At 37.4% G+C, this 70,247-nt stretch overlaps 6 protein-coding genes and 1 pseudogene across 9 annotated transcripts in view; 2 read left to right on the top strand and 5 right to left on the bottom strand.

Moving 5' to 3' along the window:
* Positions 1–16,601: 16,601 nt before the first annotated feature.
* On the bottom strand, positions 16,602–26,263 carry stx12 (syntaxin 12). Of its 2 annotated transcripts, none has more exons than XM_056742119.1 (10): positions 26,125–26,263; positions 23,649–23,822; positions 22,749–22,818; positions 22,574–22,667; positions 21,702–21,839; positions 21,011–21,054; positions 20,802–20,907; positions 19,119–19,191; positions 18,024–18,106; positions 16,602–17,679 (listed from the first exon to the last, which is right to left on the bottom strand). In XM_056742119.1, the coding sequence occupies exons 2-10, from the start codon at positions 23,743–23,745 to the stop codon at positions 17,584–17,586; spliced, it is 801 nt and encodes a 266-aa protein (XP_056598097.1). In that variant the 5' UTR covers positions 23,746–23,822; positions 26,125–26,263; the 3' UTR covers positions 16,602–17,583. The 2 variants fall into 2 exon arrangements, with proteins under 2 accessions (XP_056598097.1, XP_056598098.1); XM_056742120.1 differs by having other exon boundaries at positions 26,130–26,248.
* A 1,453-nt stretch (positions 26,264–27,716) lies between these two features.
* On the bottom strand, positions 27,717–30,864 carry trnau1apa (tRNA selenocysteine 1 associated protein 1a). The gene is made up of 9 exons (XM_056741699.1): positions 30,743–30,864; positions 30,516–30,613; positions 30,326–30,425; positions 30,176–30,228; positions 29,374–29,505; positions 29,175–29,294; positions 28,684–28,852; positions 28,530–28,563; positions 27,717–28,423 (listed from the first exon to the last, which is right to left on the bottom strand). Exons 1-9 carry the CDS (start codon positions 30,764–30,766, stop codon positions 28,245–28,247), a joined length of 909 nt encoding a protein of 302 aa, XP_056597677.1. The 5' UTR covers positions 30,767–30,864; the 3' UTR covers positions 27,717–28,244.
* A 1,248-nt stretch (positions 30,865–32,112) lies between these two features.
* On the bottom strand, positions 32,113–39,570 carry sh3bgrl3 (SH3 domain binding glutamate-rich protein like 3). The gene is made up of 3 exons (XM_056741983.1): positions 39,438–39,570; positions 36,138–36,305; positions 32,113–33,857 (listed from the first exon to the last, which is right to left on the bottom strand). Exons 1-3 carry the CDS (start codon positions 39,480–39,482, stop codon positions 33,792–33,794), a joined length of 279 nt encoding a protein of 92 aa, XP_056597961.1. The 5' UTR covers positions 39,483–39,570; the 3' UTR covers positions 32,113–33,791.
* Positions 39,571–39,764: 194 nt separating this feature from the next.
* On the bottom strand, positions 39,765–44,058 carry paqr7a (progestin and adipoQ receptor family member VII, a). Of its 2 annotated transcripts, XM_056741780.1 has the most exons (3): positions 43,988–44,058; positions 43,366–43,409; positions 39,765–43,122 (listed from the first exon to the last, which is right to left on the bottom strand). In XM_056741780.1, the coding sequence occupies exon 3, from the start codon at positions 43,112–43,114 to the stop codon at positions 42,047–42,049; it is 1,068 nt and encodes a 355-aa protein (XP_056597758.1). In that variant the 5' UTR covers positions 43,115–43,122; positions 43,366–43,409; positions 43,988–44,058; the 3' UTR covers positions 39,765–42,046. The 2 variants fall into 2 exon arrangements, with proteins under 2 accessions (XP_056597758.1, XP_056597757.1); XM_056741779.1 differs by having other exon boundaries at positions 39,765–43,409; positions 43,988–44,034.
* Positions 44,059–46,780: 2,722 nt separating this feature from the next.
* On the bottom strand, positions 46,781–49,618 carry LOC130415824 (E3 ubiquitin/ISG15 ligase TRIM25-like; annotated as a pseudogene).
* A 5,447-nt stretch (positions 49,619–55,065) lies between these two features.
* On the top strand, positions 55,066–65,284 carry tmem222b (transmembrane protein 222b). 2 transcript variants are annotated; one of them, XM_056742069.1, is made up of 6 exons: positions 55,066–55,261; positions 58,124–58,208; positions 60,398–60,429; positions 61,479–61,575; positions 61,729–61,859; positions 63,106–65,284. In XM_056742069.1, exons 1-6 carry the CDS (start codon positions 55,143–55,145, stop codon positions 63,191–63,193), a joined length of 552 nt encoding a protein of 183 aa, XP_056598047.1. In that variant the 5' UTR covers positions 55,066–55,142; the 3' UTR covers positions 63,194–65,284. The 2 variants fall into 2 exon arrangements, with proteins under 2 accessions (XP_056598047.1, XP_056598048.1); XM_056742070.1 differs by lacking the exon at positions 63,106–65,284 and adding an exon at positions 61,989–63,096.
* Positions 65,285–67,475: 2,191 nt separating this feature from the next.
* tpbga (trophoblast glycoprotein a) overlaps positions 67,476–70,247 on the top strand; it is a 3,234-nt gene continuing 462 nt past the window's right edge. The window contains exons 1-2 of the mRNA XM_056741549.1: positions 67,476–68,221; positions 68,564–70,247. The exon at positions 68,564–70,247 is cut by the window's right edge and continues 462 nt beyond it. Coding sequence (XP_056597527.1) covers positions 67,962–68,221; positions 68,564–69,413 — 1,110 coding nt within the window. The 5' untranslated portion in view covers positions 67,476–67,961 and the 3' untranslated portion in view covers positions 69,414–70,247. The remainder of the gene's footprint in view (positions 68,222–68,563) is intronic.

The raw sequence follows: 70,247 nt of genomic DNA, 5'->3' as shown, positions 1-70,247 counted from the left end.
TACGTCATTTGAGATGGGTAGTCACTAGAGGGTGGAAGTGTATTTTCAGATTTTATCAGAATATGAGGAAACGTGAATTTAAAAAAGAGAATGACACACATTGGTAAGCTATTTACCAATAGCATTTACCATTTTTTATTTCACTGGGACTCTAAGCTCTGCACAGGAGTCTGGGTGAACTATCCCTGTAATTGTGATGGACCACCAAGTTTTACACAAAAACTGGTTTCATAAAATGGGCTAAAAGGAATAGAAAATCTCACAATTTAGTCACGAACATTCCTATATTTATATGACTATAATGTTTTTTTAAATTATTAAAATACATAGACATTTGCCATGAGGGTGAATTGTGTGCGAATGTTTACTTTTGAGAGTTGTATTTTTTCAATAAGAGTCAAGAGACTGACTGCAGAAGGTCTGAACCCATGGCAGCTTACATTGGCCATGGACCCCCCAAGCGGCAATCTGACTGACATGTAAAGAAAAAAATCGCAGTTCATTTTGTTTGGGGGCAGGAAAATGTGAAGTCCACATTCCTAGATTTCCTGGAAATCCTTTAAAGTCATGGAGACTATATCTGAGTTACATTCATAAAGATACGTGTATTGTTTGTCCATCCATTAATGAATGGATATATTTAGCCATTAAAGTTTGAAGGGTAACAAGTTCCAGAGAAATGCACAGCTGGAGAGCCAATTTAAGTGCATCCCCACTTCAACTGAATGGTTCACATAGTAGGATGTTTGCATTGTGAAAAAAAGACTGACAAGTCGATTAAAGTGGAAAAAGCTGACATGTGAAAATTATCATCTCATTCCTTTCCAAGACTTGATTTCATACATTGATTGGGAAACACTCTTTTATTAAGCATAATGTGCACCAAAAATGAAAATTCAGAAAGAAAATAGGGTCTGTTTTGATTCCATGCTGACTTTGATTCCATCTGTAGTTTCTGTGATTTCTTTACTCCACAACTGAGATGATCAAAAATGAATGTAGCTATATAAAACAGGGTTGTGCTTGGTTGTACAGTGAGATCATATGTAACTCACGCTGCTTTTCCAATATACTTTTATGGTGTCTTGGCGTGCTAGCTAAGGGAAGATCTTTAGGGTGGGACACAAATCTATTATGATGTTCTGACGTCCACCATAGGTCTCACTGTAATAAAGTAATGAACTCTCCTGTCTGCTTGAGAGAATGCATTATGTGGCAACTAGAAAAAACACAGTCCTGAGATTATATCATTGGCTGCAGTTGTAAAAGACCCTCCGCAGAACATGAAACAGATATAAGAACATTTAGAGCTCTGTGGCAACTCGCAATTTGTGTTATCATCTGTATCAGTCTACCATGAGAATAATTATAGCTGCTGAACCAGATAAAAGCTCCAACATCCTGTACAGATACACAAATACTGTCTTTGAGTTTACATGGACTTTAAGCATTTTGACAAAGATAAACTGAGCTAATAAAAAAGAAGAAAAAAGCAACAAGACCTGAGGAATGTTCTTTAGCGCGCTTTGCGTTCGCAGCAGGAAGAGCCAGTCGAACCACAGGAATGCAAAGCGTTGCAGCAGACATGGTTTTCCACCAGCCTCTGTGTGTGTGTGTGTGTGTGTGTATGTGTGAGAAAGAAACAGTGAGAGAGGAAAAAAACAAGGATCTGTTGTGGTGAATACACTTTATGTACAGAATCAGAGGTGACAGAGAGGTTGTGCTGGACAAATCAGTTTTCAAAAGCTAAAAACAATATAATACTTTCAAACAGAAATATTTCAGTCCCCAAGATAATGTATGGCAAATGAACCACTATAGACTGGTTGACAACAATATTATTAATATCATTTGTATGTTTGTAAATACACACAGGTATCATTAGATGTCACATGGTCTTAGATGAGTGGTTCTAAAACTTTGTCGTTGTTAGGCCCCCTTTGTTTGGAGTCCATTGCTTTGCCCCCCAAACAAAAAATATTAATCTTAACTTTTGAGTTTTGAATAAACCAAAAACTTGTTCAGTTAAACAATGCTTAAACTTCAATTGTTTTATTCATAAAATGCCACAAAATCTTTTGTCCCGATGGATCCATCTTGGGGGCCCCAGGGGGGAACGCGCCCCCAAAATATGACAACCCCTGCCTTGGATGATTTATTATTATACAATAATGTATCACTCAAAAAAGGTTACAGTTGATGCAGCCTTTGCTGTAGCGGTCTACACTGAATGGTTAAGTTAGGCGCTGGTAATGCAGAACCGCAGGGCAGTTAGTTAGAATAGAGGATTGTTTTGACTGCTTCGTGCTGGCAGGGACCATTCTATCCCAGGAGGTTTGACTTGGAAAGACTCTCGCACGGAAATACCTCTGGCATGGTCCAGGCTGACTCTGGGGTGGGTCTCCATTGAGCCGAACGGATGAAATGTTGCACCAGGGCTGGAGACTGAGTGGGAGGGAGGTGGGGGTATAAATCGGGTGGGGTAGACGAAGAGCGCACAGAGAGCTGACAGCCCTCAAGGATGAAACGGGGGAATTTTTCCCATCCAAACTAAATCCCACAGGTGCTCAGCAGTGGTTGAGGTGGCATATCACATTGCCCTAGCTCTCTCCAGCGTCCAATAACCCGTCTCACTATTTCCCCCCAAAGTGCGTTCACACATTCCAGACAGGAGAGGCCCTTGAAGGCCTTCCAGCTTCAACATTCGGCCTGTCTGGAAAGAATTAAGGGCTGGGGGAGGTGGACAAGGTGGTTGGACCAATGTTCCCGGAGTCAGGGAGACACACCCCATTGGAATAGGTTTTTCTATCATTATCACCTCTCTCAGTCCACACTCTCAAGATCAATCCAACAAGGATCGCAACTCTCTCAAAATGATTAGGAAGTACTTCTGTAAAGGACCTAATATCAAGTAAGTAGTTATTTAACAGATGCTTTCATACCAAGTGACTTACTACATACTTTTGCAGGGAAAGTACCCTGGAGTGCCCAATCAAGAGTTCAGTGGGGACATCTCGTTGCCAGGGCTGAGGGAGCAAACTTCCACTAGCTTTAGCCACTGCATTGCACCATCAACAGAAGTGTCCTTAAGTCGGCTGCACTGTGCAAAACAATTAGTCTAGTTAAGTCACTACAAGCCTATTTAGAGGCTTCCACACCAGAGGAACATTTACAAAGTCCCTGCAACCACTGACAGACGTACACTCTTTTGGCATGTTCACACCACAGGAACTACCAGTGATGAAAGTGTCCATTGATTGGCCACAGAAAAGTATTTTAACATTTTTAAAAGACATAAACGGCATTTACTTTTTACCTTTGTCCACACTTTGTACACTTTCCTTATTTTTCGCTGATTTGTGTCCACGTTGTAAGTTTCGTTTTTTATCCCACCTCTTTGCTTTTTTATTCACTACTACAATTAGTCTTTGCTTGCCGGAAACCCACAGCAGACAACAAAAACGCAGCTTCAATCACATCGTCCGCTAGTTGTTAAGGTATTTTTATGCCATGCTTGACCCGATTGTCGGCCATCTTACTTGACTTAAGGTTTATCCTCTTTGTGGCTCTTTATGCACTTGGTCCTTTAGGCCGACCAATAAAGCAAGCAAAATGTAATTACTCATGCAGTGTTAACTGAAAGACTAAAGGAATATGAATGTTCTTAAAAATTTGAAAATCATCAGATTATTGTATAATGTTGCTGACTCTCTTTATTAGAAATTGCCTTTTAAGGGCTACAGCAAAAAGCTGAAACGGACTAATCTCTATTTTTCCGGTGATCCAAACGTAACGATGTCCTATAATTCGAATAACCTCAGACCCAAGAAACAATCAAAAATGGGGGCAAGGCCATTTTGAGCTGCTTTAGAGAAGATGAAAAGCTGCTGCAGTAGGTTTTTTTACCATGACGAAACATTTTTGACTGAGTTGCGCGCATACTTTCATTACAGTCTCTGTAAGCTCTGGTAATAATAATTCAGGAATGATCCACTGAAGCTCTGAGCATTTATCACAACGGATTGTGAAGCCAAAACTGGTAAGGGGTGGAACATGTCCGCAACACGCTCTAAGCAGGTAACTAATTACAACACATTGGGTCAGCTTGATCAATCAGAGTGTATAAATTAGTCATTAAGTATTTCTCAGCACTAAGAGCTGGCCAAATTATGCCTATGAAGTATTGCATACACCTATACATTTATGGGACAGTTACCATTTGACTCTGGAAGGAGACTTATGATCAAGTCAAAACTGAAGGACCTTTTAATTTTCTTCATTCTGATGCGTTTCTCACAAGAGAAACTCTGCAGCAAGGGCCAAAATATCGAACGCCTGAGGCAGCTGGCCCCTGATCAATCGATCTGTTTTAAACGACTGCCAGATTAGATCAAGCACATTTTATGCATTTTTGAAACATCACCACATTTCGAAAGATTAATGAGTTTCTGCTTTATGTAAGAGACCCAACTTTCTGAGAGCTTTTCAAAGGGACTGGACCGCTTTGGTATTTTCTGGGTGAGGTCTACCGAGGAGTTGACAGAAGCGGTGAGGAGCCGGGGCGGTGCTGTAGAACTGCCAGAGTATTGACACAGACCTTGTACAGAAAGTTAACACTGATTTTATTTGAAAAACGTGAGAGGATGGGTGTTGACGCCTGGAAACAAAAAAAAGAAAACAAAACCACGAAGGCACATCATAGCTCAGATCTCAAACCTAGGCAGCTACCTGGAATTGTAAGCATGGTTTGATATTAAGAGCGCACTCACTTTATGCAAACCTTAACACCTAAAGTCTGGTTTGGTTGGCTAGCATGAGCACGCTGTACTATACCTGGGTGATTGAGCACTATTTCCATCGATGGGCTACTTGCACGAAGCCGCCATCTTAGATTTCCGATCAGTGATTATGGGCATATTAACTTAAGCCGTATAACACTGAATGTGAAAATAAGGATTTTTGGCTGGCAAAATATGAGCTTTTTTAAGATAAAAAGAAGAAACTGATACATCAGTGATATGACAAAAATCTCCCATGTCCTTACTCTGCTTGTCTTAAGCAAAATGTTTGCGGGCTTTCTGGTGCATCATCTTTAAAAGAGGCTTCCTTCTGGGACGACAGCCAGGAAGACCAATTTGATGCAGTGTGCGGCGTATGGTCTGAGCACTGACAGGCGTACCCCCCACCCCTTCAACCTCTTCAGCAATGCTGGCAGGACTCATACGTTTATTTCCCACTCTGGAGCATGTGCACTGAACTTCTTTGGTCGACCATAGCGAGACCTGTTCCGAGTGGAACCAGTCCAGTTAAATGGTCTTGGCCACCGTGCTGCAGCTCAGTTTCAGGGTCTTGGCAATGTTTTTGTAGCCTAGACCATCTTTATGTAGAGCAACAATTCTTTTTTTCAGATTCTCAAAAGTTCTTCCCCATGAGGTGCCATGTTGAAGTTCCAGTGACCAGTATGAGAGAGTGAGAGCGATAACACCTGCTCCCCATTCACACCTGAGACCTTGTAACACTAATGAATCACATGACACCGGGGAGGTAAAAGGGTAATTTGGAAATTAACATCAGCTGGTTCAGCCGCAACTGATGGCGTGTAAAAGGGTGTCTCATTACCAAGGTGTCAACTCAAGCAAGCTGTAAAACACACAGAGATAAATATTCAAGTGACTCTGAGCAAAAAAAGAGGTTAAAAGTAAAATTAAAGAATTCATAAACAATAAATGGCAAGAAGTATGGAACAATGATAGCAAGGGTAGACATATGTATAGTATACAGAAACAAGTAGGAAATGGAAGAAGTGTTTTTAGGAATAGAAAAGAAGATACAATCATTTCTCGCATTCAAATAGGGCACACTAGATTAAATCATATATTGTTCAAAATAGGAAAACATAAAACGGGTAACTGTAATTATTGTGATCAGGCGGAATCAAATGAACATGTCTTAATAAAATGTATAAAATATGTAAAGGAAAGAATAGAACTTATGAAGGAAGTAAGTAAATTGGGTGTTGTATCATTTAATATGGTAAGTCTATTGAAAATGCATGCAGAACAAGATCAAATATATAGTGTTATTATGAAATATTTTAAAGCTATAGGAGTAGACAGGAGAATTTAAAGTAATAGGTTTAAATAAAAGTTTTTTTTCCCCCTCATTTATTCCCCTCGTTTATTTAAGTTGTTAATTTCTAGACACTTATCAGTGCTTCACACTCCAGGCCAGTTGGTGGCGGTAATGCACCGAAAGTTGGTTTGCCAACCGCCATAAAACACCATTAGAAGAAGAAGAAGAAGGTGTCAACTCATAATGGGTAAAAGCAAAGAGCTCTCTAAAGACCTTCGTGACCTTATTTTGTGAAACATACTGATGGCATTGGATATAGAAAGATTTCTAAACTTCTGAATATTCCAGTGAGCACTGTTCAGGCCATAATCCAGAAGTGGAAAGAACATAATTTTGCCATAAACCAAACACAACCAGGTGCTCCTCACACATTTCTGAGGAGTAAAAAGAATAATCGGAAGCGTGGTCCAAGAGCCAAGAACCACTTGTGGAGAACTTCAGAAAGACCTGGAATTAAAAATTACAATTTCAAAGAAAACAATAAGTAACGCACTCAACCGCAATGGCCTGTATGCACGCTTACCACGTTAGACTCAATTGCTGAAGAAAAAACATGTTGAAGCTCTTTTAAAGTTTGCTGCACAACATTAAGACAAGCCTGTGAAATAATGGGAGAATGTAGTCTGTTCAGATGAGACCAAAGTTGAACTCTTTGGATGCCATAATACACACCATGTTTGGAGGTCAAATGGCACTGCACATCACCCAAAAGACACCATACCAACAGTGTCGTTTGGAGGTGAGAACATCATGGTGTTGGTTTGTTTTTCAGCATACTGGCAAACTTAAAGGAAGGATGAATGGACAAATTTACAGAAAAAAAATCTGCTGCCATCTACCAGAATGATGAAGATGAAACTAGGGTGGACATTTCAGCAAGACAATGATCCAAACACACAGCCAAGGAAATTCTCAACTGGTTTCAGAGAAAGAGAATAAAGCTGCTTGAATGGCCCAGCCAATCACCTGACTTGAATCCAATAGAAAATCTAAGGTTCATAGAGTTCATAGAAGAGGCCCACGGAATTTTCAAGATTTGAAGCCTGTTTGTGTGGAAGAATGGGCCAAAGTCACACTTGAGCAATATATGCGACTCATTTAAGGAGGCGTCTTGAAGCTGTCATTACCAACAAAGGCTTTTGTACAAAGTATTAAATACATTTCAGTAACCGTGTTCAATACTTTTCTCCTGTGGCATTCTATTTTATTACATAAAACTTAATTTGTGAATTTATTTGTTTTGTTTTCTTTGTATGCATGGATTATTTGGGATGTTATCGTAAATTTCATGTTAACAGACCTTGAGAAATATATTAAGTGAGAAAAATGGTGACGTATTCAATAGTTATTTTACCCGCTGTATATATATAATATATACAGTAGAAGAGACCTCCAGTGATTAAATAATATATGTATGTAATAATTTACTTGAGCACAGAAGAAACGCAATAAACATGTTCATGTCTTCTTTTAGATGTAGATACCAGCATGTTAGGGTTGCATTCAGATAGGTATCTGAAAACCTCTTTGACTTTGTCCAAAACAACATTCCAGATTATGTGAGATGAGATCAGAGCACTTGTTAGGTCAGCTATGCCAGCTATGCTATCGGTGAAGGCAAAGTTTCATGACTTTTGGGTAAAAAGGAAGGAATTTAATCAGTGATTTTTTTCCTTTGTAGTTGATTTGAATGTCTTTTTATCAGATATTGCACAAAAAAACATTAATCAAACACAGTTTATCTTTTTAAAGAACATTGCTAGAATTTATGCACATCATTTCCATGTGTTTTTTATGCAACATCCCAAAATAGGTGGATGGAAACTTGGCTAATGTGTGCAGAAGCTTCTTGTAGACAATACAATAAAATATCCAACATCAACCATCACCTCCTGGTGAAAGTATAATCAACAGGTTGTCATACATGTCAGTGAATACATGACAAAGATGACACAACTGCCCATGTTCTCATAAATTTCCACATGCGCTGCCATAAAGAGATTAAAAATATTCCATTGCAGCTCAAACATCAACCTCCAGGTGGATCAGAGAAAGAAATGCAAGAAATAGAAAAGAGATTCCATAGTAATACAGACAGACGAATAAAAAAAAAACTGTTGCACGTCATGGGATGGGCAAAACATGATTTGCACTTGGATTTTAAAGTGAATGCTTCTCTGTAAATAATGTGGTACAGACATGCAGAGAAAATCTCTGCCTCAAATGAAACTCACAAATCTGTCAAAACTGAAGCCAAAAAAATACAGTTTTAGTGAATACATTGCCAAAAATGACTTTCTTACTTAGTATTTTTGTCTTGTTTTCTAGAACAAATGTCAAAAAATTCTTAAATCAAGATGCAATTTCTTGATGAGCAAAATGACCTACGAAAATTGGACAAATTTTTTTGATATATTGCTTAAAACAAGCAAAACAATCTGCCAATGGGGTAAGAAAAATAGTAAACCTTAATTCAAAATCACATCAATAGCAGATGTTTTTGCTTGTTTTAAGCACAAATTCACTGAAATTTCATCTTTTCGTCTAAAAACAAGACTTATTTTCTTATTAGAGTTATGAGACTTAATTAAAAAACTGGATATATTTCCAATAATTTTAGACATTTGTACTGGAAAACAAGACAGATATACTAAGTTAGAAAGTCATTTTTGTGCAGTATAATAACTTCATTTCTGACTGTTGTTTAGAAGAAAACTCTAGAACACAATATAAGGATTTGGGTGACATAGGTATGAATAAATATTTACATCATTTGCATTTTATCTAGAGTACATGTAGATTAACATATAGCACCGTCGTTTTAGAAAGAGTCCGAGACTAAAGGTCGGAAACAGTGATGAGGATTTCTAACCTCACCGACGGCCTGGAGTTAGGGACGATCTATTAACAGATCAAACCCGAAGGCCTCATTGTGCCTGCATGCTGATTTATTTTTAATAGAGGTCTCAGACACATATGGCTTTATTCCCATGGGCAGTTTCAGTAGGTCACAATTGTTGCCACGGAAAAAGACTTAATCGATGTGACTTATTTTCCACAACAGCTTACGTGGTGTTATGCCCTTCTGCCCGCTAATGTCATGGTATTTTTTTATTCTTTGGAGAACCTGTGGAGCAAAATATAGTAGTCGTATACAGTACAGTAGCATGTCCATCACTCATTTAGGGTGAATTACATTTATATTTTGTGCTTATTTTGTCAAGATTGCCTTGTTTTAACTTGTAAAGATATGAGAACTACAATAAATATGGCAGCACACCAGCTCCACAAATCTCAACACCAAATCTCATTGGTTCTAAGACGTGCTCACCAAAGGCCAGCTTTTTGTATATTAAAGGTTCAAGTTGTTATACACACTAGATTTTATTGGACATTTTTACATTGGCCACAGGAAGGAGAGTGGACGCACAGGTCAGAGGTTAAATCCTGTGAAGTGCAAGCGCTTGGTGATGAGAAGTGACAAACTGTTTCTGCACCTAGAGGCCCATAGGATCCCTATACGGACAAGGTAAAACCAACATCTGCAACCTATTGCACCCCCTATTATCCTCGGGTGAACCTCATGGAAAATACGACACAAGCAGCAGGAATGTAAACACGACCCAATGGGAACTCCCATTTATTTTCTTTCTTGCGTGAGCAGCGAATGCTATTTCGTTCTGTTTTTCTTCCCTCCCCGTTTGGCTGTTGGCTGTTCTTGTTTGAATGTAGATCGACATCACAGGTCCCTTTCATCAGTGTGTATCCCGTTGCAATTATCCACATTTAGAATCGCTTGACTATTGACGGGCCGGCACCTGATTCATTCTCTTTTGTCCCAGTAAATAGTGGTTGCTTACTCCAACATTTGAAACGAGGCGGTGTTGTGGGTTATCCAGGGTACATTGACACTAAAGTATTGAAACTCTTCACAACAGGGAACACATGTTCACATACACATTAAAGGCACACCACAGGTCTGCGGCACAGCTGTCTTCGTGAGAATCTAGGTTTGCAAAACCTACCAATCTAACAGATACTGGCAGATTTATCGTAGAAATCCAAACAAACCCAGAATACTGGCTTGTGCATATCCCAAAAATTCCAAATGCTGAAGAAACCGACGCGTGTTGACAGGGTTTTATGAAATATCAAGCAGTTCAATTGATGGTAAATGCCTGTATGTTACTGAAGTCAACGATCTGCAAAAATTTCAGATGTACAGAAACTACCTTAAAGAGTACATAACTAGGGATTTTTAAGGTCCTACTTTGCTTCATGAAGTGTTCAACAAGTGTTCACACAAGTTCATAGAATTTTGTATTAATTGACAGTATTTCTTACCTCATTTCTCATTTGACTGACTTTCAAATGATTCGTTCCGCGATTCATCTGTCTAATCCTCTCCTATCCACTAGCCTAATCTCATTTGATTGGTCAGATGGTCTAGTCTGCTGTGATTGGTCTACCCCGAAAGAAACTCAGGAGGACAAAGTTTGGGGGAGAAAAGTGAAGTTTTCACCGTCAGTCCTATAAAAATGTAGGTGGAGACTACATTTAGTCACGTTAATCTGCGGCGCTTCGCAAAACTGACTAGGGACGCTTTCCTAGCCAATAAGTTATTCATTCACCTTCGGATTTACAACCCACTCCAAAAAGCGCATACATCCATCATAAAATGAACCCACACAGCTCCAGTGTTACATGTGTCTCAGAACACAAAATGATACATTTGTGAGTAGAAATGATTCATATTTTGAGCTTATTTAGTAATTGACGTTCTTTAAAACGCAACAGATCTTCTTAGTATGTTAATAAGGTATGTTATAAAGTAAGTCATACTTGTCTGGCAAAAATAAGTAATAAAAGTTATTTTTCAAACCATGTTTAAATGAAGAGAAGAGTTTTAGAATCAATGGAGATGAGCATTACAGCACTTTAATGGGGTAATTGGGGATTCCAACATAATGGATCTGACAATTTTAGTCAAAACCTAAAATACAATGTCATGATTCTGCCACCAGACTGAGAAAACCATGACTAGAAATGCAGAATCATGACATATAAACTTTCAGAGAATGTATTTATTGCAAATGTACTGAGCCATCTGTTACTAGAGTCAAGACATCGGAGAAATATCAGTCATTTCTATTGTACAAAATTTCACGGAACATTTGCATGACGAATTTAAGAAAGTCAATTTACAAATTTGCATTGTTGATCGATAGAAATTGCTTAGTTTGGGTGTTATGTACAGTAAGTGCTAAACTAAATAAGACAAAAATGAACCATCTGAAGTATTTATTCTCTCAATTCTTTTTAGCTGCTTTTGTCTAGACATTCTTTAATTTACCAGAAAACAAAGTACAGAGTTTAGATGATTTTGTGAAATCAAAAATGACAGTTAAGTATCAGATATTTTGGTCAACCCGATATTTAATCTTTGCATATTCTGTATTTTTATTATCAGGCATCCAGTTGGAGGAGGGAGCTTGTCACTTTGAAGTCATCCTTATGAAGTCAAAGCTCCCTGTTTTACCAACAAAACCATCAATCCACATCAATGTACAGCTGGGATCAACAACACATCTGTTTCAGGAAAACAGAACTTGGGCATAGTCTTTAACAAATAAGCCAAACCTAAACCTGTCCACATCAAGGCTAGAGTCAATTGAATGTTTTACAACATCATATAAATCAACTCAATTTTACTGATACTGTTATCTCTTCATGTCTCTACACACGATTATAACTGGCTTTGTATGCTGATGTTTCAGAATGTCACAGTGCTTTTAGTGTTCAACCAGTAAAGCGGATATACATCCCATCACATCGGCTTGTTGACGATCTGTAGTTGCCCTCTATAAATTTCAAGACTCGTACGCTGGTGTTCAGTACATGCTCTGAATCTTGCCACAGCACATTCCTACAAATGAACGTTTACTCCCATTCTCTTCTATCAGTGTCTACTTGTACAATGACCAAGACACAAAGTTACTTCACATTCACTGTCACTCAATGCTGATACAAACCTCCAACATCTACTTCCGTGGCTGAGATCACAACCTGGTCACAAAAATGTTCTCAATTTCTGCTAAGTCTTTGGACAACTAATCCTTGAAATGTTGCAAATATGGCACTGCTATACAGCTCCTGGAAGATTAATCACATTAGGTTTTCCATAAACCACTTACTAAATTAATTAATGTGATATTACCTGAGTTCCAAAACGTAACTGACCATTGTGCATATTACATGAACTGTTTGTCTGTGTAATCATTTGTATTCAAATACTAGTGATGTAACATAGTATAAATGTGTTGCCAGTCTGGGACTCATTATGTTACTTTGCAAACACAACATTTATTGCACAAGAGTTTCATGTGAATTATGTGCACTACCATCAATCTTTATTATAATTCAAAACTGATATATTTTAACGTTTGATTAAGCCTAGGCGGAGAACTCCTTCACTACTCCAAAAGACTGTGATTTGATGTGTCAAAAAATACATGCTGTAAGCCACTGTTTGTGTGCCAACAAAAGCAAAGGGGGAAATGAGACACGAGTGTTATATTAAAAGAGTCTGGACAACAAACCAAACTTCTACAGTCACTTGTGGCTTGGTTATGTAATGTTGCAACAGGATGTGTGCAGTTGGAGTGTGCTATAGCCCCAATTAAAAAGAACGAGAATGGCAAGAAAAAATATAGCCGCAAGCTGCAATTATTGGGATACAAGGAGATTTCGAAAATGGGGAACAGGTCCTCAACAGCACAATAAAAGAACAGATTCTGTGGATAGGGTTGCTCACAAACAAATACAACTATGTGTGAGATGTTATGGTAGAACTCTTTGACTCTTTCCCTCAATGTAAAAGTACAGCAAATACCCTTTGAACAAAATCATAAGATACTTCATCTGGTTCTCCCAGCAATATGAAAAAGTAAGTTTGTCTCATGTTAACAGTTTCAGTGACCCAAACTTGCAATGACATATTTCAGACACTGAACATTTACTGTCTGGTCAGGAACCTGTGGCTCTCCTGCAATAATAATGTGGCTCGCCGGGTGTCTTTTCCTTCACCAACACATGATCATTATAAAACATCATAATACATTTTCAAGTTGTCACTGGTCAGTGCATATGCAGTTGATTTGTGGAGATTGTGAAGAGATCAGAGGAGCGTCATTACCTCAAAGTGAATCGCCGGAATGCAAGTATGCTTACGAATCACTCTGACGTTACTTTGATGTCATAATCGGGCTGCACAGCACTTTAAGAAGTCTAACACACCTAATACAAAGTCAGAAGAAATATCAGAAATGAGTGTCAGTATGTGAGTATCAGAAATAGGAACGTACACTTTTTCAACAATATATCTGTGATGAAGATTAATTTTAGAGGCCTGATGTTTAAAAGAGAAAAATTGCTTTTTGGTGAAATAGTTCCCAACTCCTGGTCTAAAATACTGCATACAATAAATACAAATGATGTTACTTATTATAAAACTCTGAAGACATTGTAAGTTTATCATGGTTCCATGTATTCATTTCTATGCATTTAAACCCTTCTCATCAAAAATATTCAAGTCAGAAGGATGTTTTGTGAACTTTTGTGTACACAACATATAGGCATATTAGTCATAATGGGTCACAAGTGACAAATATGAAACTCGTATCTGCTAAATAAAAAATGTTTTGTCATGACGGTCTGAAGATGATGCGTGCCAAGCTTTGTGCAAATCAGATGAGATGTTTTTACAAATTAGAAGTAACTGAGGAAGGGCCTCAAAACTACAGCTTAAAGTATATTGGGCACAGGGTTAAAAAAGTGGTAACCACCACAAATAAGTGCACAACGTAGGTCAGCATCATTCATTTACAATATTGACCCATCAAAAACACCAATTCCAGAAAGCCTTCATCTACAACAGGGTTCTTTAACCGTTTCCACACCAAGGGCACCTTGGAGGATGGAGAGATTGTGAGAGAGTGGGCACTGCACGTCTAAAGGATCATAAGTATTTCTATAATATATTATATTATAGTATAGATATTGAGGACAGAGATTCCCCCCTTCTATTTAAAGCGTTTTGAGTACCCAGAAAAGCGCTACATAAATGTAACTAATTATTATTATTAGATATTATATGTTAATCATGGATTCAAAATAGCTTGATTGATTTTTTAGATCAAACTGGGTAGATCCCTTCCAGTTCCCCGGTTAAAGAGCCCCATCTACTATCTGCAATAAATACATTGACTACTCAGTATGGAGCGTGTGACCTATTCCTCAGCCTTAAACAAAGATGAGAAACTCAATGAGATAATGAGATCTCAAGGAGATCAAAAGAGTGAACAATCTGGGCCCATGTTGACAACTCAGCTGGAGGTTTGGTGCAAGATTAAGCAATAGATGCTCAGGAAAAGCAGCAAACATCAATCTTCAAATGTATCCACACCCATTATCCAGCCCGATAGATCAAACACCATTTCCAGGATTCGTCTGAGGATCCTACCAAGCCAGGGACATGAAAGAACGGATATGAGCAGCATTGATGGGAAACCTCATACATGGCTGAATGAGATCTCCCCATGGCAGTCAGCTCAGGGTAACCAAGCCAGGAATTTTATATCATGTTTAACACCCCTTGAATTTTCCTTCAACTTAAAGCTTTACGTTGTTTGGAATTGCTAACATTACACAGCAGCGCTGTGAACTTCATAGAACAATCCTAAATGTAGAGACGTTCTTGAAATGTAACAGTTCGTCCAACATAAACGCACTTGACATACAAATATTTATAGTTTGCCAAATAGTGACAATATATATCGTTACCCAATGACAATAGCCACAATACTTAAAGCAGGATTACGCGTCTTCTGCTGCATTTATGTAAGAAGACTGCGTTGTTTAGTAACCAGCAGTCGTTTGACTGTAAAGGGCAAGATGCTTCTGGCATCAAACATGGACTTGCTTCACCACAGAATGTGAACAACACATTCATCATGATTTCTGGGTTCAGTTACAGGCCCGCATCATTGGCTTAGACAGACTAATATTGAGTCAGATGATGAGAGGAATTAAAGGTTAGGCATTATGTTAAATGACACGGTCTTATTTGGGTTTGTGCATCTGCTCTTAATTCTAAAGGTTAAATGCATTAAGACATCATTTCTTAAGACCCAAATAGAGGCTTTGTGGGATAGAGATTGGGTTTTCTAGCCATCTCATTAGTAAGAGTATACTGTCTGAAAGTACCACAAGAATCGATTCTAAATCAAAAGCGCAAAAAGACATTTAATCTATGGGTATTTCTAGGAGAGATGCTTGAAAAGCTGGCGAGACGGACAGATCTTTAGTTAAGACAAAACCTGCTTCACACTGACCTCTGCTGTTGGTCTTTAAGATTTTTATGGGAACTAGATTTATACAAATTTAAATGAAAATGTGAACCATGCTTGTTGGACAAAAGGTGAGGTTTTTATTTGTTGCTTATATGAGGTTTTTCCTTCAATGCAAGTCTTGTTTCTGCCCGTCCACCATGTAAAAAAGTACTGTTCATAGGAGATAGTTCAACTTCTGACATACTCATTCTCATAGACTTTCGAACCTGTATTTACCTTCTTCCAGAGAACACTTAAGATCACTTGTAACCAAACAACATGGGACCCCTTGACCATTATTTTGAAAAAAAAAATTGTTCTTTCCTGTGAAAAACAGGCTCATCATTTAATCACATGAGATCATGATTTCAAACATTAATTTCACTATGATTTCGATGTGACATTGCTATGCTCATACTCAGTCGATATGAAAGATATTAAAGTTATATTGGAACTGAACTATCTATTTGAATGCAATTTTTATGTTTGGGAAATTCCAGCGTTATTGACGTGACATATTCTTCGTTATGGACGTGACATGACAATGCTGAAAGAATGAATTTGTTACGACTATATTAAACCGTCTGTTTATATTTTAATGAACCCTTGTTGATAGAGTCTAAACATCAAAAGATGTCTGTGTATGTAAATATATATATTTCAAAATGGGAAATAAACATAAATAACATTGTAAAGGATATGACAAAAAAAGAATGCGTTTTTGGGAGACGATAAACTTTGTAGGATTTCTGTAAAATAAAATGCACAATCCTGGAGCAATAATACCCAATGAATGGAGAAAGGGCTGTCTCTTTATAGAACATAAAGTATTTACTTTATATGTGATGAATGCCTTGTTCAGAATCTTCATGTTGTAATATACAAATCTGTTTCAGCCATAATATTGATTTAAAGTTCTTATACAACACATTTACAGCTATATAATCAACGTCTCATAAAGTAGTTACTTTATATTCATTTTCATGAGTGAATTTATGAGGAATATGTAGCGTTAATTTTTAACCGTTTGCATTTAAAAAAAGTGTGTACTTTTATACATCTATAACCCATCCAGACCAGTTCACATTTCACTACTGTTTAATATGGATTAAAACATGTAAAGCAAGAATCCGACATACTTACAATCAGGAGTGCAGATGTAATCGAGACATGGTTCTTTACTCAAGCACTCAAAAGTCATTTTTTTTAAGACAAAGACAATCATTTTTGCATGTTTTAAAAGTTAAGTGGATTATTTTTACTTTTTACATAATTTCAATGCATTGTTCAGAATTTTCATGTTGTAATATACAAATCTGTTTCAGCCATAATATTGATTTCAAGTTCTTATACAACACATTTACAGCTATATAATCAACATATATTTGACTAATAAAACGATGAGTTAACACCACAGAATAGACAGACGGCATTGAAACTGAAGTTCAGAGATATTTGAGAATTGAACATTAGGTGTCATTGCTGCATCATACTTGCAACTCTACTACTGGACTGGTTAGCATCATCATCGTGTTATCAGGTTGAAAATGTCATACTTTTGCAGCTCATCTAAGCATTCTGTCCTTAACTCCCAGGAGTGTGGTTTTCAGTAGAGACATCTAAAACTCGCCAAAGCCAAAAATATATTACAAGATGTAGAAAAAAACTTTAAGCTTTCAAAGTGCCATTTTTACACCTTATCGTGCAACAACGAACCTGTTGAAATGAAACAACCTGCATTGACTTGGACATGTAAGGTAGTGTTAGTGCTAGAAATATCACAAGAATCAAAATAAAGCCTTAAGGTACGGAATTTCTTTTCCCACTACATTTGCCAGCTCATCCTCCTTCATGATCAATTAAAGGTCCAGAGAGGATAGGGAATGTTACATTCGGTTCACCCACTTTCCATTGCAACTAAACCTGCAAACATCCGCAGACAAAACTGCAGGTGTTGCTACTGACCTCCCTCTCCATATGGATGGCACTGGGTTTGGGAGCGAGAAAACGAAAACAAAGATATAAATAATGAAAAAAGAGAGGGATGGTCGAGGAAGGAAATTCACGAGGCGGAGACTCGCCAGATGATGATGCCAATGATGAACAGGACTAGGGAAAGGACCACTGCCAGGATGCACATCTTCTTACGGGACTTTTGCTACAGTGGAATGAAGAACAGAAAATATTGGGTCTTTATTAAATTGCAGTATTATAATGTAGTGTTTAGTATCCAACTCAATTGTTCTAATGATAGCCAATAATATACTTTATGTGAGGAGAAACATAGACGTTTGATCAAATGAAGATGATTTGGCAGCATTTGAGGGAATTATAGGAGCTTTTGGATTCTGAATGCACCTTAGAGTTGGCAATAAGTTGCCTATTGAAATACAGCAAATTACTTTAGAATCAGAAATATGTATTTTCCAGTGTTTTGGTTCTGTTGTGGGATGCTGGTTTGCATGCTCTGGTGTTTGTGTGTGTGTTTGGTAAAGTTTTCACCTGGTAGAGAGATGCTCTCTGAAGCTGCTCCGCTCCTCTTTCCACATGCACCTCTGCACTCTCCACGTTAGCCTCTATGCTGTCTGGAATTACAACCATTTATATGCCTTCAGAAGAACATTAATCAGTGAAAATGTTTACTGAACATTGGCATTACCGCTTCTACACCCGGCAAACATCAAACTAAATTTTACTGTAATAGGAACCAGTGGTGCATCAAACTACTTCACCCAGGGACACGCACTTCACTGATGTTAAACAGGAGTGATAGTTTTGCCTCAGCTAGCTTAAAATGAAGAAAACTTTACAAGTGCTAACAGCTTTGAATAGCGTCTGCTAATGCAATAACATGCTCTCTTTTAGGGCTGTTAAACAATTAAACGTGATTAATCGCATGCAGAATAAATTATCGATATTGGTGAATTATTGATATTTACCAATTATTTAAGTGACATGTAAACGTTCATTTTTTTTATATGTTTCTTAAATATATGCATGTATGTGTATGTGTTTATGTACACAAAGGTAGTATGAACAAGACACAAACATATATTATGTAATTACAAACTTTTATTCTAGATGCGATTAATGTTTGACAGCCCTACTTCATACACAGCAACAACTGTTAAAACTTGACAATGATCTCACCGATTTATTTGTGCTGATTATGATGTGCGGGACTATAATATATACATTTGTAACACAACAGACAAGTTTTTCATTTGGGTGTTGATTTAAATTTTCAACACCATTTCTCAGAAATCGTGTACTCCACCTTTGGGGGAAACTAGAGGGGCAGCAAAAAATTTGAATAAACAAAGCAATGCTTGTCTTCCATTTTCACACCAAAGTCACTCACTGTCAAGCTTTGTATAGTTTCAACATTTTAGTCATAAGACCGTTTTTATATTCATCAAATATAAACTGAAAATGTGAAAACTGACTAGTAAAAACATTGGAACACACTCCAAAAAACAAACTATCTGACGCTCAAAGACGACCAGGCGTTAGGCCACGACCAACAGACGCTTGGTGTGTCCCTTGAGTTCAATCCATGTTTGTTAACTTACAGACAGTAAATGTATATTTACTTACCTATCATTTCTCCTTGATCATGAATCATTACAGCAAGATCCTTAAAAATCTGATTGACATCCAAAATATCAGACTGCAAAGACACAACAGAGATATTTAGACACTGAACAAATTCATCACTTATGCATGTCAATTTACTTCAACATTTTACACATGACACTAACATTCATCTCAGGTGATTAGGGATGGGTATCGTTAAGGTTTTAACGGTATTACTACTTTTATCGGTACCACTTATCGATCCGGTACTTTAACGGTACTCTTATCGGTACTTTTTGGTGTGTTTTTCTATGAAAGATAAAACTAAAGCTGAAGTTGTTTTCACTATTTAAAACATTCTTTACTGACCTTACGTATCTTAATGCATGTAAAAGATGACTGATACCCGCCTATTATTCATAGAGAATTAAAATAAAAATGCATGGGGGCCTTAGTTTGTTTGTGTTTTTTGTTGTTGTTGTTGTTGTTGTTGTTTAATTATACAGAAATGGTATTCCAATTATGTGTTGTGGCTGGAGATCTTCTCTTTTGTGATGATGTGTGTAGTGTAGCACATGCATCAGCAACAGGCCCTGTCAGGTTCATGCCTTAGACACTTTATACATTCAAATCCTTGCTATCAGATGCCCAGATGTCATTTCAAATCATGCTCTTGTCCTGGCTGTGCAGTGTAACATGTTTGGGCTTAAAAGTTATACAGGTTTGGAACCTCTTGCAATGTACACACACACAAAACGTTTATGTATTTCATCACTACAAATTAATTTTTAGGTAAGCTCTGCTTTATAATTTTTTAAGCATAATTTACCATTATTCATCCATTTTAAATGCAGTACTGTGAAAGCATTTTTTATGTTTAAGATTTATTTAGGCTACTGCAGAAAAAAAAAAACTAAGATTTATATGTAGGCTATTCTTTAATGTGATGTGTGTTTATTAAATTATTACATACTAATTTAAAGAAACCTTATGCAATGTTTATGTCGGCGCTAGGCTACGTACTTCAGGACGTGGATGATGAAGCTAGGTTGTTTAAATCTTTGCATTTGTCTGTCTGCCCATTAATCACCTTTGAAAGATGTTTTGTCAGATTGCTTGTGATTCCGCTCTTTCAAGCAAAAATCTTGTTGAACTTTTTGCAATGAGCATAGTCTGCATTCACTCGAGTGAAATGTAACCATAATTTAGACCGTTTGATTCTCTCCGCCATCGTCACTCTATTAAGCGCGAGCTTTCGTGTTGTGCGCGCGCGAGCTCTGTTTAGTGTGGGACTGACGGACATTTCACGTGCGAGATTGCGATTAACGAAAATGCAAGTAAATGTCTTGAATATTACAGCATATTAGAAATGGTTGGTCAGTTTAAATATGCTAGGTAAGTTTATTTAGCAACAAGAAATAGGAAATGTTTTTCTTTATTTATCCAGTACCAACAGCAGAACCGTTAACGTTAGAACTTATCGATACTTCGGTCTTTCATAATTCAGCACCGGGACCGATAAAGTACCGAGTTTCGGTACCCATCCCTACGGGTGATCCAATTACAAGTTGTCAGAAGAGACAGATCACCCGACATGCATCTTAAAGATGTGAAATGATTTTCTTTGAAATGATCCAGTACAAGAGGAACTGTAAACATGCCTCCCGTGAACACTGGATTTAAAAAGAAAAGTCTGAAGCTAACCTCAAGTTGTTGAATGGCAGTTTCTCTTTCTTTTATGAGCTCCAGGTCTTCCTCTGTTATGGCTACATCTTCAGTTTGTATGGTGGTCTTAGCCCAATCGTCATTACTGCACAAACACACAAACAGAATGTTTTAGTTCGGTGGTCCATTACAAATCAAAGCACTAAATTAAAATCCAATCTTACAAACAGGTCATATGCAGAACATACTTATCAAAGGACACCAGCTGCTCATCATGAACCCCGTCTTCAGCCTGTAGTAAATTCACAAAACTATAATGAAACAACTTGAAGACATTTTTTCATTGGAGTATGTGCAACCAAGAAGTTTAAGTAGATGGGATGCCTATTTAAGTCATTTTGACTTTACCATTATTTCCCCCCTCCAGAAAGAGTGTTTACATTTTTATTAAAGCTCATAAAAACTGGTAAAATGTGCACAACAACACCAGAGGAATTGATTCATGGGTAGATAAAGCTAAGGTTACTTCCTCATCTTCCTCGGACAATAAACCCTCCACTTATGCTTAAATATCTTTTTTAGTATGCATTTGCTTCACAGGTGTGTCCACTTCTCTTTCATTGTCTCTTGGGTAAACTAGCTTCTTGACAATGTGAAGCTCTGAGCACCAAACTATTCAAAGAACAATCGTGCATGTTTTAGAAAAAGAAATATTGTTTTTTTTCTTATAGAAAGGATAAGTGACACTTGCTTCTAAAAGAAACCTTAACATCCTGGAGGCCTTAACATGTATGTAGGAACAATGCAGAAGTGCAACAACTTCATTATTTACAAGTGAAGCACCTCGACTAATTCCTTAAATTTCTAAACATGAAATAGCCATCTATGTAAACCACAGACAGTGAGAGATTAGCAATAACATTAATAAATGTGTCTTACAGAGAGGCGGGATCCAGCTCGAGCTCTGGCCACCGATTCTTTCTCCTTCTCTGCAGCTCGACGTTGCACTACCTGGAAGTTGTTTAGCGCAGCTGAGAAGTCGTTCATCAGCCGGTCCTTCTGGATTTTTTGCTGCCTCTGTTTAAATTACAAATTAAACCATTTAATGTTTTATTCAATTTAGAAAACACTAATTTCAAGAACTCATCCTCTACACTTAAAAATATATATATTATTATATAGGAATGAAAAGTTCTGGATTGAATCGCAGATAAAATGTAAACTTTGAATGTACTGTTTTGGATAAAAGTGTTTGTCCAAAGCATATATGTAAATTTTTATTTCCTTATTCTTTACCTTAACATTTCGCTAGAGTTTAGAAAGTGAGATCAGAAGTGTCGTAGTTCTGTAAACAAGGACTTCGAGTTCAGCTTCGAACATACACCACAAGTAAAAAGGTTTGGAGAAGTAGTTTGGACTGATATTATAGTTCTCGTATTCTTTTTTGATCCAAAGGCTTAACAAATATACATTTGTGCTTCATTTTATTGAAATAAACGTAGTTGAGTGGACAGCGAAGAAAAGGTGCCTAGTATACATCTCAGTGTGCCCTCAAGAGGTTGGTTAAGGGAGTGAGCAGAGCCGTAAGGTGGCTACTAGGAAGGGACCACAAACAAAAGTCTGGACACTTCATAATTTATGTTATTTTCTTGCTTTTTCTGTTGTTTTTTAGGTGAGAAGTATTTCTGTGAATATGACATAAGCAGAAGAACTCCGTAAATTAGGACAACCTACAAACAGCTCGTGCAAAACTGCCAAATAACTTGTTGACACTCATATGTGTCCTGATAGCCTCACATGTAGACACGCACCTGTTCAGACAGGGAGACAGGGAGAGAGCCCAGATCCTTAAGGTGTTTGTTAGTCTCTTTGGCCAGCTGGTTTGTGTAGTGTTGCACCTGCTGACTGTAAACAAATCAGACATATTTAGAATATAAGAGGACAGGGTAAGAAAAGCACAGCCAAAAATAAAGCAAGCGCACTCACAGCCTCTCCCGCAGGTCACCTGTGTCTTGTTTGGTTCCAAGTTGGTTGACCATGCTCTTGATTTGAGCCGCTAATGAAGAAAACGCAGTTAGAAAAGTCGATATGAAGTTCAGAACTCTGGTCCCTCACTTGACATGAACTAACAGTTCATCTCAGTGTGAACAGTGTGAATCTCACAAAGAAATACATATAAGGTCAGTTCACAAAGTATCTTTCGCTGATGTGTTTAAGAACATCTGGATCAAATGGAACAGAACACAACTGCTGAAACAAGTTGAAGCGTACTTGGACTTCAATGACAACAGTCATTATGTGTCCTGTAGGCTCATGTTCAATTATATAATTACAAAAATCGCTGCTGTGTCTATGAAACCTTGTATTTCCGTTTTTATTTGTTGCCATAGATTATTATTATGAGGTACCCTTGTTTGTCACTTGGTATTGCAAATATCAAATCAATAAAAAGTTTTAAAAAGTATAAAAAAGTACTAGTCAACTTTGAAAAAAAACAAAGTTTAAAATCATTTAAATCTTTTAAAATCATTTTAAAAGTACATGTCATGTCATGTCCTGAAAAACTGCGAATTGGGACATCGGAGGAAGCTACGATATATTATTCAGTAGATTTGAACATGTTCTAGCTCCCACAATTGCCACACTTCAAAGCATAGTTTAACAACATTGTATTATTTTATACATATTTCACCTCAAAATCATCCAGTACTGCCTGTGCTGTCAAACTAATATACTGGCATTATACAGTAGCATCTTGAAATTCACTGAATTTAACCTAAATGTAGATTGTTAAAATGCAGATTTATGTAAACATTTACAGCCCGCTGAATCCCATTGGCTAAAACTTCGAAGTAATAGTAATGAAGAGCACAAGGCCAAACTTACTGTTCTGTGTGATCTTTTGAATGTTGGAGCTGCATGTTTGGATGAGGCTGCTGAAGTCTTTTGGGACGACACGCTGCTCTGTTCTTCCATACGACATGACTGCTGGATATTCCAGACGTCTCAGGAGAAATAGCAGGGGAACTAGTGCAGGAAATATGTCAGTGCCTGAAAATGCTGATGACAGAGAAACATTGTTTCAAAACACAAAAAAAAACTGAGTTGTTTAGGTATGGATTGATTGATGGGACTGATCAATTCCAACAATAATATTCGTTACTTGCTCACCTATTTGAACGTTCATCCTTAAACCTAATCACAGTTTTGATCATGTTTTAAATTAGCCAAGTTCAAAACACTATACTAGTTAGTTTTTATCATCAAATATTTTTCATCCACCACAGATTGGATACTTTTAAAGTAAGCAACAAAAACTGCAATAGTCCTTTCTTCCCTACTGTGATGTATATGTGACTGAAGTGGCTTCTGAAACGAGAAGAGGGTCTTGATTTTGTCTTTCGGGAATTTGAATAGGATTGTTGAAAACATGAGCATTAAACCAAACAAAGCGACCAAACAAAAGCGACAAAAATCTCAAACAAAGAGATGAAACGTTGTTGTAAGGAGAGGTTAACGATTGTGAATGAAGATTATGAGGGCACATGAATTTAGTCATTGACAGTGAACACTGCAATATGTAAGCGATAATCTACGACTTGCACGACGTGGGGGCAAAGAACCACCCAAAGCTAAGCAGAGGGTGGTTGCCTTTGCGAAGTGCATTAAAATCCTTTAATGCACAGCCAGCCGTGGATTATCCCCCTTATACCATGGTAATTTAAAGCTTAATTGATGTTAACAGTGTCATTTAAGATCAAACTGGTGAAATTGACAGTTATTATGTCATAGACCTGCACGATTCTGGATAAATTGAGGATCCCGATTCTATTGTTTCAAATAGAGATTGCGATTCTTCTACGATTCTGAATGATGACTAAAAGTAATACATAATTTACTAGAGGTTCTGACAAAAAATAGTTTATTTAGGTATGTAATATAGGACTTTGCTTCAAAATTATTACATATTTCATGGTTAACCTACAGTAACTATGGTGTTTTGAAAAGACCGTTTGTGACGTCTTTACATACCTTATAATAGTTATTTTAACTTCTGCCGCAGCAACAGCATATTGAAGCGTTATGATTTTAGTCCGAGGTGTAAATTAATAGACACACGAAAATCGTTGATTTTCATTAATGAGATCGTCTGGTGTTTCGAATCGAGATCAGGATCTTTTAACGATTAATCGTGCAGTTCGATTATGTCAGTTCATTTTTAACTGACTGGAGCTAATCGTGCGTTAAAGGCTTTTAATGCACACCTTCCAGCCAATCAGAATCCAGTATTCAAACAGACCATGGTATAATATAATAAAATATACTATAATAATATAAGTATTGTCAATGTCAATTTCATTATGACTTTCAACATTATAATAGAGGCACAAAGTAAGATAAAACAAAACATTCAACTTTCAGAGGTTATTTTTGCTATGTTATGTTATATAATTCAGTGCCTTTGAAATGCTATTGCATGAATGCTGATGGTTTTAAATTGATCAAAAATTGGCATCTACTAAATTGGTGGTAATATTAATATAAAAGAGCTCATTGGGCTGCCTTCTGCATTTGACTTTCAAGTATCAAGAGTAGTACATTCATTCACCTTAAACCTGCACACTGATGATTAGATAACAAGATAAAACACATGACCTTAAACTCAATCACAGTACTAATGTACCTATCATACAACTCAACAACACAATGTGGCAACAAACTGCTTACTCACGTCACAATGTAAACATGACAACTCTTACAGCCATATCACACTTACACGGTGGAGTTAAACTTGCATTTACAGTAAAGAAATAACACTAGAGTGGTTATTTTGGTCAGAAGAGTGTTTTGTGTCAGGACTGAATAAGATCGTATGTTATATAACAGTTACATGTGCAAATAATATTATACAAGTAATGTAATTGTTAGTGAATCTGGGAATCAGGACATTGGTTTAGTTTTGTTTACAAGTAAATACATAACACTGACAAATATAAACACTCATCGATGTCATTTCAAGAACAACTGATTTCAGATCAGTCAATGCTGAGCTCACTAGCCAAGCAAACATCATTTGAAAGTAAAACGCCACTATGTAATGATGCTACATGACAATTTCGCTATTTGTTTTATTTTTAATCAAACCCATGATTTAACCCTAAACACCACAAAATAAATGACACGAACCACGAAAACCCGTTAAACTGTAAACAACAGAACCACTAGCATAAAACAATCCATCAAGACGTCATCTTCTGTGATCACGCGCTCACAACAAACCTTGCCTTCGGTTTCTATTCCGCAAATATAATAATTCAGTCCATGTTAGGTATCTGTTAATTTTGATAAATAAGCATAATACCTTACTTCAGATCGGGGCCGCTCCTCACTCGGGACTTCCGTTATGATGCACTTTGTTCTTCCGGTAATGGGCAGCGCCCTCGTGGCCACGTGACAAAACGATCGCGTAGGCTGCGTCCAAATACCCCCACTTGCGGTCTTGGCCACTTGAGAGCGCGTGCACGCGACAGGAAGGAAGAGCGCGAGTCTGTCCAATGTCTTAAAAATGCGTTAAGCAGTGCGCTAAACGCACACTAAACACACACTAACTTGAATACCGCTTCGGAATTGTATTAAGGCTAAGTGTATCCCATCATGCATCATGTTCTGGACATGAATCATGAGTCTTTTTGCTCGGCTTTCAAGTGTATGTTTTACTACTACTTTTTAAGGTTATGTCTTCATTTATTCCATGTTTAGCTAACGTGTTTTCTTTTGTGTAGTGTTTTGGGTACAGCTGCTTTGATACAACACAAATAAAGTGCTATAAAAACACATCTGACTTGACAATATAATAAGATATCACATTTCGTAGTAAAACATAGTGTTACATATTTTATTGGTGAAACTGCTTTTGATCACATATTTAGAAACACCACATTCATTAATGTTATATTTCTGCACTTGCTTAGTGTCCCATCGGGTTTGAAATACTATATGCTCACTTGGGCTCTTCACGGCCACTAGAACACCAGGGCCAAAACAGGAAATACGTCATGAAAGTAGTCAAGTGGTCAAGTGCAAAGACCGCAAGTGGAAGTATTTGAACGCAGCCTTAGTGTTTCGAGTCAGATCCGTGGGCGTGGCTTGTCTAACGACACACTTACCGTTACCCACTCCCACAAAACACGCCTGCGCGATGTCGTCTGATTCGAAACACTAAGATTTGTGAGAGTCATGAGACTTGCTCGAGTTGACCCAAACTAACCTTCCACTAACTGGCGGGATCAGCCGGTTGCAGGCGGGAAGGAGTAAAAAGACGACCGACTTCGGTCAATTAGTGCTTCCCGTAGGAAGCTGAACAAACAGCAGACCACGTGACATTTATTTCTTTATCACGGATTAAGTTAATATGATAGGAATATCTATTTTGTTGCATTAAGACCAGTACCATAAACATAAAATGTGATTCAAAAATCTATTTTGTGAGTATAATCGTTACCGAGTGAGTCAAAATAAACACGCAACACATACACGTGAACATTCTGGCCTATGAGTGTAAAGTGTGTCGTCATCAAGGTGCGCATCCGATTTTAAACAACTACAGGTCTCGTTTTGCTTTCGCGGTACTTTAATGGCTACAGCGCCGATCAACGTCGGACAAATTGTCTAACCAGAATGCATTGCTGTTGTCTGGCGGCTGCAGATTCTTGTGACGCCTCATGAAGTCTAAAAGAATCGGCTGACAGGCTTGGGCTTGATGATGCGGACGCGGCTCCGCTGTTACATCACAGTATCGCGAGAGCACTGGAGAGCCGACAGCTCCTTGCTTTTGAATCTCTCTCGCGGTACTGTGATGTCACACGCCGATCGGTCTGAGCGCATATACAAGTATCACAACAGAGTTTAATAAAATGTTACTTTAGCAAACAAATAGCAGATTCTGTGCACGTGTAAAAAAATGCTGTTGTGAATAAAGAGAAAGTTGTTAATAAACATTTTTCAAAAATTCCACTTTTGGCAACTTTATTTCAAATTGAAATAAACAGCTCATATATTTTTATAGGCTATCATTTGGCCTTCATCGAACTTCCGAGGTGGATGAGATAACAAAATTGACTAAAGGTTAATGCCCTTCTTCATTCGTAATTTGTTAAATAAATGTAATAATAATTTAACCAATTTAAAACAAAAAAGGTAATTTTCAACCCAGTTCATTTGCAAAATAGGCAGAACCTGCTGTTTAAACCTAAACCTCAATTTACTGTGTGCTTTTCTTACGACGCAAGAAAAAATATACTTAAAAAAACGAAATAGTTTTACTTAAAGTGCACCATAACAAATAACTAATATTACTGCTGTATTCTTTAACTTGTGTCGTCTAATATTCGTGTATTAGTGACCCTGTACATTCAGTTACTTTAAGAATACGTTGCAATGGGCAATAAACAAATACTACATGAAAACAAATATATGTCTTCGCTAGTTAATCTCCTCGTAATGGTAAATTGGTTCAGGTAGGTAACAAATAACACTACACGGGACCCCGTCCCACGACTCAGGAGGCTGGAAAAAGCATCCGGTCAAAGCACTGTAAAATTCTTCACTTCGCTCCATAAATCTCTGATTTTCCTCCGTCACATTGAGTTCAGAGTCTGGATCTGCAACGCAGCGAAACAACATGCGGTTGTCACAGTAAAGACATCTTAGTGGAATAATATATTAGAGAACTATACCCTTTCATCTAATGTAAAAAGGCTTACTTACACTCTAGGTCATCATCTTCCATTTCTCCATTATCCTGTATTTCATAATTCCGAATAAAAAATGTTTACAGTTTTTATTAGATCTTGACACTTAATAATGAGGAATACACATTTATGCCGACTGATAAAAGAACACGTGTTCATTTCACATTAACCTGTGGGATGTTCTGAGAATTGATGTAGTTGTAATCATAGCTCCAGTCATAAGATGTGGAATGGTCCGGATGCTGTGCATAACAACACTGGTTCAGATATAAGTTTTGGCTGATGTAGCTTTCTGCATGATACTGCCAATTTGGACTTTCTGTTGATTCTTTCTTTTTCCTAGCATAGAAAATTTAGGATAAATGAGTTTTGTGAAAAGCGTATTGCTCATTATTTGAATTCCACAAATCTAAATCAGAATAACACGATTCTAAGATGAATGTTTAAGACATTAATGATACACAAATGAACTAAATAGAGACTTTTGACCCAAACACTGGCCATGACAATGTGTTTTACCTCAAATCAAGTTATATGCATACTTTTGATGTACACAAAGTAATGCTATATTCACTTTTCAGTTTGTCAAAGGCCTTTTAGTATCCAGAGAAAGAAAAACAAAGCACTCTGATGTAACACCCTCAACACGTCATTTACTCACATTTTGTTTGTTGCCAGACTCAGGCGTAATGTTTTTTTCCCAAGTCCAATAGCACCCTGGAGTTCTGCCAGGGCCCGTCTCTGATCTCTTTCGCTCTCAAAGCTCACAAACCCACAGCACCTAGGAACAACTCCTTTTTAAAAAGGGAAATGTATGAAAATGAAGGGCTGTGTGCAATAGCTCAGTAGTCAGATCTCACTTTGAGTAGCCATTGGTGTCCAGAACGATCTTCCCACTGCAGCAGGATGGAAAACGATAATGAAAGAACTCGTACAACATGCCGTCATCCACGTCTGGTGTGAGATCCGATACAAATAGGCAGAAAGTAGAACTGCAGAAGAAGCAAAGAGAACGCTATAAGACCATTTCAAAGGCACGTGATAGATTGCTCATTGTTTTGCTGCTCATCCTCAATATTCTGTAATGTTAATAAAATGCTATTTTCTACACAGCAAAAAATTTGGCATCCCAACTTGCATTTACTTTCAGGATGGTCTTGAGACAGTTTTACATACACTGACACCTGATAAATTATGTTTTAAATGTAATAGAACACAACTAAAAAGCTTTCTTCTATGGAACACAAAAGGATGTTTCTAGAAACGTGTGACCATTCAATGGATGTCAACAGGGGCCAACGTTGTTTGGTTACAAGCGTTCATTACACAGGTTAACATTACATGAGGATGAGTAAATGATTAAAGGATTTTCAGTGTACAAAGGCTGCTAAAATATACAAAAATACGTGAGTTGCATCATATTTCATGTATAATTATTTTGTTCTGAGTGAGAAGTCACAAGATGATATAAACACATTTGAAAAATCCTTGAGACCCATACTGCTCAATCTTTGTACTCACAATACTACTTTCAACCACTTTGTGAAGAGTGACCTATTCTATTTACACAGTAGCTACTCCAATCCAAGTGAAACAAAAGGGGAAAAAATACAGCCAAATACAGAGATACAGAGAAATAAACAATTGTTAAAAAAACCTCACCTGTTTTCTCCATGTTTTCCGTAAGTGGCGCGACTCAACTTGAACCTTTTAGGCTGTAAAGGTCACAAAAAATGTGTATTATGATCATGTATGAATTTAATCACATTCTTACTATGTATGTGGTGCATGAAGTGTGTTGTAAATAATTACAGGAGTGGCTCCAGGTAACGGTTTTCCATTCACTTTGCGAAGGCATCTCTCAACTGAAGTCTCATCCACCAGCTCCACAAAACCATAACCTGCAGCTTCCCTGGAGAGATGAGCATCATTCCCATCATTCTGACACACACACTCACACAGGCAGACAGACACAAAGACACACAGCACATACTTCCCTTACCCTGTTATTTTGTCTCGAATCAGTCTGACTCGCATCACAGTTTCTCCCATGTGAGCAAAAGCTTTGGATATGAACTCTTCATTCATGTAGGACTCCAGCTGTTAATACACACACAGGTGCTTAAAGTAACGTATACAAACATGATATATGAGACGTAAAAGATCCAAAGGTCCTAGTACACGAACAAATGAAGTAAAACGTGATGATTGTTTGTGTCTTTCACTTACGTTGCCCATCCAGAGGCTGTTCATTGTACTATCATGTGGATGAAATCGAAATGTTTTTATAGTAGGTTTCAATCCGGTCTTTATTCATCTTTTGAAGGAACAGACGGGTTGTAAGATTCAAACACGTGTCAGTGTTTATAGTTGAAATATGCTGTCCAACAGCGCCATCATGAGGAAATAATCAGCAGTGTTTACTGTGAATGGCCTCTGTTGAAGGGGGATAACGTAGAATTAAATTACGTTATATATGGGGCATTTTTAATAATGTTTTTTTAAAACTTGAATATTCTTCAAACATAATTCAATGCATTTAATATTTTTAAGGCCCAATTAGCACGCAACAAATTAACCAGAAAATGCATGTAAATAAGCACATTTGGCAGTAGCCTAATATAAAAACTAATCAAGATGGAAAACTGCTACATATTAGGAAGATATCAAAATGTCAATTAAAGATATCAATATTTTAATAAACGGACTTTTAAAGTACTGTAGCCTATATGACAGAATTTGTAATTTTGGGTGGAGTATCCCTTTAAATCATTGAACTTACTGTTCTACAAAACCTTGACAGAAAAAAGTAATTTGCTCAGACTGAAATCTTGACCTTACTCGCTTCCATAATATTTGCAAACATTTATTGTTAAATTTATATTTATTAAATAATTGAAAAATGTAAATATAATATAAACAAACTAATTGTTGCAATATATTCAGTTACAGCATTATAGTTACAGGAACTAAATTATAAAGTAATACATTATATATAAAGCCACATTTATTTTTTCATAAACCACTACAAATTTTACATTGCATGGGAGACATGTGTATTTAAGAGCCAGTTGAATGCAAGTGAGAGTCCAGAAGTGAAAGTGGGTATAAATAATTAACTACAGCTCCCTCATTATGTGTCTAAAGTCTGTATATGCAGGTACAGGTCTTATATGTGCAAAGATAATGATATCGAGTGCCACAATATCATGCCCTGCATTTAAAACACTAGTTCAGAAGTACCAATGCACTTACATCTCTCTGAATATATTTAAAGAAAATTCAAAATGAACATAAGATTTTTATGGTATAATTTAGAAACAGTGAACAACATTCAAGCATCTAGATGTATAATTTGAAATATAAAATTTTATTATCAAACATCATTGGTTTTTCTGACAAATTCCTAATTAAAATTTGTGTAAGGCTAAATAATATGCTGAACTATATTAATTGAATGATGGAATACAACCGAATATTTTACATTGATTTACTCTTTTATAAATGCACATATGTTTAGCTATTTCTACCTCAAAGTGCGAGGTATATTAATTAATGTCCTGTAACGATAATATGCAAAATTTAAAAAACGAAATAAGTTCAAATCAATGTGCATTTTTATTTGACCCATAAATCACAATTTCACCATCTTCTTGGAAGACAACAGCACTTCTTTTTCTAATTTTTGTTCTTTTATTTTTGGCCTAAAAGGGCATTGGTCCAAAAGCAAAGCAGTACAGCACAAATAGACAACAAGAACCATTACAAATAATCATGAAAGTGTAAGATTCACAATCATTTTAACAACCAGCTGTCTGTGTAAGATCCAACAGTCTTGAACTAAACCAACAATGGCATTTACTGTTCAACTGATGTGAAGATAGATGATTTTAAGACTGGCAGCAGCAAACATTACAGATGCTTTATCAACTCAAAAAACAAGATGCCTTGATTCAAAATTGTAGATTGTGCCAAGTATAAATAAAGTACCAATATGATCAACACAATGTGTCACAGGATAATTGCTTGAAATGTCAATGCTACTATCTCCAAATAACTCCGCAATAGATGCTTGGTGGAATTGTGTACATGTCAACTTTTCCTTGTTGATAATACAGCTACTGCAGAGAGGATGAACTCTACGGTTGTGGCAGAAGAACTGAGCTCATCATTAACCCTAAGTAAGTTTACATTGTTATTCGTACAAACACCAACATTTAGTGCATTACAAGAAAAGAGTACTGTGGTATAACTACATACTGAATAAAGAATCCTAACTGGGACCAGAGGCATAATTTTGTGCCAATTAAGCAGCCCAGGGTATATTTAGTTATACAAAATTTTTACTGTTTACATTTTTTTCCACCAATTTAGAATTATAAAAATTAGCAAAAAAACTAAATATGGACACATTATGGTGATAAGAAAAGGAGGGTGAGGGGCTGAATGCCATGAAAATGATGTCGCAATGAAGAAAAAATGCTATACTGGACATAATCATTTTCTATCTCTACTTTTCTTCTCTACTTTTCTTTGATTCTAGGGTGAATATGAATCTAGTTTTGTTCTAATCAGAGAATAGAGGCATATGCCCATATGAAAAACACATTTGCACAGATATTTCTTGGCACAGTTCAATGGAACAGAACACTTTTTGATTCTTTAAATTGGGAATGTTAAACAGAAATCTGTTTCAAGCAGCACACCAGTGGCTTAAACACTGTTAAAAGAAAAAAATACAATGCAACCGATTCACGTTATGTTGAAAATTATGGGCTGGTGTTTTAAAGGTACCAACACACAACCAATCTCAGCACACAGATTATTAACAATTTTCAAAAGATTTATCAGTACTTAAGTAAAGAATGTGAAGGCCATCATAACATTTCTTTTGGTCCTGGACAGAAAACACTCCTTGTATTTCTTGGACTGCGAATTAGTTCAATCTGGTTGCGGCCCAGATTTGTTGACCTAATTAAATCCAAGTGCTCAGATCCAAACAAGATTAAGACAAATTAGTGGCATTTATGCAAGGGAACACGAGAGAGCAAAAAACAGGATAATCAAAAAAGCACAAAGGGAAATGTGTGTGACCGTTGAGGGTAAACGGGGTGGGTATGTGCTTCTCAGTTGATTGTGTTTGGCATGTGGCATGGCATTGATACATAGTAGGTGGGTGCCACCAGCGGAGCAGAGGGCGACAGGTAGGCCTCCCTTCGGTATTGTGTACATTGCGCAGGGAAAGGAAGAAGGTGTTGGATGCTACCGGGTTTGGGTCTCATTCAATCTTCAGAAACTTTTTCACTGTGTCGTCCTCCACTGCATCAGAAAACATTTCATAGTTCTAGAAGAAGAGGAAGCAAACATACAAAAACACGTTTCGTTTTAGTTATATTATCTATGCAGTTCAGAGAGCAAGTTGGAAAATTTTGATTTCTTACTGGATAAGCTTCTTGCACACGACACATTGGGGCTCATTCATGAAACATGCGGAGAAAGATTTTTCCGTCTCAATCGTTCGTAAAGTTGTTCTGAAGTACAGTTTCGGATTCATAAAAATGACTAACGTAATTTCAAAGTGTTAGTCAGTACGAAAGAGATCTACGAGTACGAGTATGAGTTTCTTTACCCTTTTTTGTTTCATTTACTACTCTTTAACTTTGGGTAAAATACAGAGCTCGTCACTGTCCCCGTTTTAAACAGCCGTCCAATCACACCAAACCCGAGAATGGAGTCAAGAGGATTCTACAGCATTCAAAGACATTGTTTGCGAAGCAGTAATTCATAGGCGATTATACTAATTGTGAATGAGTATGCATGCGCACCCTATTTAGAGTGATTGGATCAGATCAGAGAGACGGATTCGGACAGCGTAAGCCCGTGTTCACACTTAACTTCTTTTTTGAGGACAAAAAGCAGAATTATATGTGACATTTAATGGAAATTACATATTTGGAAACTACAATACTAATTTCTTGCTAGAAATGCAAACTAAAGTTATTATGCATTCCATTTTATAGCTGTCGGCTGCAGCAATTGATAATTTTCTGTAGGGCTGCAACTAACGATTATTTTAATAATCGATTAATCTATAAATTATTTGTTCGATTAATCGATGAATCGGATAAAAACCAAAAAACAAGAAAAGCATTAATATCCAACCTTTTATACAAAAACAGAACTGCACAAGTGTGAAGAAGTGCACAAACATTTGCGCCTTGAACCTCCCTGAGCTGTTATAATAATAATAAAATAAAAATATAAAAAATAAAGAACAATTCAAATCAGAAAATTTAACAGGATTTCTCACAAACTCTCACACTGACACACACACACTTTCTCTCTCTCTAAAATTGACTTGAAGCTCATTCATTAAATTATAATTATCAATAATAACCTATATGGGACATAGCACAGAATACACACTGCAAAAATTGCTTTTCTAATTTAGTAGCTTTGTCCTGTTGTCAGTCCAAATATCAAAAAAATCTTAAATCAAGAAACATTTACTAGACACATGAAATAGCATAAGAAAGTATTTCTTGCTTTCTGAATAAACACCTCAAAATTAAGCAATTGTTTGTTTAAAAAAAGCAAATTGATCTGCCAATGGGGTAAGAAAAATAAGCTTAACGAGATATAATCTCAAACAGAAGTTTTAAGCATCACTTAATTTTCTCATGCCATTTTTCTTTTCGAGTAATCTTGATTTAAGAATTTTTTTGATATTTGGACTGGAAACGAGACAAAATTACTTAGTAAGAAAATATTTTTTTTGCAGTGTAGCTATACATGACAACAGAATGAAAAATGAATGGTCCAAAAAAGGATGTTACCACCCCTGCATTACTATTGTTAATAGCAAGTTAACGCTAACTTGTCAAGCTGGATAACGAGTAAACACCAGCACCAGCGACATTACGTTCTTCACTTCAAAACGGAACAAAAGTGGGATTCTGTAGTGACTTAACCTGCTGTTGAACTCCCTTCCTCCTCATCAAAGAACCCAACATGTTTCCGTTTCAGGTGCTGGATCATTACTGTGGTGCTCCCGTGTCATGTCATGTCGTTTTTGCATATATTGCAATTAACACACTTTTTCATTTTATTAAGTGTGAAATGCTCCCGCATCTTTGATGACTTGGTTCGCGTTGATTTCTCTGCCTCCGCCATGTATCTTTTCTCTAACTCCGCTGGTTTATTTTATTTTTGCTCCTCCCTGTTTATGATGCGCCGAACTCTGCTAGCACCAGTGCGCGAGAGAGACAGAGTCTGTTCACTCCGCTCCGCGCTTAAATAAAGTTATTTATTTTTTATTAATCAAACGTCTCCGCGTCGCGCGACACAACGAATCGATAATGAAATTCGTTGCCAACTCTTTTAGTAATCGATTTTTATCGATTTTATCGATTCGTTGTTGCAGCCCTAATTTTCTGCTTTTGGATCACTATATGCTGTACTGTTTCATAAGGTGGGTAACCACCTACTGTATAAAAGGAAAAACAAGAATTGCTGGAAATTTCTGTCAATGGCAGAGAAATTACACAAAATTCAGTCAATGATGGGGAAAGAGTTTAAGTATAGTTAAAGTTTAAAATACAGCCTCCTTGCCAGTCCTCCTTACCCCACAGTACAGGTCTTCATTGAATATCTGAGGCGGGATCGCAGTGGGGTTACCCGATTTACTCCTCATCTCATCCCGAACTGCACCTCCCACTGCGACGTCAATCAATTCATACTGGATGCTCTTACTGTCCAGAATACGGATCACCTCAGCCTGCTGAGACTTGACCTGAGAAACAAAACTCGTAGTCAATGATCTTCCAAAAGAAGTTGCACAACCAATGTTGCATTTCCCAGTCCGGTAATAACAAAAAATAATACAAATAACTGCCCTCGGATAGGCATGGACCGGTATGAGATTTTGACGGTATGGTGCCCTTAAACCATAATATCACGATATGTCGGTATTGCGGTTGTGGCTATAAAATGTCTTCTTTTAAATGTCTGAGTAAAAAACATTGAGCACAATCGATTTTAATTTTAAGCAAGGCAAAATATTTGGAACAGTAGTAAACATGAACAGTATGTTAGGTTAAATCAATGCTTCCCCAACATTTTGAAAGCATGTCACCACTTAGTCTTCTTTTAAATGCATTTCCAGTAATTAAATTTACATCCATACAAATATACATAAATTAATCAATTAAACGCAGATGAGCAAAAAACTAATTAAGCTGAAACAAAATATAGCACAGAACCTGATGGATTCTGGCACAAAACACCTCATACCTTGGAACGGTATAACAGAACTTTTAGTGGTTTTAAAACAGCAACTTTTCTAAACCGCCGTATACATTGAAACCGGTATTCGGCCCATGGGTAGTTTTGGGTGTGTAGATTGATCAGTAACATAACTTTCAGATAATTGATCCATAATCACTATATCTTCTAAATAAATTGTAGTTTATTTTTCTTCTGCAAAAGAGCAATCAACAAACAGAGATAAGTGAGCAAACCAATACTGATATGATTAGCGAGGTTACACAAAAATACTGCACACAGTTTCCACAGATGCTTTACACATTGAACCTAACACTACTATTACTAGTTGTGTTTTTTTTGAGAATCTATTGATAGAAATGCAATATTATATACATAACTATGTGTTCAGAGATGTAAAAATACCTTACATAATGAAATGTTTCTCTGAGCTATTTCTACTACATACAGCGCGGGTCCCTTGCATGGAATGTTGTTGCCATGTTGTTTTTACAGTAGCCCTAAACAGACAAACTGTTCCACAGAACGTGTTCGTTAATACGTTAGGCTTGTTCTACTTGAAACTGCGGCACAATATCTGACAGGCGGATGACATCAAAGCACCACGAGAGCTATTCGAACACCATAAAAAGTTTGGTTTCTAATCACTCTAGCGGTACTTTGTTGTCATCCGCCTGTCACATCTTGCGGCGCAGCATCAAGTCGAACATGCCTAAAATCTCATTTGGACGACATCTTAATCCTCTCTCAGCTTCTATAGTGCTCAGAAAGGGGGGGTGTGAGCTGGTTGAAAATCGCAACCTCACTGCTAGATGTCACCGCTACAATTATACAATAGTCCTTTAAATTCTCCACCAGTACAATTATGATTAGAAAGCTTTTCAAAGGGCAGTAGTGACCATACCAATTTCCCCTTTTTACTTCATAATAAGGCAATGTCAAAACATTGAGGAGGAAGTTAACTTCCCTTAACCAAATGTTACATAGATAACACAAACGGTCCTTGTTTTATTTGATTTTATCAACCAAATCAAATATTACATTAATGTGGACCAATTTGAGACGTGTACTTTGACTTTTAAAATGCAGTCTGACTATAACATGCCGAGTTGATGATTAACAATGAAACACTGTCTGGCAGGTATTCTATTTCTCACTTCCGTATAAAGTGTGCTCTGGTCACGTGAAAATGTCTACCTTACCACGAAAAAATGACGTTTTTACCAGCGGTTTTTACTATGGTAACAGCACAGATATTAACATTGGTGGTTAAAATACCCATGTGACGTCTCTCTTTAAATTTGTAAAGCTTTTGTTTTATTTTTAGTGCATGATTTTTCATAGTAAGGTAAGTGCCATTTTCAGGAATGTCACATCCATAACGCTTCATATTCCTCATAAATTGACGCATGAAAATGAATATAAAGTAACTATTTTATGTTCTATAAAGAGGCATCACTTCTCCATTCATTTGGGTATTATTGCTTCAGGATTGTGCATTTTATTTCACAGAAAGTTTGTCGTCTCTCAAAAACCGCTTCCTGTATTTGTCACATCCATAACGCATGTTTATTTCCCTTCTTAAAATAGAAAATTTGTTCATAGCCTGACATTTTTTTATGTTTAGACTCTGTCAACAAGGGTCTGGTAAAATATAAACAGATGCTTTGATATATTTGCAACAAATTCATTCTTTGAGCTTTTTTATGTAACTCAAAATGTCACATCCGTAACGTCGGAATTGTCCATTTAACTTAAAGTAATATTAAAGGTTCATGTATAACCAAAGACAGGCTATTTACATTAACATTTTTCGATAACAAATAAATGTACTTCCTCTTTATAACTGTTACTTACTAACTATGTCTATAAAATGTCCAGAAAAATCAGTCGCACGTCAAGGCGAATGCTTTTATTATTAAAAACAGATGCGCATTACAGTATTTACGTATGCTCAACTGCGCCTAGCAGAAATGACCACCGTATGACGTCAAAGTACCGCGAGAGAATCCTGTTAGCGCTCGCTTGATTAAGTAGGAAGTAACATAAGAGAAAATCGCTCTCGCGGGACACTGACGTCATGATATGAAGATCGGTCTGCCGTCTGCGCATCGCCAACATCGTACTGTTCCCATCTCCTCATTGGCCATTACGACGTTTACTAGTTTAGATCAAGTTAAATAAAATAATATTAATCAAGTTGTGGATGAATCCTTTGTTTTAGGTCACGCTTCCCTCAAACCTCGCGCATGCCTAAACATGCTGTTTCTATTCAAACATTGTTAGCATGAAAGTAATTACAGAGGAAACATTTAACGGAGTAAATGCCACAAGACAACATGACTTCCGCTCTCATCGCGATGCGAGTTTGTTTCCTCTCTGCAGCTCGTTTATTATAATATCTCTGCAAATCATGACTGCAGTTGCATCTGCAAGTTAACTTAAACATATAAGATGCTAAAACAACATCATACCTATGCATTCGTATTATGCTGCGACGCTTGTATCTGGTTAGATGTGATATTAGGAGATCATGGGTGTGTCCTCAAGTCTAATCCTCCATTTCACTACTATATAAACATGCATTGTTCAACTGCCGAGCTTACATTCTTAGGTGACACGGCAACATGTTTGAACTCACCTCCCTTGATGCAGTAACGGTGGTGTAATACAGCTTGATGCCCATGGTGACGGATCTTAATGTGTCTCCGTGAATATGAAGGCGAGCAGTTCCCTGTTCTCTTGTTCCTGTAGTCGCTCGTTCCGCCACTGAGACCCGCTATTCTCTCATTTAAAGAGACAGTAACTTGTTTTTGCATAAGGCTGCATACTATATTTGGTTAAGAAGTACTTGCTCACTTGTGTGAAATAAATGATACAAATGTTAAAGAAATAAATAGTGTATGTAAAAAAGAAAAGATAAATAAGGATAAAAAGTTGTAGTAGAGATTTGAGGTTTATTTGACAAGGCAGGATTAAAAAAAATTCTGAAATACATCCAACATTTCAATCATAATCGATTCATAATATATTTCAAACAATCATAATAAGTCAATACATGGTCATCATAAAGTAAATTACTTTACAGAAACACATTTTAATAGCGTAAAAGAAAGTTTGTGCCTCTTTGATCTTTGTATATTTGCTATAGTATGTGGAAAGAAGATGAATTTTCCTTAATTGTGAATTCCTAAATTTCTGTGGAGGAAGTGAAGCAGATGGATTATCAGTTTTCTTGCAGAAGCGGCGCAAATCAGGGATTGTCCAAATAAAAGCTATATAAATCTTTTTATAAAACTAAGGTAATAGATCCTTGGCCGTATTCTAATTGAGAGCATATTGATATGGGCCTTTCATGACAAACCAGATGAAATCTGCAACCCAAGTAGCCGAAAAATGTAAAGTATTCTAATATTACAACCAGAAACAGTACAGCAATTAACACTTGCAATTGAGCTAGTTCTAAACAACAAAGTGTTTTACTTGATTTATAAACAACGGCAAAAAATGAACAATTTTGAAAACTAGTGATACTACAGACAATTGTAATATTGAATAACTGAGAATTTTCTCAGATCACAAAGTTCAGAGAAACATCTCAAAATGTGGATGTGGGTCAGCAAGGTCCAAGATTTTATCAGCAAATTAAATATGTGACATAATGAAGTCATGTCACAACAATGTAGCACATTAATAATATAACAAATATATGAAACATGTTTGATTGAAGTGTTCTTTTAAAAATATGACACAAACTCCCAATGTCGGTTCAGAATACAAACGCCTAAAGTAACATTTACGTGGGGGAAGTTGGTTTAGTTTTTCAGATAAGGTTTATCTGTGTGTTGGCAGGAGGGCCAATCCAAGCGTAACTCTACGAGGCTGAATAGGAAAGGAAACTGACAAAAATGTGTTTCCTGTTATTTTGCTCATATTCAAGATCTGCCAGTTTTCCATCACTTTTCTCGAACACTCTATTTTTGTTTATATTCTTCATGATGACATACAATTTTACCATCAGGCCAGACATAAGGAAACATGTAACCTGACATGAAGCTAACACATGAGGGCAGTACAACATCTCTTTACAGTGTGGAGCTTCATTAATTGTCATTTTGAAGGTAAACTACTTCTTTACCTCAGTATGACCTAACTTAGAATCATTTCTGTTTGATATGATATTTACTTTTCCCTGATTGTTAAATCAGTACAACTGCGTGAAGATGCGTTAAGCTGTTTCCTTTTAATGGACTTTTAGGGGTAAAACGCAAAACGTAAGATTATTCACTTCATCCTTTTTTTGACAGCAGCCAGTATTTATTACAAGTAAGATTTGACTAAAATTTGTCAGTTTTCTGGTAAGGTTGAATAGTGACATTCAAATGATTTAAAGGAATGAATAAATGATCACAGAAAAAAACAGACATGCTGCACAAATCTTGAAAAGTAAAGCAAATGCAGTTTGATAGAATCCTGCTTGCTGTCTGCAGTCCAGCTAATAAACCCCGCCCTCTTCTTGTAGACAGGACTAAACCAGAACTAAAAACATAAAAAATACTTTTTGCCGAATGTGTTTTCTGTCATTTTAGTTCAATCTTATCACGCTTATTTATGTGCAAGTGTTAGTTTATCTAAATAATTTGTTTTTAGCATAAGAAGTCACATAAAGGGGAGTGGCTACATGATCTATTCGTTTACAATTGGGTCATGGGTAAATATGGGCGGGACCTTGAAACAGCGGCTCCCCCTCATGCTCGCTATACTGTGCAAACTAAACTGTGCCATACCTCAGATATTTCAACCTGATCTCACGGAAACGCGTAACTATTTTAATCGGTGGCCTATTCGTATGAATCTGTACGTTGTACATCTAGAAAAAAAGCAATACTGAAGCCCCGCCCCTAACTCTAACGTCAATGGCGTGGAAGCAAATCGTACTAATATGTACGAATGAGATCAAGATAAATCGTACAAATTTGCCACATCATAAAATAGTTATGCTTTTGCCGTCATTGTGTTGGACATGTTGGCTACATTTTTCACAGCAGAAGTAAACAGAGGACGCATCGTCCATCTTTTTTACGGTCTATGGAAAAGCTTTTACAACATGAGTTATTTTGGTGCCCAAGATGAGTTTAAAGTGAGTTTAAACGTTAATATACCACAATTTTATGAGAATTGTATTACTACCGGATATTCTAAAATGTGTGCAAAGCCATCGACCTACAATAAAAGTGCTAATCAGATGTTTTACTTCGTTTTATCTCTGAGCAGTGTTTTAACACTTGCAAGTATATACATGGCTATTAGAGCACAGATGACCGATGTTAACACATACAGATAAACAAAAAATAATGGCTCCCTATCAGTGTGGAAATGACTGTAGATGATTTGTCGGTTGAGGTAGTCCAAATATGAAGCCTGAATTTGGCAAAGGGTACACAGAACCAGCAGCACATGAAATATTTGATGGCCCTGACCCAGGAAGTCACATTGACCTGGGAACCAGCACTGAGGTAAAGGGTGAGCAAAGAAAAAAACACTAGAGAGAAAAAACACCACTTGGCCGAAGTGGAAAATCAAAGCAGATGTGCTTCTAGAATCACTCCACGTCCAAGATAGTAACCAAAGGCTAATACGATGAAAAACAGGACTGCTATCCCAAATATAAGCTATGGCTGAAGGCACCACTTTGCTCACTTTCCAAACCCCGTGTGGTAGGCTGTAATTCCAGTACGTTCCATAGCAGCAGCAAAAGCAGGACAGACAACACAGAAGGCTAGCGACAGGCATGAAAAGGCCTTTGACCTGCTCATGCCAACTTTCCTCAATAGCGTAGTAGTAATGAGCCACTGCACTGCCATACTGATACATTGCCACACCTACATAATCCAGGAAGAAGAACGCATAATGAAAAACTTCAGATTTTGCTGCCAACAAGTGGGCCAAGGCGCTGAAGGTCATGTAGGCCGCCGAGGACAAGAGAAGGATGAGAAGAGCCCAGGAATGAGTGTCGTTAATGAAATCTACCGTCTCTGTAAGCTGCGCTGTCCTTGTCAGGACCAAGAGCGCTCCAAGTAGGTGAGTCCAAACATTTATTGTCTCGTTGTGACACTGTAAAAGAGACCAAAAGTAATACTGCCAATTCCGGTGGAGCGGCCGGTAGCCAGAGTGGACGTATCGCTCACGGAAAAAATGAGGAACCTCTGTGTCACTTAGAGTGTCAGGCATGCGAGGCTTCACCTCTGCAAACATCGGAGGAACCCGCCTCACCTGTTGCATAGAGGGTCTCCCAATCTTCTCCATAACGGTTGCCATGGTGATCTCTAGTGCACCAACCAGAAACATCAAATTATTGAAAATAAGCAATCTATGCAGTTTAAAGGAATTCACTGCGAAAGTCTCTCATTTATTCAACCACATTCCATCGGGGGGTGGAGCATGCATCGTTAAACAACAATTCAAAAGACTTTTATGATGAGGACATTTTATTTTTGGGTGATCTTTTTTTCTTAAAAACGTATCGAGGGCATCTAGTAAAACATCACGTTGTCTTCCAGTGTACTGACCAGTGCAAAGTGTTCAAGGCTACAGCTGAAGACACACTTGAGTTCTAGGGAGAAAATAAGAAAAGTGAGAAATAAAAATTATTTCAATTATGTCAACCTTCCTCGTCCCTTTTTAGAACATTAAATACTCTTACACTTCTCTTTTATTAATTAACTGTAAGCAACACCAGGAAGGATATTGTGGTGTTGGGCTTTCAAAATACGTTAACACATTCAGGAAATCTCACATTTGCTATTCTTGAGCTGGTTCCTGTCATCGTTTAACGTTTAAATTAATATTGTTTTGCTGAGCAAAAAGACCTCTTCACTTTCAGTATATTTAAACCAAAGTATTTTTTTTACTTTTGCAAAGTCTGACTGACGGTCATCTTTGAATTTTAAATAGCCTTTTCCCTCTGTATTTTCGTCGTTTAAATATTTTGATTTAAAATCTTTTGATGCCCGTTTTTCTAATACACCTGCATTCTCCTTCACACCTAGGCATGACAGAACTTCCTTACATTGAAAAAAGGAAGTCTTAATAACAACAGGTAAAGCTACGTAAAAAATATGTCTCATTCAGACGAGAAAAGATTCTGCCATACACAACAAAGAATTGAATTATAAATTTGTATCGGCCTACCTCTACCAATGTCCTCCGCAAATCTTGCACCACAAATAATTTTCGAGGTGAAGCTGACATCCAATGTGAACGAAAAGGAGAACTTGCTCATGCACAATCTCTGTTCGTCACGCCTTCTGCCTTGGAGGTATTGCACAAAATAGACGCACTGTAATAGAAAAACATTCCATAAAATAAGAAAATGAAAAATAACGTTAATATATGGAGGTTCTTTGGAGGAACAGGATTTTGTAAAATTGCAGACATATCTTATTTTGTATGAAATAGCAGTAAGTCACTTACAGTTGTCTTAAAATGTGACTTTTTTACTGAAATGTGTCCTGACAATTCTTGCAGAATAATACACCGCGTCACTCTTAGTCTCAAATGAAACTATTGGAGAATTTGGCTACTTAACTTATTATAGTGTATTTCACAATTTTGCACTGTTGCAAATCAGCTTTACAAAAACTAGATTTTAGCAATAGAGATATAAGACACAAATATAAGTAATAAAGAAATGGTGTAAAAAGGACGTTTTAAAATAAATGTTTTCTTTGTGTTGAAATACACATTGTTACAAATGTTTACATTAACACCACCTTTAAAATTATATTCAACATGAGACAAAAAAGCAAATTTCAGATCATTTTAAAGAGACATAGGGCCTACCTCCAAACACGTCCTTGGGGACAATTACTTTTATGTATAGGCCTATACTTGAAATATTACACATAAAATACTTTCATGGTTGAATTTGGTGTTGTGTTTTTCTGAGTACACAAACATGGTTCTGCCCTGATCCTGTGGTTCTAAGTTCTCAACTCAATCTCACTGCTTATCATACAATGTTCTTGTGTGGAATGTGGTCTTCAATGAAGCCAAGACTACTAAACTCCTACCTCACAGATTGTCACTGCACAATCTACCTCAAAGTCCCCATAATTCAAGGGGAACACCTCAATCAGGAGATTGGCCATTCCCCATAAACACTTACTGTATCCATAACCAAATGGACTGGAGGAGATACTTACCTCCAACAGAGTATGCATGCATGACCCCCTTCCTATGTGTTGACGATTGGATGCAAATCAGGTCTGAGACTTAGCTCATGCACTGTCTAAACACCTAACATTTATGTGGATTGTAGCAGATTGCCTTTTCCCCAACTTTGATCTTTTTTCCAGCCTTCCTGTCCCATATGTGTCTGCCCCTTCAAAAGCATAAGTAAATATTGAGACTTACAAACTCTCGCTCATTCTTATCATATTTGTATTTTCATGCAGCCCTGTTCAAACTGCGGGGCAGTATTGGCTAATGAACGCTGGAAGATCTCTCCACCTGTATTACCCTCCTTAAACCACATGAAGGCACCAGTGTTCTGACACATGAACATCAGAATATATATAGTAAGTCTCATATAGCATACTTAATATGAACTATTCTACGGCTGCTGAGACCATTACACTTCAGTCTGACTGTGACACGACCTGGCTTCACAGACAAGGCAACAAAGTGAATGACGGGACTATGCACAAACTGATTTAAAATGATTCATGTTTGATGTTGACATCATAAAGCAGCAAGAGTTAGCTTTTAAATGAAACCGTTCTAGAATTTATACACATTCATACATTGTGCATAGGTGAAGCGAATAGTGTATACTTTTAAAATATATGGGTGAAAATGGACAAACCCAACCGTTTTTGGTTTTAAATGAACATTTGCTGGGTTGACCCATTGCTAGGTCAAATATCAACATTCTCTGGGTTGGGTTTATCCATTTTTGTCCCATGAATGGATTAAAATATGTGCAGAAAAAAGATTAAATATGTAATAGTGCGCCATAAAACCTGGAAAGACCTAGCAATACCGTGTAATAGGTTCTCTTTGAATTTACATTGATCAACACAAATAACAAAATTATACTGTTTATGTTTTATGTTGAAAAAGCAGCAATTGTCAAAGCATATGTCTTAAAAGACATTATGCAGTTTGATCTTTTAGCTTAAACCTTTAACCTCTAATGTGTATATTCAAGTAGGGTAAAATAGTCAGTTCTAGCTTGAACCATAAGGTCACAAAAGTTTTTTGAAAATGACAAGGAATCATAAAAGTGTTTATTTTAACACTTTAACATTTAAGTTAACAGCACTTTCATTACATGGAGAAGAGTGGACAGGAAAATGTCACATTTTTGGTTTATCTAACCTTCAACAATATAGAAAAAGATTAAAAATTGTTCTTGTCCTTTTAAATACTATTCTCATTTATTCTTAACTCACCACACCTGAATCATAGATCGCCCGATTCTACTACCCAAAACAATCTTAAACTCTGTTAATGTGGTCAAATTCAGCAAATATTGATAGATCACACAGTTTTAGAAATGATTTATATCCAATCCTGAATGCAGGATAAAGAGGTTTCGTGAATATGGTCTGGACTTTGTGAATGAGGCTCATTTTATCAGAGATGCTGTAGAACAACATTGTTCCTGCACTGTGATCTACATACACTCCTACTCTACTTGGTCTGCACTTAACACGAATCAAAGTCTGTTTATTATTGTGCCAGAATGAGTAACTGGAGGAAGAGCAGTACAAACCCCAGGACTGATCATTACATCCAAATCCACTCTCATCACCTCCTCCCTTCCTGCTGATGCTTTTATATGACACTGATATAAACACACAACTAAAATCACTCCCGTTCCACTCAATCTCCCAGTAACAGCGTCCACACACACTCTCTCTACACAACACCTGAAAATAATGATCAAATCTGTCTGGATGATCGGGATACTGCTGGACTGCGCCAGTGAAAGTGATCTTTCTGTTTCCCTCAGAGAGAATGAGATTTTCATTCACTGTGTTTGGATCCAGAGTGAGCTGACAGGCGTCTAATGGGGACAAAAAGATCAGTTAAATCTCTTGTACCTAAATTTGAACATTACACTGTATCAAGTGTTTTGTGTAAAAGCAATGCATTACGATACTGTTACTTTACAGAACCATAGGTCGAACATGCTAAAGTCTTGTTACATCCGCTCGTATAGTAATATTAAAATGTCAGTGAGAATAAAGATAAATAACTTTTTATGTCAATACAAACAATTATGGACATGGACGTTTTTAATATATATATTTTTAAGGCATTTTGAGTAAAACAGCTTTTCATGTAATGAGCACATTCAACAGATTGTTGTGTTTGTGTACGAAGTAACTTACATTGTAGGAACTCTTCTCGGGTCTTAGGAACAATGTAGTGGTCTGTGGAAATCAGCAGATGTAAACAGTGTAAAGTTAAACAATATCTGCCCTTATTACTAACTCCTGATTTCTGACATTATCTCAGATTTTCTACTGATGTACTTCATTGTTTTAGTTGATGGATGTGTAAACATGCATAGTGTTTTACCTAAAATCTTTTTGATCTGCTCTTGGCAGAAATCCTGCAGTTTCTGTTTCAGCTGACAGACAGATTCTCTCAAAGCATCGAAAGAACATTGAAAACTGTAAATGGGGTTTTCTGTAGGTTCAGGAGGTGGAGAAAGAGACTGAAAACTCTGTAGAAACAGAAATAAGAAACATAACCTCACAGCTACAGATTTTTATTTTGCTGTAGGGAACAGTGGCCTTTGAACTTTGGACACCAACAAGCCCACACAGCACCTATATGATACAAAATCTACTTCACAGTTTAAGCTGACACAATTAGCCTTTAGATTAACACAAGAAACTATCAAACGTATGAGAAAGACTTTAGGTCCTTTTCTGAGGCCTAGAGGGCCCTGACAGTTGTATCTCAGTGGTCCAAATTTGCCTCTTTTGGTTCTTTGTTTATACTTTGTCTACTTGGTAACCGATTACTCCCTACACCTGTTTCTAGTTCAGTTTCATCACCTTGTGTATCTAATATATTATAGATTTTAATTCATTGTCAGTTATATTCTAATATTAACTATTCACCATCTATAGGTTGTTTGCAATCACATGGTTTTGATGACATGCGAAGTGCAGCTGGAAGGCAGGGAGTGTCTCCATCAGAATTCACTACCTACGCATTGTTTGTGGTTGTTTAAATCGATCAAACCATGAAAACCACAAGGCATTTTTATTGTGTAGCAAAGGTTGTTTTTCAGGGATTTCTGTCAAACCTTACTTGTAACAACCATAATAAACTTGTAAATTCACTGTCATGTTTTCGCAGATCTGTTACCTGTAGGAAATGGATGTCATTGTCTGTGTATGAAAGCTGCTCCAGTTCGGTTTCTCTCCTCTTCAGATCAATAATCTCCTGCTCCAGTCTTTTCAAGACTCCTTCAGCTCGATTCATTTCAGCCTTTTCCTGATCTCTGATCAGCTGTGTTAACTTAAAGTAGCTTCTCTCTATGAAGCGGAGCAGTTCAGTAAAGATCATCTTACTGTCCTCCACTGCTGTCTGTGTGGAGAGCTGTTTGCACACACATCACAATCAGCTCTTATACTGCTAGATCACACTGGCTGTGAGACACACGCTTCAATTAAAGATATATAATAAAAGATCATTAAACCCACCTTATGAGACTTCACAGCCTCTCTTAGCTTCTGGAGATGTGACTGTCTCTGATGGATTGTATCCTGGATGACTCTTTGTGTCTCCTTTATGTTTCTCTGTAAAAGCAGAGGATCTTTAGGAAAAAAAATTAAACACAATTTGAGGGAACGGCGCGAGACCGGTGCAACTCGCAGCTGATGCTCATTATCACTCGCATCACCGGCCTTGCACCGTTCCTTCATGGCACTCTTCCTGCTTGTGTTATTGAGCCTGATAAAGGCTGATTAAGAGCCACCTGCCTCAGCAAGCATATTGAAAATCAAAATGAAAAAACATCTATTGCAAACAACCAATGCATCCACAGAAAGTGTAAAGGAAGTCAATTATTATTCAACCCTGTTTTCTTCTTACAGGGTACTAGACAATTAAGCCTTGTTTGGCTTATTTGATTAACATTGGCATAAACTAGATTAGCTAGACTTTGTTTTGTTTCCATAAAATCTCATTTTCTTAACCCTCTTTTATACCTCTTTCTCTTTCCTCTGTGCAGCAGCTAAAACAGTATCGTGGTTTTTATGTTCATCCATAGTAAACAGCATACATATGCACTGCTGATCAGTACGACAGAAAACCTCCAGAAGTTTATCATGTTGTCGACAAATCATCTCCTGGAGTCCCTTAGTGACATCAGTCATTTTGTGTCGCTTGCCAGGACGAAATTCCTGATGGAGTTCAAAATGAGTTTGACAATAAGATTCCAAACACACCAGACAGGATTTGACGGCTTTTTGCTTTCTTCCTGTACAGACGTCACACTCTACATCTCCAGGTCCCACGAAACATAAAGCATGAACATCAGATCTTAGTGTTGTCTTCCTCAATGTCTCTACCACATCAGCCAGCATAGTATTTTTTCCTAAAGTGGGTCTTGGAGAGAAGGTCTGTCTGCACTGAGGGCAGCTGTAGATTCCCTTCAGGTCCTCGTAATTTCCAGCAGTTTGTAATACAGCTCATACAGTAAGTGTGTCCACAGGGAATGGCCACTGGATCACTGAGTAGGTCCAGACACACCGGACAGCTGAACTGTTCCGCTGAAAAGCAAGCTTCTGCCATTTCACTACATTAATAGCATAACATATGCAACAGCTCAACAACGACAACATAAGTTTCTATGTCCATGAATTGAGTTTCCTGGTTTTGTGTTTGAGACGTGTGCAAAAGACGTGTGTCTAAAACTAGAAATTCACATGGTAGAAGTCCACAAGGTGTCAATTTAATACAGGAACCAGTAAGATGACTTTGTTGTCAGCCAGGTCAAAATCTTTACAAACTATAACAATAGGAAAACTAATAGTAAATGCAATAACACTTAGAGTAATTCCACACTGTTGTCTAACTGTACATATTTGTGAAATACAATCTTAAAAACGGTGCTTCAAAAGGTTCTTCAATGCCACAGAACAACGTTTTGGTTCCATAAAGACCCCTTAACATCTGAAACATCTGTTTCACAAAAGATTATTTTCTTGGAAAAAGGTTCTTAAAATGGGAAGAGGTTCTTCAGATTATAAAAAGTAATAAAGAGATCATTCTTCAAAGAACCTTTAACTGTATTGTTCTTCTATGGCATCGCTGTGAAGAATCTTTTAAGCATCTTTATTTTTAAAGGGGTCACATGGCGCGAATACGTGTTTTTCTGTGTCTTTGGTGTGTTATAATTTGCCCGTGCCTGTATTAGACACGTAAAATTGAAAAATCAAAGTGTTGGAGCAAAAGTTTCATTCTATCTAAGAGCGAATGCGAACCCAGACCTGCCTGAAATGCCTCGTGTAACCACACCCCCACAAATCTACATCAGTTTGTGGTATGATTTGACCAAGACTGCCCAAATATGTACACGAGTGAGGTGATGTTCCAAATATGGTAAGAGGTGTTACATTTTTATCACACGCCTGAAGCATTCGACCTATCACTACGCACTGGTTAACTGGCCAATCATAGCCCACCTTGCTTTTCAGAGCCATGAGCTTTGAAAAAATCTGAGCGTTTCAGAGAGGCGGAGCAAAGAGGAAATACAAACATGCTGGTGATATGGAAAATACAGCGTTTTTAACCTTAAATCATGTATACACTTTGAATTACAACTAAAACAAACGATAATATTTGTTTTAGCCGTATCATATGACCCCTTTAAGAGTGTACATTCTCAAGATTGCAACATGAAATGTAAGATGACCCCACTCTCCTTTTACCTCGGGACATAAGTAATTTCACCTTAAGAAAATGTATCATACAATATGAATAAAATATTCCGACACAGTTGTAATAAAACATAATTTATTAACAAAAGATATGCAGGAAAAACTAACACAACCCTAAATTATACTAAAACTAAATGATTGTAAGGATAGAGATTTAAGTGCAAGAAACAGGAACTACAGATGAAGATACCCAGAAGTGTGGGTTTACTCTCCTTAACCTTGTTAACCTTGTTGCAGATGTTTTGTCATGCTAGACAAGAGAATGAGCTGTTATGCCTCTCCGGGTGGGAGACTCAGAACTTATCTTTTGCAGTCTGTGGGTCTTGGTCGATATTTTCCAGTCTCTGCGGGAGACTTGAAACAAAGAGTGTCTGTTAAAAAGGTTCTTTGATCCCTTTGAAATTTGAAAGATTGCAGTTTAGTGTTTTTGTTGCTGCTGCTGTTCAAGTGCCGTGATTAGCTTTGGACGTCAGAGAATCCTTGCGTAGGATCCCAGCATACATCAGGCTCTACAGGAGCCTCACACTGGCTAACTCACACTGACAAATACATTCAGGATCTCCCGGCAAAAGGCAGTCTCCAATTCAACTGACCTGAATGTTTTCAGACTGTGAGGACCCAGAGCCAGTCGGCATATGGATACGTTTTACCAGAAATACCCCAAGGTTATGGGACTTCCTAATTTAGATTCAATTTGATACTTTTTCAGTATTGCCTCTTACATCTCATGTTTTAAAAAAAAGGCTTATGCACTCAAAAAAAATGTTTTGCTACTTGTTCAATTTACTCAACTTGCATAAGTTAAATCAACACAACTTTTGGAAAATTTGGTCAAAACTTGATTTTCTTATATTTAGTCATATAATGGAATCCATTCATGTTGGGAAAACATAAAGGTGTTGTGTTAAAATAAAAGTTATAATTGGGAGGAGGAATTATATTTCCCAGCATGCTTTGCGTTTAACTGCATTTTGAGAGTTACATTCTTAAATAAGTGATATTTTATGCATTTTTCAGTAAAACGAAGCACTTAGTAGTGTTTAATGTTCATTTATCTTTAAAGTTTTGAAGAGTTTGTTATATTTTTGTGTTTCGTGGTTACCATTGTTCAGAAAAGCGTTGCCTTTGGTCAGGTTGTGGGCGGTTACAGATTTTATATGTTTTTCTGTTAAGTTCTATTAACTCAATATCTACTTTTTGAAGTAAAATATAATAATGTCTAATCAATTTTAGAACTTCTTTTGAGTTTGTCAAAGCTGCCTGGAGGGTTAATGAGTGATGTCATTCTTTTCAATGATTTTCAACCACACTAGAGGGGGCTCTCCCACTATAAAACCAGAGCTTTGGGTCATTTTTACCACAGTTTTCAAATAATTATCTTTTTTGATAGTTTTACAGCATTAGTTCAACAAGTTTACTTGTACTGTTTTTACTGGCAAAGCATAGCAAAATACTATGTGTAAGTGTTACATATTTACACACAGTAGTGTATTACCATTATGCTGGAATAAATTTCATTCCCCCTATGAACCTGAAACGCCTCAGAGAATGGATTAACTTTCAGACATCTAAACTAAAATGTTCTGTGAATTTAATCTTATAAATACGCAAAATATTATCTTGTTTTTCCCCCCTTCCTCAATTATGCCCCTTTAATGTTCACAAAAGCCTCATTCATGCTAACAGATATTCCACAAACGTAGGTAATAATAATATCCAACTCACACAAGCTACTGTATTAAGTTCATTGCAAACATTAATGTGACCTTTTAAATGGCATTGCTTCACTGCTTCACAGGGAGACTCAATTAACCTTTGTTCATATGGCTGAGGTCAAGGTTATTATTTTATGCCATATAAATATAGATGCTCCCCCTGACATCCCTGTCTTTTGCCCGCCAAGGATGATATATGTGAGATCAATTCAAAGGTCCACAAACTATACCGTAAAATCATTCAAAGGGCAGTTACTCTCCAAGGACTTTTTCTGGCTGGCGGGTCATCAAATGATACTGTGTGATCATATACAATGTTTTTGTGACTTTAACCAGCCTCAATTTAAATTGGTTAGGACAATTATTTTGAATAATTTCTTATAAGCACAGAAATGAAAAAGCCAAGAGGGATAAAACATCTCAGAAGTGGAATGATGATGTATATTTGAAAGTTACAGACACTGCCATGCACATTTTCTGCCCTAATTGGGTGGGACGCTGCAGGCAGAAATTGAAATGGCATTTTCGCAGAAGAACTCCCCCAGCTATCTGTGTCACCATGCCTTCGTTTATCAATGTCTTCCTGCTTTTGCTGAGTAGTTTGTTTTCGCTCTGTGCACCATACATCACCTGTCAGGTGTAATGGGGGCTAGAGAGGGGCACATATGGCTGCAGAGCATTCCCATGAGGCCATCCTCTTATTCTCTTGCCTGAATACAGCTCCATACAGGGAAACCTAAGGTTAATTGACGTATCATTTAAGATATTCTGCAAGTGCACTGTTAAACATTCAGAGATGATTTTTTACTCTTTTGCTGACCAATTATGACTGAAAGAGGTAAACACATTTTAACTGTCTCTGTCAAACAGTCTTTAAAGAAAGTACAGCATGTGGTGTCATACAGTAACTACCATACAATAGAGACAGATAACTAATGTGGAGAAATCTGAACCTGTTAACTGTCTGAGCCCTTTTGGACCCTACACATGGAAACGCATGTTGGAACTAAAATGGCGGCAACTCGTGTATTCTTTGGAATACAGACTTATGGTTGGTCTCATTTGAAAAAAGATAAATAGCTAATTATTGCTAAAAAAAAGACACACATGCACAAAAAATAATAATTAGAGGTATGTTTTTAGGATCATTGTAAAAAAATCAATAAAAAAAGCTTAAGTTTTTCTTTTAAAAAAAAATTCGGGTTGCTAAAGGATAACAAAAAATCTAAGCACACTCTTCATAAAAAAGAATCAATTACTCTCCCTACATAAATTATTTAAAAAACACAAAATAAATCTGTATTGTAGAGTCTTAGATCTTTTTAATGATATATGGTTTGTCATAAATCGATTAGAAATTACATGCACAAACGAAAACTTATGGTGTACCTTAAACGGAACGGGTCAAAGTTAACAGGCTACGCAGTACATGTTGCATATGTACATATGTGTCCTTAGCTGGTTCTTTTACCTTAATGTTGCCTACTGAAGTTTCAAAATAATGTATTTTTGCTTCAATAAACAACCAAACACAACAAAATAAATTTGTTTTATCTGGAATGTTATTTGGTGATGTGTTAAAGGAATAGAATAAAATGTTAAAAGAAAACTGATATCAACAGGCTTTTAATTGTTACAATACTTTGCATCCATATAAAATCCCACAGTCACTGTGAATAAATGTGAAGATTCTGAAGATCTGTTCACTATATGCAAAGTTGTTATATGGCTGTTATAAGTCAAGGGATATAGTGCACAAGTCATTAAGTCGTTAGTCATAATTTCAGGCTTTTATTCTTTTTTTTCGGGGGCCAGAGATTGGACTGCTATGTTCTCGAATGGAATTTAAGAGAAAATTAGTTCTCTTAAGAACTGACTTCTCCATGTCAAATCATCGAGTTGTATTTCTGAATCTGGAAAATGTTTGGCCTTTTTTTTCATGGCCCTGATGACAAAATGAAGCACCATTTAGTTGAAGAAGAATAAAAATCAAACTATTTATGTATCTTAATTGGTAACATAAAACATAAAGGTTGTTTGATTGCAAGGGCACACACAGAGGGCCCACTGATGTAATGTATGGAGTAAAAATGCGGTTTCTTTGGGAAAAAAGCATCGGACTGGTATGTCCAGTCCCACTTATAACATTTATGAATTCACAACAAGGACGTCAAAACTAAAACTTTTTGAATGTCTACGTTCAGAGTAACAAACAAAAAACACTCACATTTTAAATGGGTTAATAATAATACATTTTTAATATATATTTACTTAAGGATAAATAAGTCGATTTGGGGGAAAAACGTCGTAAATTTAAATGTAAATGTATTGCATACTCACATGTCGTATGTATTTATTGCATTGTTTGAGAAAGGACGTGATTTTTTCACTTTTTGGGACAACGCAAACTATTCACGTGGCCCTGCGCAAGCAATGCTCATTATGATATCAAAGTACCGCGAGAGAGATGCAATAGACCTTCTGTAGAATAGCTCTCGCGGTACTTTGATGTCACAGCCTGGTTGGTCTGCACAGTGACCAATGCACGCTCAAATGCACACGCTGCAGTCTACGAAAGACCCCGGAAACGCGGCGCTCGCGTCGGCAGCTCCACAGTTTCCTGGAAGCGGAACGAATGAAGTTTATTTTTCACAGCTGCTGATGGCGGATGATGTTGAAACAGACGCCATGAAGAATTATAACATCGCGTTTGAGAGGATAGACCCGAGCGCGAGCCGCTACCCCTACTGTATCGTATGGACGCCGATCCCCGTGCTGTCGTGAGTGATTCCCGCATCCTCCGTTGGTTTCGATCCGTGTCGATGTTTTGAAAGCGATACAGACACACACATGTAGGATGGATGCGTTCCGGTCGCGTCATCTGGCGCTTGCGTCTTTGTTATTTTTGCGTTGCGTTGCGCTGAAGGCAGTGAAAAAAACTGAATGTGTGTTTTGTTCTTAACTAACCCCAAAATGACTAGGTTTAACTGAGATTCCTGTAGAAACACCAATGTCATGTGTGGTAAAACTATTTTGCCAAAATACATGTTTAATCCACATTGCTGTAATCAAACTATGGTGATTTTCCTTAAGTAGTGTTTCTGTAGCTCAACTATTAAAGCATTGCTCTGGCAACACTTAGGTCATGGGTTCGATTTCCAGACAGCACATACTGATAATGCAATGGAAGTCGCTTTAGATAAAAGCGTCTGCTTAAATGTATAGGTTACCGTTTAATATGAGGCATGGGGCTATTGCGCTCCAAAATTACAAAGAAATCCACATAAAAAGTGATCTAATGTGCTATATTTTGTAGTCAGGATAATTTCTGACTATAAAGCAGATATTCTCTTGAACTGAACAGGCTATGCATGAAATTGTTGCAAATAGATCCATATGAAGGCAAACGGTTAAATGCTTCCCTATGACAAAAACCACACACAACTTATAATGGATTTATGGTTTCAATGCGGATTGTATTGGTTTTAAAGGAAACTAATGATGTCTTTGGGTCTCTTCTGGCTTCTGTTGGTGGGATTTTATCTGGCAGGACGGTAGCTGTGATACTTGGATAAGCAACAATGGCATTTCCACATAAAATGGTTTTGGTAGTCTTGGGTTTGTGTCAACTATACTTTTGCTGCTCATGTCACAGAAATTCTGTGTGTATAATTTATAACAATTTGTGGCCAACATGCCACCTTTACTGAATTGTGTATTTATTTGTCTGCGGATCCTTGAGTCGATGTTACTCAGTTAAATTGGATACAGCCGATCTTAGCACAGTGCCCTGGTGTCCTCATCTGGAGTGTGAGCATCATCTCTTGCTTTGTTTTTTGTTCTCTTGAATTTGGGTCAACAGCTTGCCCTGTGCAACACTCCCGTGATAAATATGCACATAGACGAGACCATGTCTGGGGTGTTGGCTCTACTTCAGAGCCTCAACTGGTGCTGTTTTATTCAAGATAAGTCTTATTTATAGTACACATGTTATTTATAAAAAATTTGATCACTTTGAAAATAATTCTGGTCTTTCCACTTTCCGCTGTCCTTTGGATTGCTGGTGCTGTTGCCGCTTAAACTCCAAATGCAAAGAAAAAATAATATCAATCAGCCGGGGAAGGTGGATTCGACCAGATGTATGATATGACAAGGACACTCGCTAGGTTAAAGCCCTGTGCTCATTCATGTCTCCTCCTGCCAACAACACATGCGACAATGTTCCTCTGTTGAAGTTGGAATTCAGCAGAATGAAGTTGGCTTTCTGGCACATATGTCACTTATACAGTTTTAAATCTCATAACAGAATAACACAACTGACCAAAGAAAACTGACTTGAGATGTGTCTTTTTGAGACACATCTCAAGCTTAACAATTTCTGTTGTAAATCACAACATCATTGCGTTGATACATCCAAGATGATTTTTTTATTTGTGTTATTTGTGTGTTCTATAGTATTCACTGATAACTGTTTCTACACAAACATACAGGCCTATAGGCGCCTTTTTGTCAGTAAACATTGTGATGCATTTTTGTGGCGGATCGTATAGGTGGAGGCTAACGCTAGCGAGCATGTTTTATTTGATAGCTTGTTTTTTTTGTCAAAGATAGGAGAAAATTTGATTTAATTTGAATGTGTAAGGTCAGTAACTGCCTGGGACTGTGACAGTTATTGAAAACGTGAACTTTAACAGAAGCAACCAGATTGGCCAACCTGTACACACTCACTCAATAGATGGACGAACTGTCAGGATTACTTTCCATACCAGTTAAGTGGTCTGACATCCAGACATACCAGATAACAACCTATACGTGAGCGTTGATAAGAACATAATTAAGTCACAAGAAATGATTTTATTGGCACTTACATTAAAATTGGACGTCTGGTTTAAAGTTTTCCGCATATTTATTTGAAATACTTTTGAAATTTGACCGTAGCTCAGCTCCCGTGGTATCATGGGATAGAGGTCGTTCATCTGATCCACTCTCACGAATCTCGGCGGAAGTAGTAGACCATCCGGGTATTTATCCCCTACTGTTTTTTGCATACTGAGGTTTCGGATATACTATTCATACTCATTTTCGCCTACTATATAGTATGGAAGTAGGCGATTTCGGACGCAGCGACAGTGACCAACGGTAGCAAATACACCTGACACATTACATGAACCTTCTCACGGTTTTCTCCCCCCAATTCGCCCGGTTTCTTTTCTTTATAAAATAAAAATGACTTGTTTTTGGTGGAAAATCTAAACATAGGCCAGTTGACATAGATTACAGCAGTTAACTATCACTGTGAAAAGTATGGATGAATGAGGAGAGCTCAGAAGACCCAGCTGACGTCCTTCTGTTGATCTGTGTTCAGTCAACCTCACCTGAGGTCTCAGTTTGTGGCGTTCAGGTTATCGTTCACAATGCTCAGCTTTTCTTTTCATTCTCCTCTGTTTTGTCAGGTCTATTAATGTAGATACGGTTGGTGTTAAAAATATTATAAAATACCTTTATTGATTTCATTCATGGTTCAAGCTGTCAGACATGCTAGTTATACCTGCTACAACGTCCCATTCCAATGCAATTGATATAAAAAAAAAAAAATGGTTTTACAATAAAACGTAAAAAGGTTTTAATGTGACTTGTTTCAGGTGGCTGTTTCCATTCATTGGTCATATGGGCATCTGCACCTCCGCTGGAGTGATCCGGGACTTTGCTGGGCCGTACTTTGTCTCAGTAAGTACAAGACCCCCCCCCCCCCCAATTTTGATTCTTATTTTCAGTAATTCTGCCATATATTTATTTTTTCAATAAAAAATGCAAGTATCTACAGATCAGTGTTTAATGTGTAAAGATTAATATTTGGCGCAGTACGCTTTGAGAGGCTTTGCTATTTTTGTGATTATAGTCATGTTTAAATGCCATTGTTGGATGGGCGTAGTCGCAATTTTATTTTGTCCTCTTGGGTGTTATTATAATATAATTTAAGTTGTGTTCCCCAAAAACATACAAAATCAAGTTATTTATGACACTTTTAACCCTGTTTTATCGTAGTTCACTCTTACATACAGCTTCTCAAACTCAAAACATAAGAGGGATGCATTTTACACTTTAATTTATCGCTATGTTTATTTACAAAACAAGTCATTAAGTAAAGGATAATCCAAGGCTCCAAAGCAAAGAACCACCCAATCGAAGTGCATTAAAATTCTTTAATGCACAGCTAGGCGCGGATTATCCCACTTATACAATGGTCATTTGCCAAATTAAAGCTGTTATTGTTGTTTTGCAGTGCTACGGTTATTTTTGACAGTCAAGGCACGTTAGTTCTAGCACTCCGCCGCTTTAAATCCGACACAGAGATCCAGTTGTGCGATAGGATTACTTTAATTTGAATGAATTATTGCATTTATTTGATTTAATAATGAAAAGAGAGAAAGATGCATGAATAGTGAAGTTGTGATATAGCATTTTTTAATGGATTTAATTCAGATGTTTATGAATGAATGTCACGGGTCAAGGCAGACTGGCCAACTGCAGTACCGGGACTTTTTCAAGTGCTTTCATTTATAAACGTTATAAATTGGGACTGTGCATTAAATGCACACCTTCCAGCCAATCAAATCGAGTATTCAGACAGACCATGGTATAATAGAAAATAACATGTCCACTGATTTTCTAAACACTTTCCACAAAATTCACTTAAGTCACTCAAAATTATTATAATAATCCAAATTAACCAAATTAATTATCCAGGCCAATATATTGTCTGTCACTGCTCCGTCACTGCAAAACTCGAGATCTCAAACAGCCTCGTGCTGACATGGAAGTTCAGTTCCCAGTGCTCTTCTAGAAAAGGTCCTCTGTCAATTTTCCTATAAACTCCCGTATCATTAAATTCAATTCCCACTGGTAATCACTAGAAAGTGCAATACTAGGTATCTTGGTAACCTTGCACAGACTTGTCCTATTATTTCCAAAAGGACAATCTGTGCCTGTGCACGAAGGTGCTGAGCAGAGGAGGTCTCGTGCTGTAATATGACATGTGATAAAAGCTCCATGTCTATCCTGTGTAAGCTGTCTGGGTTACAAATGGCCATTTCCACAGTTTTAGAGTCCTCTTGTTAAAAATAAATGGTATTTTCCCAGAGTTCACCGTCAGGGAAAGTCTATCCCATAATGCACATGGTATTTAATAAAAACCATGTGGCAGATGTGACTGCTTGTTCATAAATTGCAAGAATCCTACACAAATTCAGACAAGCTATTCAAACAAAAGACAAGTTGATATAATATAATAGATCTAGGCTAGGCCACAATATTTTTCAACAGAAATCTCTCGGACACAAGACAGAAGCAAAAGGGAAAGGGAAACATCTTGGGTAGAGTTACACAAGATGTGGTTATTCGACCCGCTGTGACACAGACCAGCACACATTCAAGCGAACCGCAATCTAATGCACTTACCTCCGCTCGTGGCAGACAGGAACTAAACCTTGTCTTGCATGTGGAATGAGCAGGGCAATGTGACATGGGTTATCTGAAAAGATATTTCAGACTCTTTGTGAAATATAAACCATAATAGCTTTGAGGTTTTTGAAAAGATTTTATTTCTGAAGGTCATTTTTCTGGAGCTACTATTTGTGTACGGTCCACATTGCTTCATGGGAAATGTTTGATAGCGGCATAGAGTCACATTTTACTGGGCCATAGACTTATTTTTATTTTAAAAAATCGCACACTTTACCAAGTGCCAAATAAATTTGGCAGATGGAGTTATGGAAAGGGATTATCATCTGGCTCTGATCAGATGCATATCATCCGCGGAAGCATCCTTATTAATGTGGAAACTCTCAAGATGCAAAGTTAGATTGGTTTATTGAGAATGTTTTGACACTCTGCACACACTTGTCTTTTTTTTGCAGGAGGACAACATGGCTTTTGGAAGACCAACAAAGTGAGTTTGGGGAGAATCTTTTTGAAGTCCTGGGGCCTCATTTATCAACAGTGTGTTCGCTCAGATGTGTGTGAGTGCGTAAGAACAGTTTCACACAAAGTGTGGGATCTAACAACTTTTACTTCTACGTATAATTGTGTGTAAATATAAGCACACCTCTGAGCATGCTTACGCAGTAAATGAAGTGGTAGAACAGTGGTACTACAAAAAGAAAGTGCCACCGTGTGTTTCATGTGTACTTTATTTGCAGTCTCTGTAAATTCATAGCTCAATCTAGACATTTGTATAATTGGTGTGAGAAGCAACTCAAGACAGATGGGAAATCATTTGAAATCTAGTTATAGTGTCATGGCTGATCTCACTTTGCTGGGTGATTTGGCAAACCTTTTATTTAATGCAAAATGTTGAAGACACACATTTAAAAAAAATAACCCAAAACACTCAAACAAACTGAAATAGAACAAAAAAAATGTTTTATTAATAAAAATAAAAAAAAATGTTACATCTTATTGCTTTTCTATTAATACAGCGCTTTACCAAATCATAATAAAATTGCAATTTCACCAAAAAAGAACTGCATATTCGGTTTCTTTTCTGAACATTTTATGCAAAATCAATTTAATTCATTTATGCGAAATTAACAATAAAAACCAAATTGAGCAAAACGTGAAGGCGTTTTCAAAGAGCGCTGTGGTCTGTTTAGTGAGAGCGCCGAGGACATTCACGTGATTTATAAAGGGAGGTCTGGTCACCATATATGGTTCATTGGGGGCGTTTCCAAATGCAAAAGACCATGAACGTGAACGAGCACGCCGCTTAAAAACGTGTGGGATTTATCAACAATGATTACTCACTGCTGTGCGTAAAACCAGTGTACACACGTTCGATAAATACGGATATTTTCATTCTTAATTTCATTCGTAGGACAAAATAAAGAAACCTTTTTTACGTACTGTTGATAAATAAGGCCCTTGAACTGTAGGGGTAGACCTTGTGTAATGCATACAGTATAATAGACATGCTACATATTTGAACATTTTTTTTCTCAGGTATTGGATGTTGGATGCAAGTAAAGTATACATCAGCGGATCTAACGCCTGGGACACGGCCGTTCACAATGCCTGCGAAGAGTATAAACAGAGAATGGTAATATGTGTGTTTCTACATTCGATTTCTAGAAACCACACCCCCCCCCTATCACTTCTATTGGTTATTACATTTTTGATGTGTCTGGGGGTAGTTTTTATGAGTATACGTTGTGTAGTATGCTCCTGACAATAATCTCTGTTCTTTGTCTAGCACAACCTATGTTGTGACAATTGTCACTCGCATGTTGCCATGGCTCTGAACCTGATGCGCTATGACAACAGCACATCGTGGAATATGGTGAACCTCTGTCTGCTCGCTCTCATTCACGGCAAGCACGTCAGGTGAGGACATCTTAAGAGAACATGGCAGATACTTAAATATTTAAATGTCTTGGTTAAAAGGGATTAGTTCAACGGTTGCAGGTTATGTTTCTAAAACAGTACACCTTCATGGATCTTAAACATTTTCAGGCGCCTGGGTACATGTATACGGTGAAGAATCGTTCAGCTACAGTATCAAACCCTCTCCACTGAATGATTAGACATAGTTCAGGACTGAAGAATTGGGCCCAGTGCACGGTTTTGGATGTCTGCTAAAAATTCCCGAGCACCTGAAACTGTCCAGCCTGCAAGTTTAATAAGGGATTGTTCCAGACACGGCTTTCTTCAGAGTACAAGTTGCTGTCTGAGAACACACTGCATATACGGCCATCGGGGACTAAGCAAGGCTAGTGTGATTTAAGGAGTGATTCTCAAAGGCATCTAGGTATAATTGAAGATGTTGTATTGAGCACATGCAACTCCAAGCTCAAAGAGTTCGCTTAGCATCTGTATCTTTTTATTATATGAATGGTTATTTCAGTCGGTCACTGAAAAAGGAGCTGAGGATGCAGTCAACTTTCAGATTGTGGTGGTTGCATCAGAATGTAGAGTAATTGGAAGGCTCACAGAACCAGATTTTTAACTGTCATAGTAAGGACTGGTTCATTTTACAGTTTTTTCTAACCAAGGACTGACAGGAAGAGACTGTCTGACTGATAAAGTAATTTCAAATCATGTTTAATTCATCATGCTTTGTGACATCTGTTTAAATTGGTTTTGTTACACATTATCTATTTTTGTTCAGGTGGCTTGATAAAGAAATATAGCTTTAACTGTAAATCATTATTTTTAGCCCCTGCGGACGTGACCAGGGGCGTACTGGCCATCTGGAGTACCGAAACTTATCCCGGTGGGACGCATAATGTATGGGGCCGGAATGGACACTTTGGGACGAAAGAACAAAGTTATTATAAACACGAATGGACGCAACACGAAGGCATTAGCGAGTCGGACACAATTTTGCTTCTCAGTCCGCCCCTGATAGCAGCTACTGAAAAAACTATAGCGACGCATAGGTCACCCGTAATATGTCCTTCAATCATCCACGATACCTTAGCTACCTCAAAGTAATGTGCTAGACCGTTACTCAGAACACCTTAGACAGTGTACCAAGCACTAGAGCATTGCACTGGTGAATTTGACATAAACACCTCTTGTGTATATGCATTTCTTTAACATTATCATCATCTGTCTTTGATTTGTACAGCTGTGTGGGATTTCTAAAGACGTGGCTGCCATTCTTCATTTTGACCAGTGTCATTCTGTCTGTGGCCCTATCTCTTAACCTGCGGTGACCTAGCAGGGTCAGGTAGAGCTGGAGCGGTTGAGGTTGGATGGGTACAAAGCCCAGCGCTCTGCAAAAGACCCACTTTTCCAGCTTAAAGTGGGACTCCAATGAATGTCAGCGGGCCAGAGGTGGTGCCTACAACCCGGTTCAACTCTTCAATACATAGAGGAGCATAACTTTTAAATCTAATGCTAGGCCTCTTTGTCATAGGGTAGAGACAGCGAATACGCCATGCCTTCAGTGTCTTGTGGTGATGTATTCTCTAAAAAGTCTTCCAAAGGCATACTTTGGTGTCCCTCTTGAAAGTTATGGTGCTCATTTATTGTTTGGTTACATTTTGATCTCTAAACTATAATTGCTTTTTAGAACAAATAACATTTTAGATTTGAAATGTCATATTTAAAGCACTGGACTAAACATTTCTAATTATTATGTTCTCTATTATGAACGCAGTATAGCATAGAGAAAATGCTTTGAAATACATTGGAAATTGATCTCTTTTAAAATTCCCATGAATATGAACCCTCTCAATATGAACTAGTTAAACGTTTAATATTTAGCTTTATTTGGGGATACTTCTTTAATTGTCTTTAATTGTCTTCATTACAGTGCTTGGCATGCTTTCAAGTGTAATTTGTTCTATTTTATAACAAATATAATTATGTTTGGAGGTTTGCACTCGAAAACTTACAGTTTATTACTGAGCAAGGTCTTGTTTGCGTTGTATATTTAAGAAGCATCCTTTCCGACAAAATGCATAGTTAGCTATTATTATATTACATAGATCACTTTTCATGTCAAAGCGAAATTCGCAACCTATTTTTTTACTTCTGTAATGTGATGCTGAAAATGTAGCCCATTCGATTTTATACACCAGGGACTGAATGCATCATGACAGTTGTGCAATACCAGAATAGAATCTGAGGGCTTAGGTGGTCCTGCTGAATATGTCAACAAGTCATTACATTTAAATGAATTGCGTTTTTTTGAATCGTGGATAATTAGACCAAAAGTATATTTTTAAGTAAAAATGATTCATGTTTATTTAATGTTGAACGCATAGTTGTTAAAAGGGTTTGTAGTCTAAAAGCTAGCCAAATACAGAAACTATTGTTTGAACTGTTAAAAATGTTTCACAGATTTTGTTTCGACAGGGAATATCAAATGAAATGCTGCAACTGTTGGTTTTATTAATTGTGTGATGTAAATGTGTGTTCCATAAGGTCAAGGGTTTGTGTAATATTTATGAAGAGACACGCAGACGCGGGTACATAAAAGGCAAATAACTGTTTAATTTGATACTAGTTAGATTGCATTTCCTCGGTGTCTTTTAACTTTTAATTTAGTTTCAAACACCATTCAAATAAACCTTTACCATGATTCGGACACATACTTTGTTACTATGGCTCCTGTGTCTGAATCAAATCCCTCCATTGTTTACGCTCAAACAGAAAAATCGCTGGGCCCAGTGCTTTCCACATTTTTCTTTTTCACACTCTCCCTCATTGGAAGTATTGCCAAGACCAGCAGGTAGCCAAGTATCTTAAGCTCTTTGGAGACGCTCACTAAAGATCTTCAGATGGGCTGGTGTGTGTGATGAGTGTGGCCCCTGCTGGTACCGGCTAGAGCTGATCACACTAGAGAGACGCTGTGAAATATCATTGGATTTCACTAACATTCTTACCAACGTGTTTCCTGTCTTCAAAGGCATGAAGTGGATGATCAGAAGCAACTGTTTTGGTGTTTTCATTGCATCCCAGACTTGGTCTTTAAAATGGACAACATTCCCCAGGTTAATGTATTGTAAAAATTTTATTAATTCCCTGATGGAATTTTTCTGGTACGATATATACAAAGACACCGCTGTTTCGAAGCTATACCAGATCCAGGAGCTAGCTAGACTAAATGTTGGTCTGTTGATCAACTTATTTTACTCTCTAGATGTAATTTACATCCAGCCAGTTGTTACAAAGTAAATCCCAAAAGCGTGGATATTTTGATTCCAATTGGGTAATTTGTTGCCGTGAGAAAAGCGACAGTCAATATGATTTCTATTATCTACTGCTTTTTTAATAAACGTTAAAAAAATTGATCTTCAGATTATAGCAAAGTTATGGCTGATTGTTAGAGTTTAACTGGTGGATGTACTTGAGGACATTAGAGGCGAGCCACTGCAAAATCCCTATTTTAAGACATTCAATTGTTTTGTAGTTTAGAGGGAAATGATTTTTGTATTAGAATCCACTTTTATTATTATCCACTGGTTTCTGCTATGCAAATTTTCAACTTTTCCTTTGTTAACTATCAGCTTATGGTTATATAATCAAGTTCGTCATGTTAACGTCACAGAATTGAAAACAAATTGTCATAGTTTTTATATTATTTAATTTCCATTATTATGGATTCTTTTTTTGTTCTTTCTTATTTCGAAAGTGGCTATAAATGGCTGTTGAGCGTTGGATTACCAAAACTTTAATGGAGCACAATGTTTTTCATGATCAACAGTTTCTTAAAATATTGTTAGAGCACATTTAACAGAGTGGTGAAAACTGACTTTTTAACTTGTTTACCCTCACTGCAAATCCAAATGTTCAAAATAATCAAACAGATTAAGTAATGTAAACTTAATTTTATAAAAAAATTCTACTTACTTAAATATATCTTCGGACACCGTTTTACCTTTTGAGTACAGTATAATGATTATTTTTGATTAACTTGAAGTTTTGACTAAAACTCAAAAAATGCATTTGCTCCCTACTTAATTGAAATACGTTAATTCAACACAATTGATCAAGAAGGATTTCCAATTCCCAGCATGCATTGCGTCAGACTGCATTAGGAGAGTAAAGTTAAAGACTAATGTCACTTCTCTTAGATATTTAGAAGAGTTTGACATATTTTTCAGTATTTTGGTTACCATTGTTTAGAAGAGTAATGCATGTGCCTAATCTCTGCAAAGCTATATTTCACATTGAACATGTGTTATGTTACCAGTGAGCAGCAACCATGCTAATGCCAGTTCTCTTCTTGCTCATTTTGGTTTGCTTAAGTCAAGCAGTTTAATTGTTGCATATAAAGAAACTGAAAGAATTTTATTTAGTTAGAATTAAAAATGCAATTTTTGTGTACTTCTTTAAGTTTTGTCCACTTAATTTCATAAAAAGGATCAATTAAGTATTTAAGTCGCACTTGCTTAGATTTACTAAGAACTTTAACTTAACAGTAATCAAAATTTGAAACTTCTGCTTACTTAAACCAAGAACCTCTAAAACGCAAACATCTTATTTGAGTATTGCCAACTTATTCGGGTTCACAGTGCTGACTTAGTTTTGTTTACAAATATCCTTCCATGCAAATAACTATTGCAATTTAAGAGACCAAATGGATCATCTGTCGTGAACCCATGTTTTTTACATCGGTTTAAATTATGATTGTTTACCCATCCAGTTTCATTCTTTTGAACTTAAGAAAACAGATTAATAAAAACTCCACTGTGCATACTTTGCTGAGTGAACTAGTCTGATTAAACGGATTAGTTGGAAACAGGTACATTTTATATCTTAAGTACACTCTACATTTTAGTTGAATATACTTAGCAAAATAAGTTGAGTCAACTAAGTCTTCAAATCCTTTTTTTTTCAGTGCACTAGCTAAAGGCAAAATCCAGCCATCAAATGTAAATAGAAACACAAGATCACCTTAATATGCATTTATTTATAAATCAATTACCAGACTAAATCTGCCAGTAACAACATCGTTTATGAATGTATTTAATGTTGATAAATTATATCAATAATATAGCCATGATTTTTGTCTTTATTGGGAGGATTGTATTTAACAAACGTCTTAACTTATCATGGCGGCAAGGGAATATGATTAAACCTGTTATTTAACCGTGTCAAAGGCTCATATTAGCAAGGCTTGTCAAAAAATATCATAGCCATTTAAAATGTCTTGATTTACTTTCGCGCGCTTCTTTGAACGGTTGCCCTGGAAACCTTTAATCCCTCCGGGCCGGCAAAAGAGCGACGTGTTGAATTCATTGTTTATTGTCCCCAACACGTCTATAGACCCCCGCCGAGTTCAAAAGCCGTGGGATATATGATAAATGTTTCAAACTGTGATCTACAAATACTGTGTGTTTTCAATAGAGCAGTAACGCACAAAGTTAATTTTCACTATTCTTACATAACGGATTAATTAAACAGATTTGTTTTATAGCCAAACATTGTTAAACATAAAATATACATGTTTTATAAGAGTGAAAGAAACCGCGCAATCCCATTAAAACATTAGTGTTTAAACATAAATCAACCAAATTGATTCGGATGGTCCTAATCCAGATGGGCTTTAATCACTTTTAATTGAGCCTATTAATCATCGCGATGATCTGAAGATCTGTATTATCCTCAGATCAGTCCACAAGTGGGAAGTCTATAGAGATCCAGAGAGGAGGGGAGAGGTGTTGGTTCTAGCTCCTCCCAACCGATTGTTAAGAGCCGGAGTGTTTCTGTTACATTGTTTCTGGAGCGGATCAAACGCCCTACGCCGAGAACCTCCTTTTCTCATTGAAATAAAGTGTCTGCCTCTCACACATGGAGTTTCTGTGATGCAAAGTCAGGCGCACAGGGACAGTGCTGCAGAACGCGCTGGGTTGTTGGAGACACTTTGGAGATACAGAAACCCCGAACTCTTACAGACGCAGAATAAGGGAGATGAATTAAAAGTGGCTTTTTTCCGTGAGATTTACGCGATACATTTCAGCGTTTTCGACCATGTTTCGCTTTGGACTCTGTATGGTTGGGCTGCTGTGCGCCGTGCGTTTCGCGGGGGCATCGTCGTGTCCGTCCGGGTGCGAGTGTTCAGAAGCCGCGCTGACGGTCAAATGTGTTTCCAAAGATCTGCGGGACATACCGACCGGCATCCCGGGATACACGAGAAACCTCTTTATAACGGGTAACCACATCAGTCATATTGGGCCGGAGTCCTTCCAGGGACTGGATAATGTGACAAATTTGTCGCTGTCGAATAACAGGTAATGCCATTTGCTTTGACTTGATGTTGTTGCATTCACATTTATATTAAAATACCTCCGATCAATTTGTGCGCTCGCAAACAATTAACGTTTCGTAGAAGTATTCTTGTGAAAAAGTGAGAACGTAGTGAATGGAGATCAAAACTTTTTCACATATTGTGAGGGGCTTTCTCAGTCTGTCTGGTTTTGGAAGCTTATGGATGCGAGATACCTCATTTCTATGTCACGTTCAGATAAATGACGCAATGTAAATGTAAGATGCATGCATTTTATTTCGAAATGAAATGAGAGACATTCTACGTCACCAATGATTTTGTTCATTAGTCTCACGTTTGTTTTCAGGATCTCGGAGGTAAAGTCTCACACGTTTTCGAGCATGCGAAGCCTCAGGTCGCTGGACCTAAGCAACAACCAGCTGGCCCTCATCCATCCTGAGGCATTCGCTGTCCAGGGCAGCATGCTGAGGGAGCTCAACCTCAGTCGGGCTCTCTACAACCACTCTTCTGTCATAGATTTAGCCACCTCCCTTTGCCGGAGCAGCTTGGGTGATCTGCTAGTGCTGGACCTGTCCAGCAATGGCCTTGTCTACTTGCCCCCTGGCATCTTTTCCCATCTTGTCAGCTTGCAACGTCTTCAGCTCGCGAACAACTCCATAGTGGTTATCCATAACGGGACATTCACAGGGTTGGATCATCTCCAGGAACTCGATCTAACGCATAATGCCCTCAGGACCTTGCGCGACGAGGCGCTTCAAGAGCTGGAACACTTGCGTACGGTAAGGCTTCACTTGGCAGAGAACCCATTTACTTGCATTTGCGATATCGAGCCATTTGCTGAATGGCTGAACGCCTCACGTGCACTTGTAGTGGATGTCGAGAGCCTCGCTTGTGTTTTCCCCATCGAACTGCAGAACACATCGCTGCTGATGGTGGGCGAGCTGGAGTTGGGTTGCCACAGGGCTGGAGAGACCGACAATCTGGCACTGCAAACTTCTTACGTGTTCCTGGGTATCGTACTGGGATTTGTTGGTCTCATGTTTCTTTTCGTGCTCTACCTGAACCGCAAAGGTATTAAGAAACGGATCTACGACATGCGCGATGCCTGCCGAGAGGTTTGGGAAGGGTATCATTACCGATACGAGATTGACTCTGATCCCCGTCTCTCACAGATCTCCACAACAGCTGATGTGTGAAGCTCTTCCCAAACCAAGCTCATGACACGAACTTGTTTTCTATTGTATTCATATGTGGAATATGTACATTCATGTTCCAGGCATGTAGACGTATTTTAAAAGTCCCATATATACTTTGTCGCATTTCCGTGAGAAGCATGTACTGCCTGTTAAGTCTTGTTTAGGCCCTTATAACAAGCACACCTCCCCCTCAAATGCAGAATTGTCCCCGGGAGGCGTTTGCTTCTCAATTATTATTGGATGCTTGAGGATTAGTCCAATAAATGGGAGAAGCCATAAAGTGAGCCTGCATACCACCAACAAAACCCCCACCACTCTCTATTGTCCTGGAATGTGGCCCACAACCTTTTTGGTTCAACTTAAGTGCCTTGTTTATGGGATTTAGGGGGCTGACCGGCTTCAAAGAGGGGCAACTTCGATGTACATTTATCCTATGGTGTTTGTGAAGTTGTGGGCACTGTTGCATTGCATGCTTGTGCAGCCCTGTCTTTATGGAAGCATATGTAGTTCTAGAGTTGGACAGACTTAGCAGCCTTCTACGGTCCTCTCTGTCCTTCTATCCACAGGGAGTCTGAGAAGAATGTGCCGGATTTTCTCTCCAAAAGCATTCCAGCGTGAGGATAACCTCCTTTAAGCTCTAGAAGGAGGGTCTTTTGAAAAGAAAGAGCCTCAGTTTGCTGAAATATCTGGCGCTTTTTCATTCAGGAGAGCCGGTCGCTTTGTTTTTATTCCGTTCGTTTTTATTGTCAGGATGATGAGAACCAGCCCTCACGAGGGCCACTGAGCGAGACCCCTCCTTCTTACAGGCTGCAGAGAGGCTGCTCGCTCTTTGAA

Source organism: Triplophysa dalaica, chromosome 25 (genome assembly GCF_015846415.1).
Source record: "Triplophysa dalaica isolate WHDGS20190420 chromosome 25, ASM1584641v1, whole genome shotgun sequence".
Classification (NCBI taxonomy): domain Eukaryota; kingdom Metazoa; phylum Chordata; class Actinopteri; order Cypriniformes; family Nemacheilidae; genus Triplophysa; species Triplophysa dalaica.
The sequence above is the reverse complement of the archived record's forward strand: the minus strand, read 5'-3'. Positions and strand labels throughout refer to the sequence as shown.

Coding starts and splice junctions, on each gene's coding strand:
- trnau1apa (XM_056741699.1), bottom strand. CDS start 30,766: ATGAACAGCCTCTGGATGGGCAAC. Junction 29,506..30,175: donor GGAAAACATGGAGAAAACAG/GTGAGGTTTTTT, acceptor CTTCTTCTGCAG/TTCTACTTTCTGCCTATTTG. Junction 28,853..29,174: donor AGTCTGGCAACAAACAAAAT/GTGAGTAAATGA, acceptor TTTCTATGCTAG/GAAAAAGAAAGAATCAACAG.
- paqr7a (XM_056741779.1), bottom strand. CDS start 43,144: ATGTTTCTGGTTGGTGCACTAGAGATCACCATGGCAACCGTTATGGAG.
- sh3bgrl3 (XM_056741983.1), bottom strand. CDS start 39,482: ATGGGCATCAAGCTGTATTACACCACCGTTACTGCATCAAGGGAG. Junction 36,306..39,437: donor CCGTTACTGCATCAAGGGAG/GTGAGTTCAAAC, acceptor TTTGTTTCTCAG/GTCAAGTCTCAGCAGGCTGA. Junction 33,858..36,137: donor ATGAAGACCTGTACTGTGGG/GTAAGGAGGACT, acceptor CTCTTCTTCTAG/AACTATGAAATGTTTTCTGA.
- tmem222b (XM_056742069.1), top strand. CDS start 55,143: ATGGCGGATGATGTTGAAACAGACGCCATGAAGAATTATAACATCGCG. Junction 60,430..61,478: donor GCTTTTGGAAGACCAACAAA/GTGAGTTTGGGG, acceptor TTTTTTTCTCAG/GTATTGGATGTTGGATGCAA. Junction 61,576..61,728: donor AAGAGTATAAACAGAGAATG/GTAATATGTGTG, acceptor TTCTTTGTCTAG/CACAACCTATGTTGTGACAA.
- stx12 (XM_056742119.1), bottom strand. CDS start 23,745: ATGTCGTATGGAAGAACAGAGCAGCGTGTCGTCCCAAAAGACTTCAGC. Junction 21,055..21,701: donor GAGCTGGATCCCGCCTCTCT/GTAAGACACATT, acceptor AATTTACTACAG/GCTGAAGACGGGGTTCATGA. Junction 19,192..20,801: donor CTGCCATTCAACAACTTGAG/GTTAGCTTCAGA, acceptor GTGTCTTTGCAG/TCTGATATTTTGGATGTCAA.